The sequence below is a fragment of the Halichoerus grypus genome, chromosome 6 (genome assembly GCF_964656455.1).
Source record: "Halichoerus grypus chromosome 6, mHalGry1.hap1.1, whole genome shotgun sequence".
In the NCBI taxonomy this organism is placed as follows: domain Eukaryota; kingdom Metazoa; phylum Chordata; class Mammalia; order Carnivora; family Phocidae; genus Halichoerus; species Halichoerus grypus.
Genome location: NC_135717.1, coordinates 51,419,153 through 51,490,138, shown reverse-complemented (window position 1 = coordinate 51,490,138; position 70,986 = coordinate 51,419,153). Strand labels below are relative to the sequence as shown.

Below are 70,986 nucleotides of genomic sequence, written 5' to 3'. Positions count from 1 at the left end.
AAACAATTATGGAAGAAAACAGTAAACAAGTTATTCCTACGATTTAATGGTAAGCATTCTGAAAGACAAGCAAGTCTCCAGAAGATCCCTGGTGAACAACAGTGCTGCTCAGGCAAGCGTTAGGACCTGCCCATGAATGAGGTCCGAGCAGGGAAAGAGGATGTATGGCGCCCATTCATCCTTCATCTGAAAATTCTTTGCAGTCTCTTCTGTGGCAAGCGCACAGTGGTAAGGCCTAGGAGATACAACAGTGAACAGCATAGATAAACCCCCTGCCTACAAGGAATTTATAGTCTAGGGGGGCTTGGAGAGACACAGACAAGACTCAGGTGATAAAATGGTTAATCACTAACAGTCTGTTAATCCACAGGTGATTCTGTAAATAAAAACAATTTTTTTGAGCTGAACTACATTTCCCCCCAGAGATAAGCCTGAGGCATAATTGGTGGTTAAAATTTGACTGAGGACAGCTTGTTTTGCTGCTGATGATCTGTGCCCTGCTCGTTTTCAGTTTACGGGTGGAGGACGCAAAGCCGACAGGGTTTGGAAATGGCTTGAGTCTGAGGAGACCGGGGGTAGGGCAGCTGCTGAGGGAAGGACTTTTCAAGGAGAGTCTTAGGAGGTTTCCAGTGCAGGCTGTCTGGTAACCCTCACCCTCTTCCCACCAAACCTTCACTAACTACCCACTTCCTCCTAAGTCCTTTTGGTGTCAGTAGATTTGAATATGGGCCGACACCAGCCTCAGGTGAGGGTCAGATAAGAGCAGGACTTAGCGAGACTCAGTCCAGTTTGTGTCCCAGACAGAGCAGGTACCACCTTTGGAAAGACAGATGAGTATGGTGGGTGGAGTACTGTGTAGGTAGATTTTGTTCCCTGTCAGCTACGTTGAACTTTCGTAAGCCCATTTCAGGTCAAATATTTCATTATACCAGATTTCTAAGTTTGAGGGCTGACTTTTTTAAATACAATTCCACTGTGACTCATGTAGAACTTCCTCCTTGATCAGACCCTGAACTTGAGGATGTGAATTCCCTGAATTGTGAGAGAGCTCTTTCCTCGTGTTGCAGTCAGGGTGAAGCTGAAGGAATCACCCAGCAGGATGTGTGACCACTTAGTGGGGCTGCGGAGTCCTGGTCTGGCCACCAGCTTTACAGACCTGGGCATTTTCAGGCTCTCAGGCACTGTGTCCCCATTGCATTTCCAAGTTGCAATATTGGTGGAGGGAGGATGGGGGAGGATGGGGGAAACCGTACTGGTCACCCTTTGATAAGCTTAAAATATTTTATTTTAATTTCCAGATTTTTAAATAGGATTAAAAAAAACAAAACAAAAATTCTTCCTATGGAGAATCACAACAGGAAAAGAAAAGGGAAATTGCACCACACGCTACCATTCACCGTGAGTAATAAAATGTTGTGGGATGTGTTTCCTGTTGTCCTCAAATTGCCACTGAGGGGTAACAATACTCACCACCTCGTGCATTCCAAATTGAAGACATCCCCAGGAACTAACCAGGAATTATCTCCTCAGGATTTACTGACAGTCAACAAATCCAAACTGGCCCCACCACCAATACCCCCACTTCCAAACTAAGAAGAGGCTTGAGGATCCTAAGCTTTGTGGGGGTGCAGTTAGTATTCATGGTGGGAGGTTGTTCTCTGCCCTCTGTCGGGGAGGGGAGGGGAGATATATTCCTTTTGTATCCACCCAAGGTAATCTCTCTTCTAATTATCTCCAGGTCAACTAATTAGGGACCTCACATCTGTAGAATCCCTTTTGCCACATAATGTAACGTAATCACAGAGGTGACTTCCCATCATGTTCACGGGTTCCACTGATCCTTAAGGGGAGAGGATTATACAAGGATGGGACACCAGGAAGCTGGAGTCTTGGGGGGCATCTTAGAATTCTCCCTACTACAAAGGAGAAGGGGTTCCTCTAATTCCCACAGCCAAGCATGAGGGAGAGTCCTAAGACAATCACTCATTAAGATTGGAGTTCAAGGGGCACCTGGGTGGCTCAGTCGGTAAAGCGTCTAACTTCTGGTTTCAGCTCGGGTTATGATATCAGGGTCGTGAGACTGAGCCCCCCGTCGGGCTCCATACTGAGCATGGAGCCTGCTTAAGATTCTCTCTCTCTCTCTCTCAAAAAAAAAAAGATTGGAGTTCAGCAAGATGGGGATATGGACTCTTGCTAAGGTGTAGACCCCACATTACCCTCAGGCCACAAGGAGCTGAGTGGGGTAAGGTCAGAGCAAGCATTTGAGGAGCATGGCACAGGATCTCTTTCCCGCTGAGATTTGGACACAGACTTGGAAGACTTGTGCCCGCTTCCAGGCAGGATATTTCACAGGAGTGGTCACTGTACCGGGGTTTGAAGGACTGGGAAGTACAGTGAGCCTGGAAGTAAGATGGGGCAGCTCCACCTACCCCAGATCTCCAAGACCCTCAAACTGTATGGAAGGGGACCTTTCAGTTTCTGGGGCTCTACCTGAAGGAACGCAGAAATAATCTGAGAGGCAGACAACGGGGTAAGCTGCCTGCCAGGGGGCCAATGAGCCAGGCAACTGAGTTTGAGATGGAAGTTATTAAGTGCCTAGGACTAAATTTTTTTATTGTGGTAAAATATACATAACATAAAATTTATCATTTTATTTTTATTTATTTATTTATTTATTTATTTTTTAAACATTTTATTTATTTATTTGAGAGTGAGAGAATGAGAGACAGAGAGCACGAGAGGGAAGAGGGCAGAGGGAGAAGCAGACCCCCTGCTGAGCAGGGAGCCTGATGTGGGACTCGATCCCGGGACTCCAGGATCATGACCTGAGCGAAGGCAGTCGCTTAACCAACTGAGCCACCCAGGCGCCCTATCATTTTATTTTTAAATGTATCACTTCAATCATTGTTAAAAGTACAATTTATCGGCATTAAGTACATTCCCAGTGTTGTACAACCATTACCACTATCTATCTCCAGGACTTTTTCATCTTCCCAAGCTGAAACTTTGTCCCCATTATACACTAACTCCCTATTCTGCCCTCTCCCAGCCTCTGGCAACCACCATTCTTTCTGTCTCTATAAATTTGCCTGGTCTAGGTACTTCATATATATGGAATCATGCAACATTTGTCTTTTTTGTCTGGCTTCTTTCGCTTAGCGTAATATTTTCGAGTTCATTCATGTTGAAACATATATTAAAAATTCCTTCCTTCTTAAGGTTGAATAATATTCCATTGTATGGACAGACCACATTTTGTTTATTTGTTCTTCTGTCTATAGACACTTGTGTTGCTTCCACCTTTGGGCTATTGTGAATAAGGCTGCAGTGATCACGGGTGCACAAGTATCTGTTCAAGCATCTGCTTTGAATGGTTTTGTGTATTCACCCAGAAGTGGAATTGCTGAATCATACGGTCAGTGATTCTATGTTTGATGTTTTGAGGAACCGCCATATTGCTTTCCACAGGGGCTGTGCCATGGTCCATTCCCACCAGCCGTGTGTTTGAGAGTTCCAGTTTCTTCACATCCTCACCAGCCCTTGTTGTTTTATGTTTGTCGTTGTTTGTAATAATTAGAACTGAATGTTAAAAACAAAATGAGACTGGTTTAATAACTAAAACTGTTAGGGAGGTTATTAAACCAGCCAGTCTGATCCCTGATGTACTGCTGGTCTGTGGGAAATGGGAATTTCACAGAGAACAGCTGGGGGCAGATACTGACAGCAATAAAATTGATTCATGCTTATGCCCTAACACGTTGAGACTCCTGAATAAACCAGTCATAGGAACAAAGAAATAGGTGAAAAATATCTTCTCCCCCTTGGCTTTTAAAATTTTTTTTATTTTTATTTTTTTTTAAATTAATTAATTACTTTATTTAGTTGACAGAGAGAGACACAGCGAGAGAGGGAACACAAGCAGGGGGAGTGGGAGAGGGAGAAGCAGGCTTCCTGCTGAGCAGGGAGCCCGATGCTGGGCTTGATCCCAGGACCCCGGGATCATGACCTGAGCCAAAGGCAGATGCTTAACGACTGAGCCACCCAGGCGCCCCTTGGCTTTTTTTAAAAATACGTACTAACTTTGAAAATGATTCACATAAGAATGTAACAGGATACACATATGTGTGGTCTTCATCATTTCATGTCCCATTCATTTCTTAAACCTTTACCATCTGGGTTCTAATCCCACAAATATTCTTAAGCTGTGTTCTCTTGGTTCCCACCCTGGCTTTCAATCTCTGACAGTTGGGATCATCCATTAAATCGAAGTATTTTTCCCAAAGTTGAGTCTTCAGCAGAGTCCACACTGCTTTCCTTGGGCAAAGACATTCATCAGCCTGACCTCACATATTACTTCTATAGCGATGACCTGAAAAACCTCCCTCTCTGGGCATTATTTGTTCCACTTAACAAGCCGAGTGTCTACCCTGGTTTCAGTTGGGAACCTTGTTTTAAACTCTGTGCCAGGCATCTCATTCATTAAATTCATTCACCATCCATCACCCTATCTTGGTTGTGAAAGGCCAACCTCCCTCCTTAGACTGCTTGAGATGGGAGAAGTATAGACGCACACACACACACACAGCTAAATCATTCTGCATGATATGAAAAAAGGAGTAATCCACTGGCATCTCAAGGAAATCAGGATCCTAAAGGAGGAAATGGAAGGGTCAAGAGGGGTGGGAAGGAGGGAGGGCTGGCTAACGACATGATGGAAGACCAGGGCCTGTGGAGAGACACAGACATAGAACGTTCTGTAGGTGGGAACGATGGGACTTTGGGAGAGCAATGTGGGACAGTGACGTTTGACATGTTTGCTAATTGTGTGGCATTCCCTCTGCTACCCCCAAACCTCCTAACACCAGTGGTTCTTTGGGGGAATGAAAAGGGTCATAGCTCATGATTTTCAGGAAAGCAAAGAGAAGTAAAATGGAGCCGGGTGTAATGGTTTGGAGTCAGAGGACAGCAGAGATGTGGGTAAGAAAGCAAAGCCCCATGCCACTGAATATGTTTAGAGAAATAGAGGAAGGTATTCTAGACTCTGCCATTATGGCAACCTAAGTCATTAATTTTGATATTAAGTAAAACAGTGACCTTAAGAAATGGAGATTCTTGGATTATGTAATGTTCACAAGCAGGATGTCGCCCTGTGGCATCAGGTGCCCGTTCTTCATAGAGGCTAGAGCATGCATGGGACCAGCTCTGGGTGTTGTTCTAGCTGCCCTCACCTTTTAGCTTCCTTCTTGGGCTCCTAATCTTCTCTCTCGGACCTAATCTTCTTTCTGAAGCTCTTTAAAAGTCCTGAAGACCCTCTTTCTCACATTCCAGTGGCATAAGTAATAATGATGCTGTATACCTTAATATCACATTTCATAGTTTACAGCACTCATTCACACACATTTAATTCTCATAACAGTCTTAGAAGGTATCAGTCTTCCCATTTTACAGATAAGGAACCTGAGGCTCAACAGGGTTCGGCGGCTTACTCAAACTCCCTCACGTAGTAAGTGTCCCAGTGAGAATTCTGTTGCACTCTGCTTTTCATGGGAGCTGCCTTCATGAGTTCTTCCCAAAAGGAAGAGTGGTCCTGGTGGATGTATTTTCTCTCTATAAATCCAGTTGAGGGATTTGTGCTCCTGCTGTTGACTATTTTCAAGGTTTCAAATTAGTATTGGGGAACAGTGTGACCTTTATGAGAGTTTAAGGAATAGTAATAAGCATTAGAAATTGGGAAATCTTACCTTATTCAATATTCATCTGAGTGGAGTCAGCTGAGGAGGTACTAAGAGGGACAACAAAAAACAGAAGCCACATTTCCCAGCTAAAGAAAGGGTGAGAACTGCATAAAAATCCACTAAGATTTTGATGGAAAGATTCAGCATTTTCCTTAAGGATTCCATAAAGAATTGCTCAATGCCAAATACAAAGTACCATTACATAATTATGAAAAGATTCTTTGCGGGGCGCCTGGGTGGCTCAGTCGTTAAGCGTCTGCCTTAAGCTCGGGTCGTGATCCCAGGGTCCTGGGATCGAGCCCCGCATCAGGCTCCCTGCTCTGCGGGAAGCCTGCTTCTCCCTCTCCCACTCCCTCTGCTGTGTTCCCTCTCTCACTGTCTCTCTCTCTCTGTCAAATAAATAAATAAATAAAATCTTAAAAATATATATATAAAAAAAGAAAAGATTCTTTACTTCCATATATCAAGTAAATCTAAAGCAGAATAATTCCATGAGTAAAGCTAACATATGGAAAGCATGTCTTCCCAGGACAGACTGAAGCCCTGCATTCAAACAAAACCCCAGAAGCTGCAAAGAGATAATGCTACAGGATTCATGTTGCATAGACTTCATCATCTTGCCCATCTTCACATGTTGCTTCGGTTTTACATGGAAGCCCTTAGCCAGACTGGCAGGGGTGACAAAAAGAGAGTGCAGGTGATGAGGAGAAGATCTGGCTAGAGAACAGCATTCGCTTCTGTCTCTGGCTCTCCCAGGAAGAATAGATGGACCATCCTTGCAAAACATGTATTGTGGTGGGAGAATAATTGTTCTCAATGGGGTATTTAAATATGACCATTTCCAAGCAACATTTTGAGGATCGAAGGGCTAATAGATATATAGCAGTTCTCCCCTCTCCTTTATGCGCACTCAAGGTGGTCCAAAAGCAGATGATCCTCCTTCTGACCTATGGTCAGAAGGTCACTAGTAGCCTCTTGCTTTGTCACAATGCCTACATCATTCATCTACTTCTTCGCATCACAGAGGCATTTTATCATCTCGCTCCATCACAAGAAGAAGGGTGAGTACAGCACAAGAAGATATTTTGCGGGAGAGAGGGGCATCACATTAACAGAACTTATTTTACAGCATGTCATTGTAATTGTTCCATTTAATTATTAGTTATTGTTGTTAATCTCTTACCTGCCTAATTTATAAATTAAACTCTATCATAGTTATGGGCAAGAGGACAAAGGAGGAAAACGGAAAAAACATAGTATATATAAGGTTTGGTACTACCCCTGATTTCAGGCATCCACTGGGGGGTCTTGGAACATGTTCCTATGGATAAGGGGACCCTCCTGTACACACGACTCCACAATAGATTTGAGTTTTGTCTTTCATCAGCTCATTTCCCAAGTTAACTAGAAAGAGCAAAATTAAGTCACTTAATTTTCATTGACTTTCTCTTCCCCTTCCTCTCCTGGGAAGAGCTTATGAGCTCTGAAGAGGAACAGGCCTGGTTAGATTCATAAATTGAATAGTTTAAGCAATTCAGATCTGACTCCAGAGCTAAATAGGGTATACTAGTAAGGAAGGAGTCATCTAATTTAATAAGTGTGATGACATGATAAAGAATAAGCCATTTTAACTTCTACTCTGTTAAAAAAAAATTGTGTTAAGAAATGTTTGAAACATTTCTAAGAGGACCAAATAATTTTTCATTTCATAAGTGCATTTACTAAAAAGTTTCTTTAGGGGTGCCTGGGTGGCTCAGTCCATTAAGCATCCTACTCTTGATTTCAGCTCAGATCATGATCTCAGGGTCGTGAGACTGAGCCCCATGTCCAGCTCTTTGCTCAGTGGGAAGCCTGCTTAGGATTCTCTCTCTCCCTCTCCGTTTGTCCTTCCCTCCTCTAAAAAAAAGGTATCTTTAAGTCATGAGGGCCTTTGGTGCATTAAGAATATCCAGGTTATAGGGGCGCCTGTGTGGTTCAGTCAGTTAAGACTCCCACTCTTAGTTTTGGCTCGGGTCATGATGTCAGGGTCCTGGGATTGAGTCTCATGTCGGGCTCTGTGCTCGGCAGGGAGTCTGCTTCCACTCTCTCTCTCCCTCTGCCCCTCCCCCTGCTCATGTGCCCTCTCTCTCTCTCTCTCTCTCTGATAAATAAGTAAATTCTTAAAAAAAAAAAAAGGTAATCTGGGTTACACACAAGAATACTTTTATTGCTTAAGATGAGCTACTTTTATAGCTCTGGACCTATAGTGGTTTTCATGATTCAGTCTTAAAATGTTTTTCAGACACTAATTCATTAACTAGATGACAGAGAAACTGAAGCGCCAAGAGAACCAGGAGAAGGACATGGTTCCTGATCCCCAGTCTGTAGCCTTCTTCAAAAAAACAAACAAACAAAAAACCCTTTTCCAATTCAGGGATGTTGCCGGACAGAGTTTCTATAAAGGCAATGTGTTACTAAAACAAGGCAGTAAGATGAAACGCTATGATTTTTGGCAAAATAGATTTCAGATAATAAGCCATAAAAGCCCCAAAGATTGGGGCTGGAAGAAAGGATATTTAAATGTATTTTAAAAATACATAGCCTTTGTCCTCTTGCCCAGCGAAGAGATACCCGTAGGGTGGCATCGGCTGGGTATGTTTAAGTCAGTGAAAAAGTATCTAGCAACTGAAACAGGAGGATCGGCGTGTGCCAAGGCCGTGTGACATTTCAGCACCAGCCTATGGGTGACCACCCTCCTGGGGTCTGATCGCTATCCCCTGACAGCGCTGTGGGCCACCTCCAGGGCTTTCCATGTCTCCAGGGCTCGCCTTGCAGGAGCAGCAGAAACTGTCCTCCGGGGAAAGAGCCTTCTTGGCAGCCGCTTCCAGACTGTGAAGTGATGACCCACTTCACCTCGGAGTCAGAACGGATGAGGAAAGAGGTTGAGGTGGGAAGGCCCGAGGTCCCTCGGCTTTCAGAGGGGCAGGAGAAGGGCAGGAAGGCCACCCACCCCTGTCCCCGAGCTTTGCTAACTTGGCACAATTTAGCTTCTAACTTTTCTCGTGGGAGCCTCGGGATGAATATGAGGCCACTGAATTCTATTTTTTTGGTTTTCGTGAATGGAACAGGACCCAGAAGCTTGACATAAAAGAACTTGGGGACCTTGCAGTTGTAAGAATGACTCAGTTCCTTTGTTGTTGATAAGCAGTCGAGTTGGAAGGAAGCCTAAGGTGAGGTGTTATTGCTGCCTGGTAAATACTCGTCATCGTGGGTTCTACTCACACAGTGGCTCACCGGGTCCAGCCAGCCTCGTCAGTGCGACATTCCTCTGTCGGACCCCCAAATCCCCTCTTCCCTCAAATCTCTCGCTTTCTGTGCTGCCCCCGCTTCCCCACTTTGTAGGGATTGCCCCCATCCTGGCTTGTTCAAGACCTCAGCTTAAGTGCCACCTCCTCCATGGAGATTTCCTGACTGTCCCCCCAAAACAGCTCGACCTCCTCCTTTCTCCCTCTTTCTCTTTTCATAGTGCCTGGGATGTTCTGCCTGGTGGGGGGGGGCTGTTTCTGAGCACCCCCCACGGATCTCCCAGCTCTCTGTAGCCAGGGCCAAACATTCATTCCCCTTCGCACCTGCCACAAGGAATGAACTCAGGTTGAAACTCAAGTTTCAAAAATGAAACTGATTTGGAAGAGGTGAAACCAAGTGGAAGCGGGTAAGGAAGAGGCTAGGGGGCCAAGCCCTGGGGGCAGAAGGCTGGTGGGCAAGGGAGCAGGATGGTGATTGGAATCAGAGGCAGCAAGTCTGATGGGCGCTGGAGGAAAGGACACAAGGGGAGAGTCTAGCAAGATGCGCTGGATTCTGAGTCATTGATGTGTATTGCCACCTTAAAAGGGCCCCCAGGAGCTCGGGGAATGGGCCAGAGCTTTAGCACCCTCAGAGAATGTGATATGACCAGTGGGTAATTGGCTGCAAGCCAGGTGCCCAGCCAGTATTCTTAGAGCAGCTAAATCCCCAAACCCCAGGCGCCGAGTGCGGGAAAGGTCACAGTCTCCAGAGCAGTCACGACTGAGGGACAGGCTTCGGGGTCCGGATGACGAGTCCCCGTTGAGATCCACCAGTGCTCAGCAGGGGCCCAGATCCCAGGATGGCACCAGGCTCGGGGAGGCGGGCCACTGCGGAGTCACACGTTCTCCAGCTCCAATAGAAGAGCCTCTTGCCTACTTTTCAGGGTTTCCAGAAAAGAGATTTTACTCCTTTCTTTCACAGGGAAGGCTTCTTTCTTGGGTTAGTTAAGGTTGTGTGAACTCTGGAGGCTGCCTGGGAACTGTTGTGTGAGGCCCTGACTCAGGGTCGGTGTGTGGGACTGCTCCAGTTTAAACAGGAGGTCTGGACTCTGAACCCAGCCCAGTGGCCAGGGTGGAGGGCTGAGGCCTGGGGTGGGGTGAGGGGGGGCAATGAGAGGCTGTTTATCCGAATCAGGGTGTAGTCACATAGCTGAGAAAGGGAGCCTCAGACTGATGCCATTCCGCAGATGTCTGTGCTCGGCCACTCAGGGCAAACCTGACGAAAGGCCATTCTTTTGGAAAGGTATGCAACCCAGGTGTTGAAACCTGAACCAGAGCCGGAGGGACAGGCTCGATCAAAGATCTGGGCTGATGCTGCCAGTTTGAGACCCCTGTAATCCCCAGGATGCAAGCTGGGGAGGAAACAAGAGCCTTTGTTTTTCTTTCAGCGGTGGTGCAGTTTTTCCCCTTAATTCTGGAATGCTTTCGTTTCCAGCTAGCTGCCCTGGTTTGGCTGGTGCTGGTGGGAGGCAGCTCCCCGCCTGGGTCTACAGCTTCTCAGAAATCCTAGTGTGCCTATCAGCGAAGAGGCCAGGTCCAGACAGAGTTGTCCCGTGGGGGCAATTCGGTGTACACACAGAACCCAGTTGTAATTCTGACAAAACAAACAGACGGACAAACCCACAAGTTGCCTTTGGGGTTGGCCTCTAAATTTAACCACACCGTGTCCTGCCTAATGTTTTCAGTGGGGGGTGGGGGAGGGGCATCAGACTAGAAAATCCTGCCTCAAAGAAACCTGTTACGATAAATTTGAAACGGATTCTGGGGCAGTGTTTCAGGCAAGGAGCTGAGGGACTTTGAGGGAACTCTTTGAAGTCAGGTATCGTTGTGGGCTGATTTGCGTTCCCCCAAATTCCTGTGTGAAGCTCTTATCCCCAGTACCTCAGAATGTGCCTGAATTTGGAGATGGCCTTTAGCAGGGTAATTAATTTAAAATGAAGTCATTAGGGGGGCGCTTGGGTGGCTCAGTCGCTTAAGCGTCTGCCTTCGCCTCAGGTCATGATCCCAGGGTCCTGGGTTCGAGTCCCACATCCAGCTCCTTGCTCTGTGGGGGAGCACTCTGCTTGCTTATGCTCTCTCTCTCACTCTGTCAAATAAATTAATAAAATCTTTAAAAAAAATGAGGTCATTAGGATGGACCCTAATCCATTGTCACTGCTGTCCTTACTGGAAGAGATCAGGACCCAGACACAGAGACACCACGTGGAGAGACACAGGGAGAAGGTGGCCGAGGAGAGCCGAGGAGAGCAGAGGAGAGCAGCATCAGAAGAAACCAACGCCAGCCGCACCTTGATCTCAGACTTGCAGCCTCCAGAACAGTGAGAGAATAAATGTTTGTGATTTCAGCTTCCCAGTGTGGGGGACTTTGTTGTGGTCCCCAGGCAGATCCACGCAGGGCTGACGAGGCGTGCTGTCAGGGGAGCAGGAACAAGACCCTGGAAAGGGAGGGAAAGATCACAGACTGAAGGATTGCTCTGGAGTGACAGCTTAAGTGGAGTGTTCCAGATTAGGGAGAAAGACTCAGAAGGGTGGGGAATGACGGGTAATTGTAAGTAAGGCTGGATGAGGGTAAAAGTAACAAACCAGTCTCTCTGCTTTCTCTACTTGGGTTCTACACACCCTTCTCTTTCTTACAGCCCAGCTTGTTTCTCCCTGCCCAAGGTCTTATCATGTTTCTCAGGAATATATACCATTTATTCGGGGACCCCTGAAGGTGGAACAATACCCTGTCCCCCACCCCCACCCCAACGCCAGTAATCTCTACTGGTGGAACATCACAGTGGTGGTGGAGAATTTAGAGTAAAGGCCCTTCCTAAGTGGCGCTCAGATTGTATCACTTGGGGAACAGCCTGCTATTTCTACTCTTAATTAAGGTTGCCTCAGTGAAGAAGTACAATATTCAAAGAAAAAAAGAAGATTATGGACTGTGGGAGGCCACACTGGATTTCAAATGGAACAACATCCCTCATATGGAGTCCCCACATAGAGTCCTGTCTCCTTGTTAGTCTCACATCTTGATTCATCTCTCTCTCTCTCTCTTTTTTTAGAGAGGGAGAGAGAGAGAGAGAGAATCTTAAGCAGGCTTTACACCCATTGCGGAGCCCAATAGGGCTCAATCTCATGACCCTGAGATCATGATCTGAGCCAAAATCAAGAGTCGGACGCTTAACTGACTGAGCCACCCAGATGTCCCAATTCCTGTCTCTTTTATTTTTAGTACCTTAAAACAAAATCAGCAACCCAGCATAACTAAGAGTTGGGCCGGCATTGGAAGTTCTGCCATGAACTGGACCCAGAGAGCCCCAGAAGTGAGTTATTTCATTAGTTTGTGTCTTGATTTTTCCATGTGCAAACCCATGAGCCATGCTAACCTACTGCCTCTTTGCTCAAAATGCTGTCAGGGACATTTGAGCTACAATAAATTCAGGTTCTCAGTAACTGTTGGATAAGTACTTAGCTCCAACATACTTTTTACTAGAAGTGGGAAAGATAGTGACCTGAAGCTTAAGTTACCCCCTTTAAAGTTTTGAGTGTGAAAAGGACTGTTTCTTGCTTTTTATGAAAAAACAAAACAAAACAAAAACCAACCATTCATTTTGCTCATTAAATTGTTATGATTTTCTTTTAATAACAGGTCTGGAAGAGGTAGAAATTCCCGAAACCCGTGGAAAGGACGGCTCTCATCTCACTATAATTTTTGATAATTACAGCTAACAGCAGTTCATTTAGTTGGCTTCATTTGGGAGAACTAAAATGTATCTCTCTGAGTGTTCTCTTTGTAATAGTTCTTGTTTTGATAAAATCTCTTCCAAATCCATTAAACATCCTTTTTTCTTCTTAGTCATTGTCCCCTGGACATAGGGTCATCATAATATTACTGTTGCACTAAGGTATAAATCAGTCCTGTCATCAATGAGCCACTGTGTGTGTGTGCGTGCGTGTGTGTGTGTGTGTGTGTGTGCTTCCCCTTGTGGCTAAATGATCATACTTTTTGGAATCTTGTGTCTACTTGGTGCCGTTGCCTATTTTTGTCCATCTATGTACCTCGAGTCTCTCCCACTTGCTGTGGCCTGGGAGAGCAGACACCAAGCTTGTTAGAATATGTCTACAACTAGACAAAATTGACTCTGAGCTCCAGGTGTCAGGAGGTCTTTGGTGAATAGTGGTACAGTGGATATTCGTGAATACCATCCCAGCTTGCATTACTGCCTTTCCAGTAGCTCCTGATTTCTACGAGGGGCTCCAAGGTTGGAGCCCTTGAGACCAGCTAAGCCATTCAGCACATTGCATTCCCCTAGGCATGTGGTTGGTCCAGAGGTGAGCAATGGACTCAAGAAGGTCCAATCAGAGTGCTCTCAGCATCTCTAGCTTATGATACCTTGATAAAAATACCTGCTCTTTCTTGGACATGGAATAAACCATATAACCTGGATCTATCCACAGTCATCTTGTCACCATTAGTGAGTTAGCTTTAGGATGAGGTTGATACCAACGAAGGCAGGATGAAGAGAAGGATTGAAACAATACTGTGGTGACATCTTCTAAGCACTGGATTAACCATTGCCCCAAGCTCCCCCTACCTCTGGATATTTCTTTTTTCTTTCTTTCTTTATTTGGTGAGACTTTAAATGACAGATCTCCTTATTGTCTAAGCCAGTTTGAGTTAGCTTTTCTGATACTTACATCAAAGAGAGTCCTAATGGATTCATAATATGAAACAATTTTGGACTTGGACTTGGTGTAAAATCTATTTTGATACTTCAGAAGATACTGTTGACATACTTCCTGGTAATACATGGGTATCCACTTATTCTTTAAATTGTACATATACAGGGGTGCCTGGGTGGCTCAGTTGGTTAGGCGTCTGACTCTTGATCTCAGCTCAGGTCTTAATCTCAGGGTCGTGAGTTTGAGCCCTGCATTGGGCTCCATGCGGGGCATGAGTCTACTTAAAAATATAAATAAATAAAATAAAATAAATTGTACATATGCATTATATGCACTTTTGTATGTATGATATTTCATTATAAAAAAAGAAAATAGTTATTACCATTATACACCCATTTAGGCAGAATAACCAATAACATTCATTCAAAAAATATTTATTGAATGTCTATGATATGCCAGACACATTCTTGGTCCTAGAGATATAGTGGGGAGACAAGACAAAAATTCCCACTCACACAAAAAATTTTTCTTAAACAAAGGATATATAGTAATATTAGGTAATGATATGTGCCAGGAAAAAAAGTAAAGAAGGTTAAGCGAGAGACAAAAATGTGCTGTCATTTTAGGCAGCATGGCGGGGAAGGCATCTCTGATGAGATGACATTTGAGCAGAGATGTGAAGGAAGGTGAGGAGGTGAGCCTTGCAGATATTGAAGGATTTGGGAAGAGCTCTCCAGGCAGGGGGAACAGTATGTGCAAAGGTCCTGAGGTAGGAGTGAGCTTGGAGTGCTCTGAGAACAACATGGAGGCTGGTGGCCCAGAGTGCAGGGGGTGAGGGAGAGGGTGTCAGAAAGGCAGCTAGGAACACAGCCTCATAGGCTATAGCAAGGACTGACTAAATTCAGAGAGAGATGGGATATGTTTGGAGGATTTTGAACAGGGAGTATTAGGATCTGACTTAGCATTCAAAGGATCACTGTTGCTATGTGGAGAATAGTGTGTAGAGAGTAAAGGTGGACCCATGGAGGCCAGTTAGGAGGCCGTTGCATTATTCCAGGTGAGACAAACAGTGGCCTGGACTTTGCTATAGCAGTAGGGAGAGTGAAAGGTGGTCAGACCCCCAAAATAGAGCCTAGAATTTGTCAGGGGACGTGGGTAGGATGTGGCATGGGAGACAACAAGAGGAATCAAGGTGCTTCCAAGTTTTTTCCCTTAGGAACACTTGGAGGAGAGGCAAGTTTGGGGAGAGACTCAAGAGTTCTGTGTTGGACTTGTTAAATTTGTGATGCCTTAGGGGCGCCTGGGTGGCTCAGTTGGTTAAGCGACTGCCTTCGGCTCAGGTCATGATCCTGGAGTCCCAGGATCGAGTCCCGCATCGGGCTCCCTGCTCAGCGGGGAGTCTGCTTCTCCCTCTGACCCTCCCCCCTCATGCTCTCTCTCTCTATCTCATTCTCTCTCTCAAATAAATAAATAAAATCTTTAAAAAAAAAAAATTTGTGATGCCTGATTAGACATTCAAGTGAAGCTCAGGTGGGCAGATGGGTGTGCAAATATGTGTTAGGGAGACTTTATCTAGCCTTACCATTGATTATCCTATCAGTGACTGGTGGAAAACTAAAGACAAATGAAGTGGATGGAAACTTGAGGAACACTGGTGGTCTTTACTACAATATCCATGTAGAGGCTCTGAAACTTCTAAGTGAGCTGCCTAAAATGGACTGATGCCCTGTATCTATCCACAAATCATGGTATTGGGGGACGGAACAGAGATGACCTGAAAAGCCTCGGGAAGCTCTCCTGTGTGGCACCATCCACCACCACCAGACCATTCTAACTGTGCTCAGATGTTGCTTGCTTCGCCAGCCTTCTGAATTGCAAAGGCACAGCCCTGCAAGAGGAGAATACACGGACTGTTGCATTTTATCTTTTGCTCCCAAAGTCTGTAAGCACTGTGGATTCTGTCCTTCTGCATCTGATGCCATTCTCCCTGCCGAGTGACTAAGGGAACCTGTAAATGCCGCTGTAGCACTGGGAGCAGATAATGACAGTATTACCTGGGACTGTGAGAGCCCCTCCCCTGGATACTTGGTAACCCTGACCTTCGACCCTCCAGCTCTGTGCAGTGTGCGCAGCATTAAACGTGAAACCAGTGGGCTCTGCCTCTTCTAATCTCAGCGTAGGTCTCTATCAGACACATTTATACCTTAGTCCTTCGGCGGTTCTCTGTAACATGATCTAATCTAGATTTCAAAATGAACACCAAACATAAATGTTCTAGGAGTTCAAACAAAAAAATGCTTGCTTAACCTAGCGAAATTCTTTTTCCATTTTCCCAAAGGAAGAGGGCAAAAAGAGGAGGCAAATGACAGAGCCTTAGTAACTCTTCAGATATCTCTTGAGTACTCTTTCTATGGAAGGATTAAAGGCTCCCTAGAGGCAGTCAGCCCAAATACTCCCCTGTAGTTTTGCATTCAAATTAACTAATGAGATAAACCTCCCATTCCAGTTTCCTGTCTTTGGTTTTAATGGCTATTGCAGTCTTACTAATCATTTCCTGCAGTTTTTCCTTCTTTTGCTGTGATAAATATTAATGTCTTTAATTTTCCATTCCTCCTTTGGCCTGGGGAGTCTGTTAGGAGAGAGGATTTCTTACTCTCTAGTCTGCCTTTCTCAGCAATGAACAATTTTCATTTTCTAGAGCAGATTTTTCTAGGTTAGTTTTTAATGCAGACCTTCACTTTTGTTTTACTTTGTTCTAAAAAGAATGAGAAGCCTACAACAGCCAGAGTTGAATCCAAGAATTTGAGGCTCTTTGTGGTTTCTTTTTTATTGTTTTCTCTCAGGAGTCCTTAACCTGGGCTTCTAGGGTTGTGTGAATTCCCTGAGATTATATGCAAAAATTCGTGCATATATGAGTAATGTTCCTCACCCCCCCCCCATAAAGATGTCATAACTTTCTCAGGTTTTCAAAACATTTTACTAAAATAAACTCAGAAGCCTTCAGGAACCCTACTTAATCATTCTGGAGATTATTGCTTTGGGCAAATCTGGTGACCAATCCTTACCATATCCGAGAACAAAGAGAGGATCTTCTAGAGACTATAGGAAAAAGGCTATCTTCTTTTCCCTCAGATTCACAGAATATTTGAACTAAAACTTTCCTTTTCCCCACCTTTTCCTCATTCTACAGATGCAGGAACTGATTTCTTAAAATGATAGATGAGGTGCCCAAAGTCTCACAGCTGAGTAGTTGTGGAGGTACCACTAGAATCTGAGTCTGGTTCTTGATTCTATTCACCATCCACTCTCCATCACCAACAGCAAGATGACCTCTAGCACTCCATAATATTCAGCACTCCAGATGCTTCTTTCTTCATTAGAATGCACCAATTTATTCTCTCCGACTGAAGCAATTTCATTCCAAGTACCTAGGTAAAAGTACCTAAGTAATATTTAGTAATTGAAAAGAAACCTTCCAAATCATGTAAAGGGTCTGTATGCCATTAACTTGAGAAATCATTTCTTGTCCTGCCCAGCCTACAGAGAACATTCTTGTGTGTATTGTATACTCCAGGCATTACAAGGTGAGTTATCTCTTTGTTTTGTGTTCCTCATTTCTCCCAGGATTTTAGGGGCCTTGAGGACAAGGACCTTCTATTGAATGGTTTCTATCTCAGAGGATCTAGCACATAGGCCCCTTAATAAGGCAGATGTTTGTGGCAAGATTAACACTATTTGAATATTCCATTACACTTTTAGGACATTATCCAGGTGTAACCCCTGAGCTCTATAATTCATAAGCTCAGATGCCTTCAAGGGTCAGGCAGATAACTTAAATTAATGAGGCAAAACAAGTGTAGGACTATAGGGGTGGGAAATTCATGCCCCATCACATTTAATGTTAAAAAAAAAAAAAAGCACTTCAGAGGCCAAACTTCCAGCTATGGTAGCATGAAAAGGTCCAGCAAATCCTCTCCCCACAGAACAAGTAGAAAACTGGAGGGAGAAAAAAAAAAAAAAAAGGAAAAAAAACCACCAAAATACAAAACAAAAAAAACCCCAGCTATTTCTGGGCCCTGGAAATTGGCCAAAGGCAGATAACAAATTGAGAAGCATTTACTCATGAAAAATAGCTAGAGCTTCAGGAAAGAACAGTGGGGGTCTGTAGCTTTTTTGTCTTGTCTGCTACTATCCCTGCCCCCTTTCCCAGTTTTCCCCAGCTTTATCAGCAAGAGGCTGACCAGGAAAAGGAAAAATTAAACAAGTTTGCTGCCAAAGGGAGCACATCAATTTTGGGCAGAGGGCAAAAACCTGCAGTGTGGACAGTAACAGAGAACTCGGCAGGAAACTAATGGGGAAAACTCACGGCTCTGCAGGTGTGAGAATGTGCTCCTGGTTGGGGTAAGCAGCAGGCCAGCCATAAATTTAACAGAAAATCTTGGCATGGGAGAGCTGAGATGGGCTCTCGCCCATTCCTGGCTGCCTGGGAAGCTATGTGCATGTGCACCCCAGAGAACCCAATAGAAAGTGAAAACCAGGGCAACTTAGCACTGGCTAAACATCAGATGCTATCCCCAACCCTCACACACATCTGTGTGCAGGGATGGAAGCTTTACAGGCCTGTGGTATTTGAGAAAAACCTCTGCCCAAATTCACTGGCTGACGGTTAAGCCACACAGGCACAGGGTGACCCCTCGGAGATCAGGCTAAGAATTAAAAATAGAAAGAAACCTACACACAGACATCAGTAACTATGCAAATGTGGGGAAGAGAGGTTCTGCCATTCAAGTGTAGACGAGTATAAAATAAAACCCTCAGGAAGAGAAATCAGAATCCAGAGTTACTAAAATACTACCTAAAACAAATATTACCTGAAACATTTTCACACACACAAAAATAAATTGCAAGACATGCAAACACAGCAAAATGTGACTCATACTCAGAAAACAAAAAAAAAGGCAGTGAATAGAAATTGACTCTGAGTGGGCCCAGATGTTGAATTTAGCAGATAAAGGCTTCAAAACAGTTATTTTAAACAAGTTCAAGGAAATAAAGGAAACCATATTTTAAAAATTAAAGGAACAGGCACCTGGATGGCTCAGTTGGTTGAGCGTCTGCCTTCAGCTGAGGTCACAATCCCAGGGTCCTGGGATGGAGTCCCACATTGGGCTCCCTGCTCAGCGGAGAGTCTGCTTCTCCCTCTGCCCCTTCCCCCTGTACTTGCACACTCTCCCTTTCTCTCTCTCTCTCGCAAAAACAAATAAAATCTTTAAAAATTTAAGGAAAATATGACACAATGACTCAATAAATATGGAATCTCAACAGAGAAATAAAATTTATAAAAAGGGACCACATGGAAATACTGGAATTCTGAAAAGTACAATAATCAAATGAAAAATTCACTATTGGGCTCAGGAGCGATACTGGATGGCAAAAGAAAGAATCAATGAACATGAGACAAATCTGTAGAAATTACACAATCTGGACAACACACAGGAAAAAGATTGAAGAAACACAGAGCTTTTGAGATGTGGGACAATATTAAACACACCAAAATACATGTAATGGGAGTCTCAGAAGGAGATGAGAAAAGAGTGGAAAATACCTGAATAAATAATTTCCAAATCTGGGGCGCCTGGGTGGCTCAGTCGGTTAAGCCTCTGCCTTCGGCTCAGGTCATGATCTCAGGGTCCTGGGATCGAGCCCATATCAGGGTCTCTGCTCAGCAGGGAGCCTGCTTCTCCCTCTCCCTCTGCCACTCTCTCTGTTTGTGCTCTCTCTTTCTCTGTCAAATAAATAATAAATAAAATCTTTTTTAAAAATTCCAAATCTGATGAATAGCATTAACCCACAGGCCCAAAAGCTCAATGAATTCCCATATAATAAAGACAAAGAGAACCACATCTGGACACATCGTAAACTGCTTAAAGGCAAAGACAAAGAAGTAATCCTGAAAAGAGGAAGAGGAAGACAGGTCATCAAATACAGGACAAAACTGTTAATGGCTGATTTCTCATTCAAAGGAGACCAGAGGCACTGGAATCCCAGCTTCAGAATGCTCCGCCTTCAAACAAGTGTCAATCAAGATCTCTATATCCAGCAAAACTATTAATGAAAATGAAGGTGAAATAAACATATCCCTGGATATTACCCAAAAAACCCCGAGAGAATTTGTTGCTAGCGGATGTTCCCTATATAAATATGTAAAAGAAGTCCTTTAAGCTAGGATTAAATTACACCCGGTAGTAACTTGAATCCACAGGAAGAAACGAGGAGCTCCAGAACTTGTGTATGCAGATAAATATAAAGATTTCACGTCTTTCATTTCCTACTGTTTCTCCAGCACCTGGCACAGTGCCTGGAACATAGGAAGTGCTCAGTGCATATTGAATCAATGCATGTTATTTTGCCATATGCAATATATCCATCTAGGAGTTGCCTTAAATACTTTTCAGAACGAGACAAGGTATATGTAAATAAATTAATTAAAAACTATATTATTACTGAATAATATATGTTGGAGAGGGTTCAGGAGATAGGAGTTACTATGTACCCGACAACACAGGTACACAGATGTATATCGAGTGAGAAGCAGTTGACATGTGATGGACAAAGCATTTAATCACCTGGAAGAGCTCTTTCCCTGACACCCTAAATACATGGGCCTGATTCTTGGTGCTTTTCCTGATGTAGGCTGGGTCCTCTGTGTTACAGAAATCTGCCTTGGGAGAAAAAACATGTTTGTGATGTGCCTAACATGGTGCTGGCAGTGAGAGAACTCGGTGGAAGTGGTATTAGGAATGGTATCATAGGGTCTTCTGGTTATCCCTACTTTGAGCCCTATTTCATGGTACCATATAATTCTTCCAGGAATTAGAAATACCCAGATGGTAACACACATCCTCCATCTCCAACTCTTGGCCTGTAATTTCCTTAGGGAACACAAGTAAAGCCCATTAGGCCGGCAGTTTCCTCAGACTTTGGGTGCTAATGGTGCTGATTCAGCCCAGACATTGGGTGGAAGACTGACTCCATGTGTGTTTTGCTGCTCAGGGCAAAGACGAAGAAAACAACTAAGAAAAGTCTTCTCTTGAGGTTAGAACAGGGCCCAGAAGTATGTGAACAGTTTGGTACACTGGGCTAGCATGAGTGACTGATGACACCCAAATAGACACCTTCTTCCCTTCCACAGAGTACAGTGGCTTCTGTCTACCAGGAGGCTGTGAATCCCCAGAAGAGACACCTGGCTGAATATCTGTGGGAGGCATTCAAGCACCAGATTCCTGAAGAGTAGTGCTACCCTCTTTCAGGTATCTTCTTGCTCTGGGCAGACTAGGCTTGCCTCTGTGCAAGAACCACAGTTCTGATGATGTTAGCTATCTGATTCTGCTCGGGCTGCCATAACAAAGTACCTCATCCTGGGTGTCTTAAACAACAGAATTTTATTTCCCCGCAACTCTGAAAGCTGGAAGTCCAAGATCAAGGTGTTGACAGGTTTGGTTTCTTCTGAGGCCTTTTTTTCTCCTTGGCTTTAGACAGTTGTCTTCTCCCTGTGTCCTCACCTGGTCTTCCCTCTGTTCCTGTCTATGTCCTCATCTCCTCTTCTTATAAGGACACCAGTCATGTTGGATGAGGACCTTATTTTATTATAATTACCTCTTTAAAGGCCCTGTCTCCAAATACAGGCACATTCTGAGGTCCTGGGAGTTAGGACTCCAACATACGAATTTGGGATGTTGAGGTACACAGAAGGGCGGATGCCACTTAAGGTTGTGACTTACTTGGCAAGATTGGAAGAAGAGAAGAGTGTACAAAGAGGGTTTTTGAAGAGAAAAGGAGTATTACAGTTATTTAGTTAGCATCTATTATGTGCGGGCCATGTCCTAGATGCTCTCACTTAACCTCCTTGAACCTCACTCAAATAGCCACCTTATAAGGAAAGTTCCGTTCACCTTTTTGTGCACTGTGGTCTCCCTTTCCTCTTCGTTTTTTTTTTTAAGTATTTTATTTATTTATTTGACAGAGAGAGTGCACAAGTGGGGGCCACAGCCGAGGGAGTAGGAGAAGCAGCCCCCCCCGCCCCCCGAGCAGGGAGCCCGATGTGGGGCTCGATTCCAGGACCTCGGGATCATGACCTAAGCCGAAGGCAGACGCTTAATTGACTGAGCCCAGGCATCCCTCCTCTTTGATTTTTAAATCTTATTCTGGTGGTAATGGTTGAGTCTGTTAGAGAACTTAACTTCTAAAGGTTCAAACTCATTTTGAAGTTTGGCTCTTCTCTTGAGTTGATTGAACCATGGTAAAAAAATGTATATAAGCCTGTCAGCTGAGTCCTAAATTATTTCCCTTCAATGCAGCAAAATACACTGCAGCTTCTCCAAATGATGGCCTGGTCCCACCCGCATGTGACAGAACTACAGTTTCGCACAGTCCGTTGGGCCCGGGGAAGCCTGGGGTTATGTGTGTGCCAGTGTTGCGGGTGGAGGATAGGGGGAGGGCGGGAGAGAGACTTCTCTGCTGAGTTTTGTCTGATTTGATGAATAGATTAGGTATCTGCCTTATAAATTGAGACTCTGAGCATTTTGTTTTTGTCTTAACGCTTAGTCCTATGTAATCACAAGTACGATACACTTGTAGGACCTGCTACGTGATTTGCGGGGCCCAGTGCAAGAGGGAAATGAGGGGCCGCTTGCTCAGAAATGATTAACAAGTGCAAGAGGGTGATGGCAGACGTTAAGCCAAATGTGAGGTCCGTCTGAGCTCAGGGCCCTGAGGGACTACCCCCCTCACTCGCCCATGAAGCCGGCCCTTGGAATGAGGAGGACCTTTCAGTTGATTACCCCCCTCCTAGATTAGAAGATCACTTGTCTTCATTTGGAGAATCTGCATCATTCATTTCTAGTTATCATTGAACCTTTCTCAGCTGGGTTTCTCAGGAGACTCCACGCTAGCAGGATAATCTGGCCTTGGGCTCCACGGTTACTCCTGTTTGCTTGGCGCTGGGGAGGCAGGGGTGAGGTTTGGATTCCTGATCCCAGCTAATGCCTCTCTGTCTCCTGCTGCTGCCTGGCTCCTCCTCTCTGAGGCCCACAGCTCGTCTAGGAGCCAAAGTGTAACACCACTGGAATTCTCTCGTTCCTGCAGCGGGAAGGGGGAGGAGCCCCGGGCAAGACCCCTGAGGCTTGCAGGATGCCTGGTGTGTGTTTTCTGGACAGAGGGCCCTTCTGTTTCTTCTCTAGCCAAGACGCCTTGGCTAAGGGGTTCTGAGTGATAGGTCAAGGTGACTCAGCTGTCAGGCAGTGCCGGGTACCAGCCCTTCCCTGTCCCTGTAGGCGCTCTCTTGTCCTGGCCTCACAAGGACCTCCCCAGGCTGTCAGCTCAGCTTGCATCTCCTTCCCTCCTCTTCTGATTCCCTTGTTTCTTGGTTTCTGATCAATGTGGGCAATGCACATTTGTACCAGCCCTTGGGTCACTCCCAGGGACTTGTCGATATTGGGGTGTTTCATTCCACCATACTCAGGCTCCTAAGAACTACACCAGAAGGCAGAACTATCTTCATTCCTAGATGAGGAGTCTACCCCCTAACCCTTTTCAGTGAACCACCAAGATACATCTTGATCCAAGGGGCAACCCCCCTTCCTTCTGAAGAGTTAGGTAATATGGGTGGTGGGTATGTACTACCAGGGATATATGGGGTGTGCACAATGGTAAACCACCACTTCAAGAGAAAATCCTCTGCTCTGTGTAACCCAGCTGCTGTCTCTGAGTCTCAGAGATGACCTTGACTCTGAGGAGCCCAAGAGGATGGAGGGGGCAGTGAGGACCTGAGATCAGTAGGGATTCCTGGGCCGGAAGTCAACAGACCAGAGTTCTGGTCCCATGTGGTAGGCAGGATAGTGGTCCCCCAAAGATATCCAGTTCCCTAACCCTGTGAATGTTACCTCACATGGCAAAAGGGACTTTGCATATGTAGTAAAGGATTGTGAGATGGGAAAAGATGCCTGGATTATCCAGGTGGGCCCAGTATAATCACGAGTGTCTTTATAAGGGGGATGTAGGAGGGTCAGAGACAGAGGAGATACGATGAAGGAAGCAGAGGTTGAAGGGTTGTGGTTGCTGGCTGGAGTCACAAGCCAAAAAAATGTGAGTGGCCTCTACAAGTTGGAAAAGGCAAGGAAATAGGTTCTCCCCTAGAGCTTCCGGAAGGAATGCAGTCTTGCCAACACCTTGATTCTAGTCCAGTGGAACTCATTTTGGACTTCTGACTTCTAGAACTGTGAGGTAATACATTTGAGTTGTTTTAAGTCACTAAGGATGTCGTAACTTGTTACAGCAGAACAGGAAATGGATATATCTTACATCTGCCATTAATGAGCTACTTCATTCTTGGGAAGGTCATTCCTTGGTCTCAGATACTGTACCTTAGGGACAATGGTTTTCAAACATGTAATAGAAAATTTCAAGGAGCGGGATACTTTTAGCGATTGAAATCCTATGTGGAAGGCCAAGGTAAATTAGATGTGGGTGGAGCTTCTTGGTGAAGCTGGGGACCCACTGGGTAGTGCAGGTTGGAGTGGCACTGGGTTTGGGTGTCAGGCTGTCTAGTGCTATCAACTTTTTGTTGTGGGGAGTGCGGGCATTCTGTATACGGGACTGGTTGCCAACTTCTGACACATGCACACCAAAAAAACTCAATGGAATTGAGTAGAATTTAAACTTACTGTTGATATTAGTGAGGCTTTACACATATATTTTATTTTGGGTGTTGTACACAACTCTGAGGAATAGAGTTCATCTTCATGGCATTTCCAATTCTTCCAAGGACCTCATTTTAAATCCCTGCCCCTCCGGGAACTTAAGCAGGGAGATGGTGGCCATCCCTCTTGTATACATAGCCATTAATGCAACAAATCTAGAAAGAAGCACACTAGTATTTCATTGTTACTGAAATGAACTTCTGCAGGAAGTGTCCTTGGGGAAGGTCCTCTTTCCCTGGCGTTTCCTTTTGACTTGCTTCTGCTGCTCTTGAAGGCTAGCCAGGGTCTTGTGCACCTCTCTGTGGCTCTTAGTCTCAGATGCCTCACGCTGGGGACATCTAGGACATCGTGCTCAAGCAATGGAAGAGATAAGCAAGGAGAAAAGCAGAGACGTTTTCTTATCGTTACTAAAATTCTCTGGGAGGACACCAAGGGTCATATAAACACAGCCTGACTGTGAAATCAAAGCATCATTTAAACAACAAACAAATGGGAGCTCGATGGGCTAGGATTACTACTCCCTTACTTAAAAGCAAATTTAGGACTTGAGAAAACAAACACAAAACTGGAGGAGGGTAATTGAATGTGAGAACTTGATTGTGCTCTACAGGAAAATTTTCTACTTGGTCACTTTTGAAGAAATACATAGAGCAAGATGAAAGGGGATATATATATATATATATTTTTTTTTTTTTCTTAGTGTTGATATAATGCCTATTAATCAGCAGAAGAATTTGTTAAAATTGGAAATGCCTGCTCTCCTCCAAACACAGAGATTCTGCATCAGTAGGGTCTGGTGTGACACATTCCTGCTGAATCTAAATGGATGATCCAGGAGGAGATTTGACAATCACCAATGACTGTAGCTGAGCTACCAATGTACAGACAGGAGGTGGTCCAGGGATTTAAGTCCACTCTTGCAAACTCATTAACAAGGACCCCCACGCATACTTCTTATTTCCCTGCACTGCTTTTCCTCTAAAATATTTTATTAGGTGACTGCATAGTAGTTCTCGGATAAAAGCAAAAGTACCTGTTGTTGTCAGTGCTGTGCAGTGTTATGTTTTGTGATGGTAGCTCTAAACATATTGCAGTCCAATCCAATCATTGGGTTATTCTCTCTGAAGTTAGTAAGCTTCCTGTTCTCTCTGCTCATCTAAAATTCCGTGAAGAGTCAAAGGTTTACACATCCCCTCTGACTCCAGAAGACGTGAGGTTTGGGAAATTGAGGAGAACAGCTGAATTTATTCACTACTCTTTTGAATATTATGGGGCATTTCCTTTCATAGGTCAGCTCAGCCTCCCGGCCCCAGCCCTTTACCTTCTTCAGACCTCAGTGCATCAGGGCAAGCCTGCCATCTCCCAGAGCAGCCAGCTGAGACTCTTTCAGCTGCCCTGGACACCGGCAGGACTGAGGCAGGCCTCTCACATCCTGGAAAAAAGTGCGGTCACTGCAGGGAAAGCAGACCAGCTCACCCACGCTGCCTGCATCCCTCCACACTCTCCTGTCTGGTGTCTCTTTTTTCCTCTGCCCCCCTCCTCGCTCTGGTTCCTTGCATGATTGGTCTTAATAGGGGAGGAAAAATAATTTTCCCCTACCTTCTGTGTTTGTGGCTGAGAACTCTATAATAAAAGAAAGATTAACAAGAGATAAACAGGTTTATTAAGATGTAGACCTCAGGTATACATGGGAGACATGGGGGGAAAGATTAGTATCTCTCTGAGGTGACTTAGAACTCAGGCCCAGATACCATCTGAATGCGGAAAGGGGAGGGGGCCTCTTAGGGGCGAGGAAGTGATTATTGGGAAGGATGAGGGGTCTAGAAGAACAGATGGGAGTATAACAGTTTGTGACTAAGTCTGGGTGTGGCTTTGACTTCTAGTGCCCCCTGCCGTGATGAGAGCCACTCTTCCCTATGGGTGGAACTCCCAGGGAGGGGCTCTAGGACACTGACTTCCTGTTGGAGGAGCAGGTAAGGGGAGCTCAGAGAAAGCCTCTCAAGTGCCTATGGCTTAAAATAATCAATAGAGCAAAGCGGCAGACTTGGGGTGGGATGTCCTGAACTCCTGTTCACATTTTGGGTGGTGTATTCTGCTACCCTTCAGTCTCCATCTCCAAGCCTTGTGCTGGTCCCTGCAGGGGGAGCACTGTGCACTTCTATTCCCACCAAGGCCCTGCAGTATCTGCAAAGACAGCCCGGCAATACACTGTCCCCACACACTGTCCCCTCCTGCCTCCACATCCACCCCACTTCCCACTCACACCGGGATCTTACGATCGCCTGCACCTTCTCCACCCGAGAAATTCAAACCAACCACACCCTGCTCTGTGGTCCTGTGGTTTCATCATGCTGGCTCTCAGGCCTGAGGTGGTTGGTCTTTGACCTCACAGAAAATGCCAGTGTCCAGAATGTTCCGATTTCTTGAAACACGTTAGCTCCTACCTGGACTTTCTGCTTTTCATGCTCAGCCCGAACCCCTGATTGATCATTGCAGTGACTGCCTTGGCAGAGCCTCAGTGGCCTTGCGCCTGTCCTGCGGAGCACCCCCCGCCCCCCAAAGCCCAGCCCTGAGCTCAGCGGCAGCCCGCTTTCACTCCTGGTGGCTGAGAGTGCTGGAGAAAGATTTGTGAATTCTGTCCATACACTCTAACACTTAATTACACACCCAGTCGTGCGAGGCATGGGAATATACAGACATAATACAAATCCTTGCCACAAACAGATGCAATTATTACTGGAGGAAGTTTTTGAATTTTCGTCAAGGGGAATCCTTAGCTTCCTGTTTCTTTATTCTCTTTCTTGTGTGGTTAAGAATTCTTTCTCATTGGCCTCGATGCCTTTTGCAATCCTCTGGCCGACTGTGAAGAGCTCTCCCTGCAAAGAGAGAAGCTGCTGATAAAAGCCTTCTTCCCCTTCCAGGGAGCTCATTCATTCTTTCTTTCTTTTGCTCATTCATTTGTTCATTCCACAAATAATCGTTGGGCGCCTACTTCGTTCCAGGCGTGTCCTCATGAGGAAGGATACAGACATGAACGAGACAGGCAAGGTCCCTGCCCTCGTGCAGCTTATATCAGAGTGTGAGAAAATGCGCAAGGAAGAGAGGGAGGGGAAAGGAAAGAAAGAAAATCTGAGTTGCAGGTGCTGAGAATCAGAGTAAGATGGTAGACAGCTGGGGGAGGGCGGTCTCATGTTAAACATCAGAGTGTCGGGAAACCGCTAAGCCGACAGCAGTAGGAGGGGCACTTAGGCACGAGGGGCTATGTGCTCAGGGAATGTGAACTTCAGGTCGGACCGAACCAAATACAGTTAGCAGAGCCATGGTGTGCACCCACTAAATACACTTTCAAAAAAACCTGAATTCTCTTAAAATGGACTATTCCGAATCAGAGTCCCCTGTGGAGCAATACAGCCTTGCAGCAAACACCCAGACCACTGAGACGTGTTAACGGCCGAGTAGTATAGTCACTTCTGGAGAATTTCTTGCCTAGGCAGGAATCCTTCTACCTCTTCTTGTTCTCAGAGTAGGAAAGAAGAAGAAAGAAGCAAACCAAACCAATCAGACCCAAACCGAGAGGCCAAACCCAACCCCACAGCATCTCGCCTCGGCTGAAACAGAAATAACTCCCATTACTCACCCACCCCAGCAATGGGAGAAGAGATTGCCGTCAGGTATCCTGCCATTATATTCTGTGTTCATTGGAGCGAAAGGGCAGAGAAGAGGTGAGGTTTTGAAAAGAATGCCCAGAGAACTACACCTTTCCTCCTTGATTGTTGAGAACAGCCTTGCAATTAAATACTAAAAATATACCGGCTGTAAATTGTTTGACCAGCCCACCTGCTATGCCCTCAGTTGTCACCCCCAAATGGAAGCCTCTCTGCCCTCGTGTGACTATATGGGGGGGGTGGTTTCCAGGGCCTTTCGGGAGGGGCTGGAGGTTAAATACGTTCATAAGGGTGAAACTCTCTGATCTAGGGGAACGGGTGCCCTCCCAGGAAGAGGAAGAGAACCAGGGATCTCTGTGTCCTGACAGGGGCGTGGTGTTTCCTGACCGAAGTCGGAGCCCTGCTCCCATCACTTACCGGCTGGGAGACTTGGGGACCATCTTGTGGTATCCTCATCTGGATACTGAGATGGATGAAGGCGTCACAAGAAGGGGGGAAGTCTTTTTGGTTGGGGTACTTTGCATCTCAGGGTGGAGTGTCCTGGAAGAGTAATGTACTGTCTGCAATCTTCACAGCACACTGAGGTCGGCCAACTGTATTATTATTTAAACAACAACAACACGTAATCTATTTATGAACTTCTTCCTCTCCACTGCCTGGCCTGATCTAACATCTAACTAAGTTTACCGTATAACCTGCTAAATAAGTTACATTTATTCTCAGGACTAAGAAGCAAATACGATTTTTCCATTCACAGTAACCTAGCGAGTTAGGCGGAGAGATTTCTGTCCAGAGGTGGGCCACCATTGCCCTCTGCTGGAGAAGTTTGTAACTGCTGCTTTGCAAGGAGAACAAGAAATAATTGATACCAGTCATTCTAATTGAGCGAGCGTCTGGGGCCACTGAGCTTTTATTGAGCTTGTGATTGCCTAAAAGGGTGGGGCTTATATTGGTTTATGGGATCAATTCCTTTCTTATGTAGTACCCCAAAAATTTAGATGTTATTTGATAATGATTAAATATTCCTCATCCCTCCGTATAAACACAGAATTAATTCATCAAACAGTATCAGAGCTTAATAGTACAAACAACAGAAGCAGATCCTAGGGTGCTCCTTTTAAGCTTTTGATTACTTAAAAATTATAGAAAATTTGGTAAAAGTATACAAAATGTAGAAAAGTAAAAGGAAGAATAAAAATGTTGGCAGTCCCACTTCCAGGAAAAAAAAATTACATTTTGGAATATTTTCTTCCAGTTCTTTTTCTAGGAACATAATGACCTTTTAAAAACTTGTTTTTACTGTTTGTTCTGACCAACTGTTACATACTATAGATAAAAATTTGTGGGTTTTTCCCCCTCTGAATACATCATAACTGTTTTTCCATGTTATTATGAGCATATTTCACTCCTGTGGGGGACATGCAAGTACATCGCCTAGATCACATTTCTGGGAAAGGACGTGCTCGCTCAGCTTCTGCCTCTGGCCACCACCCCAGGATTACCTTGGCTACAAGGAGTCATCTGGACCAGGTTCGTGCCCTTCCCAGCACAGCCCATATCCAGGGCCATGCAGAGACGGGTGGGATAGTCCTGCCATTTTGGCCCAATGGGGAAGAACTCTGGGGGCTGTTTCGGCTCCAGGAGGTCAGCTGCTGCTGGACTGCAGCCTCTGCCCGGTCCTGCTTGCCCCTCTTGTCTCCCACAGCTGCTCATCTGCACACAAAATTCCCTCTCAGAGTCTGCCTCCCACAGAGCAGATCCTGTGTCCCTGTGACTATTCTAATTTTTGGAATGTGGACATGTGCACATGTTAAAAAAAACAACAACACATGAACAGTACAAAAGGGTGTCTGGTACAAACGTAAGTCTCCCTCTCACCCTGACTCCCCCACCCCCCCATATGTTCTCCCCAGAGGCAAACACCATTGTCCATTCTGAGTGTATCTTTCTGGGGCTGGACTGCACACATACGGTGTGTTAACTTGGTTCATGTTATGTGTCCGCTCGACTGGACCACGGGAGGCCCATGTAGCTGGTTAAACATTAGTTCTGGAGTGCATCTGTGGGGGTGTTTTGGGAAGACATTAGCATCTGAACTGGTAGACTGAGTAAAGTAGACCGGGTGGAACTCATCCCATCAGTTGAGGGCTTGAATGGACCAAAAAGCTGGAGGAAGGCAAGATTCCCACACTCCCTGCCTGACTGCCTGACCTGGGACACCAGTCTTCTCCTGCCCTTAGAGCTCCTGGGTCTCGGGCCTTCAGACGTGGTTCTCTGCCTTTGAACTACACCACTAGCTCTAGCTCTGTGGGTCTTCGGTTTGCCCACTGCGGATGGTGGGACTGCTCAGACTCCATAACTGCATGAGCCAATTCCTCATAATTAATCTCTTTCTAGAGTTCTCTGTCCAACTGGCCTATCGGTTCTGGTTCTCAAAGAACCCTAATACAGCTGCATACCATTTTATTTTTTAAAAAAAGATTTTATCTATTTGAGAGAGAGAGAGAGAGAGAATGAGCGAGAGTGCAAGAGTAGGGGAGGGAGAAGCAGACTCTCCACTGAGCAAGGAGCCCGACGCAGGGTTTGATCCAGGACCCTGAGATCATGACCTGTGCAGAAGGCAGACGCTTAACCAACTGAGCCACCCAGGTGCCCCTGCATATCACTTAAAAAAAAACTTTTTATTTGAAATAATTCTAGATTTACCGAAGAGTTTAAAGCATAGTGCAGAACTCCTGTATCTTCTTCCAGCATCTACTGTTACCATCTCAGACCACCGTGTTCACCACAACTGGGAAATTAACAGTGGTATGTGCTATTACCCGAACTCACTGTTACTCTGGCTCACAGTTCTTCATAAGGCTTTTTCTTGGGCGCCTGGGTGGCTCAGTCAGTTAAGCGTCTGCCTTCAGCTCAGGTCATGATCCCAGGGTCCTGGGATCGAGCCCCGCGTCGGGCTCCCTGCTCAGCGGGGAGTCTGCTTCTCCCTCTCCCTCTGCCCTTCCACCTCACTCGTGCTTTCTCTCTCAAGACAAATAAATAAAATCTTAAAAAAAAAAAAAAGCCGAGTACGGGGTAGTATATTACACTCTCTCTCAACTTTTCCTTGTGTTTGAAATTGTCCATAATTAAAAACCTTTTTAAAAAATGTGCCCTTCCAGGTTAGACTTGTGCATCTGGGGGCAGGGAAGGTGGAGGGGGGGGTGTGTGGAGGTTGACATGGTTGCTGATCAGCGATGGGAACATCAGACGCCTCTGCGTGCTTTCCTGTACCATCGTCACGTCAAGACAGTGCATCTCAGGGGCGACATAAACTGTCCTGAAGGAAACGGGGCGCCCTCTTTCAACACCCACGAGTTCCAGACTTTTCCAAGGCAGCCTTGTCCTTCATGGTGAGAATTGGTCGCCTCTCGGAAGCAAGTGCTAGTGGATTATTTCACCAACAAGTTCTCCATAATTTATTTTAAAAAGAAACAGAATCAAACCTGAAATATGTCCTTAAAGGAATGGATGGAGAAGCATGATGCCAGAGAAAGAGGCATTCGTTAATGGCTGGCCATTTGCCTAAACTCTCTGCGCGCCCCGGGGTGGCTGTGGGCGCAGATGAGTGTTTCGGTGGGATCCGCTGGGCTCTCCGCTGCCACGAAGATGGATGGATGCTAAGTGGAACCTTTTCTCCTCCCAGTGACCAGGCATGATACTGAGAAAAATAATGGTCAGAAAGAACATCACTAGGCCCCTAATGAGAAGCTGTTGACAGAAAAATCGCTCTCACATTCATCAAAAAAGCCAATAAATGTCAAGGAAGGGACTGGAAATGCAGCAGCTAGTACCTTCTTTCTCAAGGGGCCTCTGGAGGGGACTTTTGGGACAAGACACCTGCTCTGCCTTTTTCCTGAACGTTGCTAAATAAACCTCCAGTTCTGCTTAGGACTTTTTTTTTTTTTTTGGTCAACCTTTTTTATTTTTTTAAACATTTTTAAAGATTTTTATTTATTTATTTGAGAGCGAGCAAGAGATAGAGAGAGCATAAGCAGTGGGGAGGGGCAGAGGGAGAGGGAGAAGCAGGCTCCCCGCTGAGCAGAGAGCCTGATGCGGGGCTCGATCCCAGGACCCTGGAATCATGACCTGAGCCGAAGGCAGACGCTTAACCGACTGAGCCACCCAGGCACCCAAGCTTAGGACATTTATGGGGGCTCCCCCTGATAGCTTTGAGGGCATGTCCGCAGGGTGGCCACTCCGGCGTTTGGCCAGAGCATCCTGTTTGGGGTACGACCACTGGCTAGGTTGGGATCTTTTCAGCCCTTGAGACCTTGTCTGTGTGATGTCACGGTTTGTAAGCTAACTGAGAGCTGAGATCTCTTCGGGCTTTATGTAGATCCTATTTGCTCAGCAGGGAGTCAAAATGGATTTTTCCTCTTGAATCCTCTAATACTGTATTACCTCTGGTGTTCATGTAGTAGACCCCATTACTTCATTGTAACCTGTCTTCTGGTGCTAAATCTTGTTTTCACTTTTTTGTTAGGGGAGGGGGTGCTCACTGAGAGAGGCTAATGTGAATATGTCCCTGGACTTGAGTTTGGTGTTCCCCCAGAGGCAGACCCTGAATCAAGGACTTGTGTGAAGGTTGTTTATTTGGAAAGTGATCCCAAGTGAAGGTGTGGGGCGGGAAGGCAGGGAGGGAGAGAAGCTGATAAAGTTTGCATCAGTGAACGGGTCGGTGCTGTGAGGGTTGGGGCTCAACCCTGCTGGGCCCTCTGAGAAAAGATAGCACCCCATCTCAGCATCGTTCCGTCTGACGACCAGGGGCCGGGACATTCTTCCATGGTCTCCCATCCTGCTGCTGTTTGAGGGGTGTCCCTGGAGGCCTTAACTCCCCCCACTTCCAGGTTGGCCTGTTGAAGGCTGAGCAAGCTCCTGGATGTGCCAAAAATCACTCCCAGAGAGGCAGAGAGATGGAAGTGCTTGAGGGGGTGTCTTAGCCAGCTCAAGCTGCTATAACAAAATACCCCAGACTGGGGGCGCCTAAAAAGGGAAATTGATTTTTGTACAGTTCTGGAGGCTGGAAGTCCGAAGTCAGGGTGTTGGCAGGGTTGGTCTCTCCTGAGGTCTCTCTCCATGGCTTGCGGACGGCTGCCGTCCTGCTGTGTCCCCATGTGGTACGTCCTCTGCGTGTGCACAGCACTGATGTCTCCCTCTCCTGCCATAAGGACACTAGTCCTATTGGATTAGGGTCCCATCCTTAGGACCGCCTTTAACCTTACTATCTCTTCAGAGGCTCTTTCTCCAAATGCAGTCACACTGGGGAATAGGGCTTTAACATGTGGATTTTGTGGGAACAGAATTCAGTCCATAACAGGGGGAAGCTAATTCCTATGGAAACTGCCCACCACAGCTGCGGGTGAAATGGGAGGTGGGTCATCAACAATACTGCCACACATATATTAATGTAATCCTCCTAACCCTTAGCAGGTATGTGTTGTTATCACCCCTCTTAAAACCACAAAGAAACTCAGACTCCAAGAAGTTAAACTAGCCCCACATCACACAGCTAGTGATAAGGGTGAGCCCAGAGGTAACTCAGCTCTCTGACTCTTGGCCCATGATAACTATTTTGTATTTGCATTTTAATGTGTTCATGATTTATCTCAGTTCCTAGAGGGTCAGAATTGTCTTACACTTAAAACAAAAACAAAAACAAAACAAAACAAACCATCCCATAGTGCTTAGCGTAGGACTTTGCAATTAAGTAGACACTTCATAAATACAGGCATTGAGGTTTTAAAAATCCCCTCTTGGCTGTTTCTTCTGGAGATAGATCCGGGGGGGGGGGTAAAATCTATGCAACTAAAAGGAAGTTAAACGTGTTTTCATGGGAACATGGTAACTTTCGAGGGACAGGTCATCCTGGGGTCCCAACAGGAGGAGGGGTATGATGGTCCTTGTAGGGTAGGGGCTGGGGGAGGGGCACGACTAACCAGCCTGGCAACTGTCCATCCCTCCTTAGGGATGGGGAGGGCTTGCTGATCTAGGAACTAAGGGACCTTGAGGAAACTTCATTGGTAAAAAACTGGACAGACTGACTGCTGTCCTAACGGATAATTATCGAATGATCAGAGTAATAACTTTGATGACAGTAACAAATGAGACGATTTTGGCTTAAGGTTCACATAAGCATATTAACCATTTTGGTAGATTCCATCAAGTGCAAATCTGTTAGATATCTTCACCCCTTGCCAACCAACCCTGTATTTGATACGTCTCTCTGGGTGAAGAATGTTTGTTTTTTCACCAGAAATGTTAGCATTTGGAGACCAAAACATGCTTCAGCCATGCCTTTAGAGAAAGAAAACGGGCTTTACAGAACCCCTGGGACTGATTTCATCTTAGTGGAGCAACGTGACTCCTGAATATCGACCTACATTTACAAAGAGATGCTTACCAACTTCCCCGGATCTACAAAGAAAACAGTGAATTAATTCATGTTCTGCTCAGCGATTTCACTTTCCAAAACAGAAAATGTGAACTGAGAATTTTAAAAAGCCCGTCCGTATCATATAGGTTGTACCCTGGCAATGTTTAACTGGACCTAGCCAACCTTACTGAAGGCCCACTCTGCTGAGCAGGGTCTAGCCTCCAAGGATTGAAAAGCTGAGGAAGGACTGACCGATCCTGCAGGAACGCACAACTTTGTTGGGGGCAGGGAGGGCAAGACACTAGACTATGCATGAAAAAGAAATAATTGAAGGTGCTCCCTGCACAATAGAAGTATATACAACGTGATGCAACGTAGCGGTCACCTAATAGTGAGAAAGGGGAGACGATCGCGGGGCGCAGGGATCACAAACCCATGCCCACAGAACTAGAGCCGCTGGCTTCCCCTGGGGTACCTGGGTAGCTCAGTCAGTTAAGTGTCCGACTCTTGATTTCGGCTCAGGTCGTGTCTCAGGGACGTGAGATCGAGCCCTGAGACAGGCTTCGTGCTCAGCAGGGAGTCTGCTTGGGATTCTCTCTCTCCCTCTGCCCCTCGCCCAGCCCCGCTTGCATGCTTGCTCGCTCTCTCAAATAAATAAATAAATGTAAAAAAAAAAAAAACCCAAACCACTTCCCCTCCACAGGACACATGATACAGAGAGGTCTTTGAAATTCTCGACCACATTTCCTTAATCAGTTTTAGAAAGTGAAATCACTAACCAAAGCCCGCCCCTTCCTAGCTGTGTGATACTGAGCAAGTCACTTAATAACTCTGTATTTTGGTTTCTCGTCTGTATAATGGCATTGGCCTACTTCATAGAGATTTTGTGAGGATTAGTGTATTAATATCTGCAAAACGCTTAAAACAGTGCCTGGCGCAGAGTGATCACTACATAAACGTGAGTGGGGTTGGGCTCTAAATCACATTCCCCTCTGACTGATGCATTCTTTTTTCTTTTCCTTAATTCCTAGAAATTTCTTTTTTTTTAAAAGATTTTATTTATTTATTTGAGAGAGAGAATGAGATAGAGAGAGCATGAGAGGGGGGAGGGTCAGAGGGAGAAGCAGACTCCCCGCTGAGCAGGGAGCCCGATGCAGGACTCGATCCCAGGACTCCAGGATCATGACCTGAGCTGAAGGCAGTTGCTTAACCAACTGAGCCACCCAGGCGCCCAATTCCTAGAAATTTCTAAAACTGGTAATTATCATCTCTTTTTGTAAAGTAAATATTGAAAACATACGACATAAAAAAAAGAAAGATTTCTTAAATGTGTAAAAAATGATATATATATGTGCAAGTTGGTTTTAGATAAAGTCTGTGCTTAAACAGTTCTGGTCAGGACAGGAAGATCCAAGGGAAGTATTGTTCTGAAATCACTAAGGATGTCAGAAGACTGCCACACTGGGCGAATAAACCTCATAAGGCTGGATGTGCCAACCCACCCCTGCCCCTGCCCCTCCCCTCCCCCCCCACCCTCCTGCTCCCTGTGGAACCGGTTCCTCCCCTACACCCAGGAGCCGGAGGGGGCCAGGCCACCTCATCCAAGAGACCCTGCCTGCCAGCTTTCATGGGCCTCTCTTTGGGACCTGAAAAAATAAACTTTGGGCTCCACAATATAAAAGAAAAACCCTTTCAAGACCGAAATTTAGTATTTTATTAACTGTAACATGTCAAGTTCGAGAATGTTGAATTTAACTCCCGAATACCCGCTGATTGCCAAGATCGTAATCGTTAATCAAATGTTTAAAAATAATTCAGAAAGCAAATCATGGGGCTCCTTTCCCTAAATAGAAGAAAGACATTCAGTGTGGAATACAGGTGTATTCTTTTTTTTTTTTAAAGATTTTATTTATTTGACAGAGAGAGACACAGCGAGAGAGGGAACACAAGCAAGGGGGAGTGGGAGAGGGAGAAGCAGGCTTCCCGCGGAGCAGAGAGCCCGATATGGGACTCGATCCCAGGACCCTGGGACCATGACCTGAACCGAAGGCAGTTGCTTAACAACTGAGCCACCCAGGCGCCCAATACAGGTGTATTCTGATGTTTAGTGTGATATGGGGTGAGGCTTGCAGAGACACGAGCACCTGGGGCCTTTGAAGCCCCTAAAATCTGCCCGAGTGGAGGTTTCCAGAGGCTCCTGGAAGAGCTCAAGCCTCTTCACGTTCCTCTCCGAGCCAGTGGTGACTGCCCACAACTTCATTGTAAAAGCCGCACGGGCTCAACTGTTAAAATACGGACGCAGCTGAAGAGAGATGGGTCGCTTCCACCGGAATGCAGCAGTTCACACATTTTCGTGCTCAGCAGAATTACTGGGAGACCTTTTTTTTTTTAATGCATATTTTTAGGCCTTGGAAGTCTGAATTTGTGATTCAGTAGGTCTGGTGAGGAGCCCAGGAATCTGCATGTGAAGATCCAGGTCACCCAGGGGCCACACTTTGGAAACGCTACTCTTAGTGCAGTGGGTTTTCAGAGGGAGAGGAAAGGTGGTGGCGGGGGTGGGGAAGGGGGGTGGTTTGCTGGCTGAATAATGCACGTGGACAAAATGAAGGGTAACTGCCGGTTTGGAGAGAGATGTGCCCCAGTGGAGGACATCTTCAAAAGGTGCAGGTGTGGGCCCGAGGCTCTGAACACCTGTGATGGATTTCGCGTTTTCGAATGCGCTCAGGTGTTGCCAATGTTCACTACTTCCGGGGGTAAAGCGCCCTTCTCTGTTTGTAGAAGAGCATTTCCTTGAGCAAAAGCTACCTGTTTCAAGTTCCGTGGCAAGTTCCCAAATCCCAGTATTGTAGAGCCCAGAACGTCACAACGAGGAGGACGAGAGTCCAATGGCGTCACGCTTATGGACAGGACAACTGCGCTCATGACCTGCTCGCGGCCATGCTGCAGACCTGGGACTGGAACGCGGTGTTCTCCATGTTCAAGTCCTGCTTTTCCCGAATCTCCTTCGGTAAGCAAAACTGTGTGGCCTTGGCTGTGGCATTTCTGATTGGTTTCCTTTGAGCGCATCCATAGTCTCTGTGGGGTTGGAACAGCGATCTTTTCAGCATGTTGGCAGGAACATGGCACGGTGGTCAGGACCCTGCAGATCCGAACCCACATCCTGGCTTGACCGCAGCAAATGCCGTCACTTCTCTGAGTCTCCTACACACCAGGGGGGTAGTAAGAGCCACTTCAGGAACTCGGCTCCTTAAATCAGCCCTGGTTCCTGAATGGCAACTACGCCCAAATTCACTGGTGTGAAGTTAGTCGGGGAGCTGGTACCCCTCCATTTGCTGGTATTCTGCAGGGCTCAAGCCAGCCTTGGGGAACGCTCTCTCACAGGGTGTGGGGACCTGGTTCCCTGACTTCCTGGCGCCTGCAGGGCTGAGCTCAGCAGAGCTCCCTGAGAAGTAAATGGTACAGACGGAAAGACGAGAATATACCAGGCTTTCCAAAAGCAATCATCATGTGTGGTTATCAGAAAAATTTCATTCCATGTCCCAGCGGAGGGAAGCACGGATACAAATTAACCCCAAATTTATATTTGCCTGGGGATGAATCCTATGACATCAGAGGATGGGTAGCAGATTTTCCTTCTGGATTATTTGCTCCACAGGCGAGGATCACGATTTACAGCTAGTCCCTGAGTGTGCATCAGCTCACCGGCTGGGAAGCCAGCCCAGGGCCCCGAGGACTTCATGGTTTCAGGGGATAGTGCATGCTCATACAGAAACTGGAAAGTTGCCTTTTGATTTTCCTTTGCCAAATGTGTGTGTGAGAGGGCTTTGTCACTTTCTCCAAAACCCAGGGGCCTTTGTGACATCCTCTCCCCAGCTATCAAGGCCACCTGGGCAGGAAGGTACAGCAGGGGTCCCACGGTCAGCACTGTTTCTGAGCGGATGATGACAGCCCCCATCCCCATCTAGCCCCCTCGTCCTCCCCAGTCTAGTCTAGATCTGCAGCCAGCTCATTATTGGCTTCGTAGTAAAAACTCCGTCCGTGCTCCGCCGACAATCAAATCCGATGTCCCCTGTGCACTGGCAGAGTTCTGCAGCAAGGAGTATGGGGTCCGTTCCTTCGTTCTGGAAAGCTGCACGGAGCAGGGGAGTCATGCCTTCGGAGCTGGCCTCTCGCCATGAGGCCGCGTGGCCAGGGGAAGGCGCACCCATGGCTTTTCCAGGCAGAGTTTGGAACTCTCACTCTACCCAGGGGCAGCTGTTGGACCTAGCACAGAGTGGTCTCCACGACTCACCTGTAGGATGCAGATGACCCTAGCACCTGCTCCACGGGGGCTGTGGAGGATGAAGCGAGAATATACACAGGGTACCTGCCACGTCCCAGGTGTCCCGCAAACGGCAGCCCTGATGACCTCTGGGCACGATGAGCATCTTAGTAACAAGTTCCTCCTTTCCAAGAAAACACTTTTTTTTTTTTTTTAACCTTTCTAAACTCAGGCAAAGCAAAAAATTGTCAATCTCAATAGAAACCTGTGGAAACACTGGGGACATCCATTGCAATGCGTGCGAGCCCCAGGGTAGAGCCCCATGCTTCTCCATCTCAGCCTTGGTACTGACCACATTTATGGCCACATTCTACTCCAAAGGAAGAAAAACTGGCTTAAAAGAAAATAATAAGCCCTATGTGAAAGCTTGAGGACAAGAGATTTGGGACATGTCTTGGGCCAGGTTGGATCCGGAGCCAGAGAGGAACAGGTTCAGGTCCTGATGCATGTGCTCGCTCAGCTGGGGAGCTCAGATGCCTGGTGCTGGTTTGTACCGCCTCCCCGAGGCTGAGCAGAACAGGTGGTGTGTAGTGGGTAGAACATGTGTCCTGTGTCCCTCCTACCTCTCCCTGATGTTTTCATCCCCGGGTTTAGCCCAGGGTCCTGGTGTCGGGATCTCGGATGGCCAGGACGTTCATTACAGAACCATCAGGCACCTGGTGTGCGCCCCCGAGTATGGGCTTACAGAGAAAAGAGGTCATTGGTTTTCTTTTCTTTTCTTGGACAGCTTGCAGCCTGGCTGGGGAAAGATAAAATTACCAGTCCCTCTCAATATTTAATCTTTTTAAATCATAGAAGATTAGTCCAAAAGCCATTTCTGTTGAGAAGCAGAATCGAGGAGATTTTCAGTGTGGAGGAACACCTCGTGGAGATTCGAAATGTGTGGCCGCTCGTGGGCAGCCAGAACTACCTCCACCTCAGGGCACATTTCTGGAGGCAGAGCTTGGTTGGCGTCCCCCTGTATCCTCACCTTCTCCCCTGTCAGGCGGTCCCCCACTTATGGTCCTTGAAGGAGCATCTCAAGGACCAGCCCCCCCTGCCCTGTGCTCCCCAGCCAGCCGGCACAGGCTGGCCGGCCTTCCACTTGGACTCCCCACCTCCTCCCTTCCCCAGGCGGTCATGGCCTTTCCTACAGACCACGCACACTGAAGCCATGGCTGCTGTCACACAGCAGGCTGCCTTCGCAGAGTCACGAGGCAGCAGTGGTGTTGGGGCGTCAGAAGGGGGGTGGGGGCCCCCTCTTCCTGCACGTCTCTGGTGAGACCACTCACTGCGACCAGATGGGTTTTCGCTTCTGGATGAAGGCCTTGATTCCCTCCTGCCCGTCCTTCAGGGCCACGTTGTCCACCATGGTCTGGGAGGTGAGGTGGTAGGCCGTTCGAAGGTCCTGGGGCAGCTGCCTGTAGAAGGTGGCCTTGCCCAGAGCCACCACGGGACGGCTCAAGGAGGCAATCTTGCCTGCGATCCTCATGGTCTCCTCCTCCAGTCGCTCCGCTGGCACGACTTTGCTGAGCAGCCCGTGCCGCAAGGCCTCCTGGGCGGAAATGGGCTCCCCGGTGAGAAGCATTTGTAAGGCAACCTGCGGGAGGAAACCTGGGTCACTAAGGCCCGCTCCCCATGACCCCCTGCTAGCCAAGCCCCACCCTCTCCCCTCCAGTCCACTGACTTCCCGACAATCTCAGCCCGGTCACCTGCTTCCTCAAATAACATGTCATCCGTCAGGCCCGACGTCTGCGACACCCAGACTCCTGCCAGGCACAGGGTTGGAGCTCTCCGAGAGCAAGGAGCATGCAAGTGCCCGGGGAAGGGTCCCTTGCTCCTTCCCCAGGGCTGATCTCCCGGCACCCCCCGCCCCCAAGGCCAGGAGCTCCCCTCTGCTTCTTACGAGGGCCGGGCACGGGGCGTGGCCACATCTGATGGGAGGGAACCGACGCCGAAGCCCCCCGCCTGCCCCAGACCAACGCAGCGGCCGCTCTCCGGAAAGTGCTCAGAGACGCCACCACCGCAGTGTGGTTGAAAGAGCAGTCCCCGCCCCCCCCCAAACCCGAGGAGGAGGGATTGAAAGGAAATGCCCTCCAGGGACCAGTCGCAGGATCAGGGCACGATGTAACTTACACAAGGGGCCGCCTCCGTCCGTGGACCCCTCTCCCCCCACACTTCTCAGGCCTGCAGAAGAGGGGTACGGGCTCCCTGCTCTCCGTGGTTGGCTCCGTTCCATAGCCTGCCGCGTCCTGCGTCTCGCTTCCCTAATTCTACAAAGCCTGGCCTCTTGAGATTCAAAGCCACGATTTCAAAGAGGGCTTCCTGCTGCACACGGAGCACACAGGTGGGGAGGCGCCTTTCTGCCCCCCCACCCCACCCCTGCCCTGCCGCCCCGCTGTTCCTTGAGCTGAGCGCACCGGGCATGCTGTCATCTAGGGGTGCTTGTACTTGGGTGTTCCCTCGGCCTGCGATGCTCCGTCCTCAGGCGTCCTCAAGACTGGTGCCCTTGTCCTCGTCAGGTCTCGGCTTCGGCGTCCTCCTGTCCACACGGTCCTCCCTGACCACGCTAGTCAATCTGCAGATCACACCCCGGTGCTCTGCCCCTTCCTGGCTGTATCTGCATCCTTTGCGCTTCTGCCATTTAACACACTCTATATTGACGTGCTGATTTTGTGTATCGTATTATCTCCTTTGCTAGCAGGTAAACACCACCAGGTCAGGGATTTTTTTTTTTTTTAAACTGTTCTGTTGATTTCTGGGCCGCCAGCAGCAGAAGGGCACCTTGCACACAGTAGGCAGCTTACTAGTTATTTATCGATGAGTGATTTGTGGGATGGATGGATGAAAGCAGGTGGTATAGCAGAGGGGAGGCTTCCGTTCTTTGGGGGCTTGGTCAGAGCGGTGGCTCAGCTTCCACCTGGCTCGTTTGCTTGGGCCACCTGGTCGTGGAACCTGGTGCCATGGTGTGTGGGTAAGCCAAGACACAGGAGAGGCCGTGTGAAGTGTTCCAGTGACCGGCCCAGGTGGGGTCCCTGCCAAGAGGCTGCCCAGCCACCAGACACGGGGGTCAGCAAGCGCTCAGACGACGCTCACCCCCCCATCTTCAGTTCCTCCCAGCTGAGGCCACACACTGCAGAGCAGAGAGGACCTTCCTCAGGGAGCCCCGTCCAGATTGCAGATTCATGAGCTCAACAAATTACTGTTGCTGCTTTGAGCCACTGAGTTATGGGTGGTTCACTCTGCAGTAATAGATAACGGGACTAGCTTGAGATACAAATTTGGGGGGCATTAGCATTTAGATCATGCTACTGACTAGGTTTCTCAACCTTGGTGCCGTTGTCTATTTGGGGCCAGGTGATATCTTGCTGTGTGGGATGGTCGTGTCTTTGCAGAGGTTTATCAGCATCCCTGGTCTCTATCTGCCAGGTGCCAGGAGTTACATGTCCCAGCGCAACAGCTGTGACCATCACAGAGCTCTCCAGCCACTGTCAGACATCCCCTGGAACCAGTATTGCTCCCAGTGTAGAACCACCGATTTAGATGGTTTTTAAAATCATGACACTAGATTGTCGCAGCTAGGGAGGGAGCTTTGGTAAAGAAGGAGGGGTCAGAAGGCTGGGCTCGAGGACTCCTGCCCTGGTGGGGACAAGTGGAATACACACTGGACTGGCAGTTGGGGCAAGTGATGCTGGCCAGCTTCTCCTCTGCGAAGTTAGGGGATGGACAAAGTCCCAGCTTTGTCCAGTTCGGGGGAATGTAGTGACTACATGTTGGAGGCAGCAGGTACAGGATGCCCGTGGGTTGCTCCAGAGGCCATGTGTTAGCTGACCAGGAAAGTATCATCACTCCAAAGCAGGTTGGAAGCCCCTGGTTGAACGTGGAGCTAAAAGCCAGGTCCTGCTGATTAAGGGCTTATGCTAAGACCCCGCTGAAGACACCCAGTGAGTCACATGAAGGGGCCGGGACAATGTGCGGTCTGTCACTGCCTGAGAAGCATATGTCAGCGGGGACATGGATCAGAAGCCAGGGGAAAGCAGGGCCACTGCACCTTCCAGCCTTTCTTTTCCTCCGTTCATGCAGGCGGCTCTCAAGAAATTCATGGGGACCACAGAGCACACAGTGGCCAGCCCTGAAAATAACACTGAAAATCAAATTCAGTGAAGACAAGTCATCAATCCCTTTACAGCAATGGCCAAGACCTCAAATAGCCTTCCAAGAGTAGTCAGTTACAGGGGGCGCCTGGGTGGCTCAGTCAGTTGAGCATCCAGCTCCTGGTTTCGGCTCAGGTCATGATCTCAAGGTTGTGAGATTGAGCCCCACGTCGGGCTCCATGCTGGGCGTGGAGCCTGCTTGGGATTCTCTCCCTTACTTTCCCTCTCTCTCTGCTCCTCTCCTCGCATGCTTTCTCTCTCAAATAAATAAAAATCTTTCTAAAAAGAGTAGCTATGAATGGTAGCGGAGTCGGAAGGAGGAAATCATTAAAATCAAAGTAGTATGTGCTCCTTTGGCTGGCTCAGTGGAGAAGTCCATACTTGCTGGCTGGGCTCATGATCTGTCCATGGGACAATCCCCTTGTCAACGCTTTCCTCCAATAGATGCTTTCTTCAGCGTCTCTGTTTTTCCTATGTCTCTCTTTCTCTTCTTGAGCCTCCTCGGTTCCGTTCTCCTTCCCCTGCTTCCATGACCCGCCTACAGAGCACCTGTCTGGCTCAGAGACTGCAGCCACCCAGGGTCCAAGTGCTCCAAGTTTTCAGGGTGAGTCCTTTGGGGTCCAAGCTTCTGCAGGCCCGGGCACAGGCCAGGGTGCAGGCAGGGGCCTTGTCCCGCCTGCGGAGTGTGGCTCCTCCAAAGGACCCCGGGGCACGTTGCTTCTCCTCTCCCCCTTCCCCAGCTGGAACGCATGCGTACAAATGAGTCTCTCAGAGATGCGGTAAAGAACAGCTAACGAAGGACCGCAGGCCTCCTGGTCACATCGAGTGCAACAGAAATGCTAGGGAAAACGGTCCATCTGAGCAAGACATGAACCGGGGGAAAGAACTGTGATGGTTCTGCTTGCTCACGGGGCCTGGCACGAGTCTGTGTTTGAGGCTGGGGGCCAGGTTCCGTGAGCAGGAACTCCAAGCAGAGCATAACTTTCTCTTGGACATTCATTCACCCAACAAAGATTGACATAGGAGAGCTACAAGTATGAAGAGCACTGCTACACACTGAATTGTGTCTCCCCAAAATGCATGTGTGGAAGTCCTAAGCCCCAGTGCAACTGTTCTTGGAGATGGGGCCTTTAGGGTAGTAATTAAGGTTAACTGAGGTCATTGGGTAGAGCCCTGATTCAATAGGATTGGTGGCCTTCTGAGCAGAGTTAGAGATCTCTGTCTCCGTCTGTGTCTCTCTCTCGCCGCCATATGAGGACAGAGTAGGACATAGTAGGAAGGTGGCCAGCTCCAAGCTGGGAAGAGAGCTCTTACCAGGCCTCACATCTGCTGGCATGGTGAGCTGAGACTCGCAGCCTCTGGAACTGCGAGAAAGTAAATTTCTGTTTTTTCTGCCACCCAGTCCCTGGTATGTATTATGGCAGTCCAAGGTGACTAATACACACACAGGAAGACTATAGGTTTTTGAATGTCTTAATTCCGAAGCAACTCCAAAAACTCATTTAAAAAAAAAAAGAAAGAAAGAAAAGAAAGCATCCAAGTCCCTGAACTGAACCAGTCTGGGAGAATGTGGAGTCCTCACCCCTGGAGAGGTATGAATAGGGGCGTCCCCTGTGTGTCAGGCCAGGGGGGCTCTGCCCACAGGAACATACATGACCTCTTAAACTCCCTTCCAGACAAACGGTCCCTAATGTTATTTCAGGATCTCTAATATCCACAAAAAGGAAGTGACCTTGAGGTATAGCATAAGGGATTGTCATTGGACAGAAGATATTTTCCCTTTCAGTCAGTGAGTCAGTCAGCCAAGCGGAGAAAGACAGAGACAGACAGATTGTCAGAACGCGCGGCAGACCGTCAGAAATCAGTCAGACAGCTATCTGAAGGGTCCCCACCAAGTTCTGGGCTCTGTGCTCAGCATGCACCATCCCGGCCTCTCCTACTACCTGCTATCTAGTGGGTATGAGAACTGCTAATTTCAGAAATCACCTCACAGGGAAATATTTTCAAAGACACAAGACACTCATCCTTCTGGAATACTCTAAATGCAGCCTTGCCTGCAGGTAGCTGAAGGGACCCTATCATCTGGACCAGTCCCTTCGACTCCTGGATCCATCATCACTTCTTTCGGGCACAAACTTCCTTTATTCACAGATTCACTTACAGTAAAAAATCTGAATTGTTAAATGGTAGTAGGTTCACTTATGTCCCCATCCTCTTTCCCACTTCATGGAAAGTGACAGACACTCCTGTGGAGAGCGATCATGAGGAGGGCCTGGTGCACCAGGTCTCGTCGGGCTTTGGAACCAGATCTGGGTGGCCTCGGCTTGGTCATGGGGCTTCGAGTCAGGCATGTGGGCTCCGCTTCTCAATCTCTGCTCAAACCCAGGCAGCACCACAAACATGTCACCTCCCAGGAGGCGTCCCAGGAAAGCCAGTTTTCAAAAGCAAAGAAGAGAACAGGTGAAGAACCAGGACGAAGGAGAGGTGGCTGGCTGACGAATGACGGATGCATCTGACTTGATGGGAATGGGGAGAAAGGGGCCCCCGTGGCTCTTACTGATGGAGGTGGCGCCCGGAGACGGGCCAGGCGGGGCACGTTCTCCTGCGTGCTTCCACTGCCCGGGCTTCTCTTTCATTCCAGAAGACCGGGAAGATCTTCGGGGGATTCATGCCACGCCTGAAGGAAGTCTTGATGGGAGTAAGGTCAAGAGCCCCGCCCGGCTCAGCCCCTTCTTTGGGCCTCGGTTTCCTTACCTGCCTACTGGGGTCCTAGTGTTAGCACATAATGACTTTGGGGATTTTACCCAGGCGGGCTGGATAACAGCGTGGTATTCTCTAAGGAAAAGAAAGCCTGCTTATTTTCTAGCTAATCAGCACAATCTTTGCTTATGATTGAAGCTTCTATGTCAAGTGTCCCCCGGAACTTCAGATGAGAGAGAAGACACCTTCTCTCATCCTTCTCCTTCATCACTTCAAGCTGCCTTTTATGACGGCACTTCTTGGGTCCCCCTACCAAGCTGGGGTTTTAATGCTTCCTCTTTCTGGGGCACTTGAGGCCAAGGCAAACCCCGGAAGCAGCAGGATTTGGGTCTAGAGTTGGTCCCCCGAGTTCCAATCCCAGATGGGCCACTTACTAACCACAAGACCTTACGGATGCAACTTAAGCCCTCTGAGTCTGTTTCCTCATCTGAAAATGGGAATAAGCCTTCCATCCTCCTGTGGGATTGTCAAGATGAGAGACAGTAAGTGCAAAGCTAACGCTACCCTGCTGGGCACTCAGTCGGCATCTAATAAATGCCCTGATGATTATCAACATGCCTATTCCAACTGTACATTTGTATGAATCTCTGATTGGCTTTTAGGTATCACAGCCCTGAAAAGGGGTGAGTCTTTAAAGCAGAGGGGTCTTTGGGGCCCCGCGAGTCACATCTATGGTAACAACTGGCTGGCCATGCAGTAAGGGCTCAGGGAGGAAGGAAGCTGACGGGAGGGCCGCGGGGCCAGATTAGTTGCTGGGAGACATTAGGTAAGGCCCTGAATCGCCCCCAGGCCCTCTTGTAAATTGGGGGGTTGAACTACATGTTCTCGAAGGCGCCGAGGCCATTGCAAATCTCTGTTAAAGTGCAGATTCTGATGTGGCCGGTCTGGGGGGGCTGTGACCCTGCATTTCTCAGGCTCTCTGGCGGTCTCCATAGCAGGCCGAGGAGCAAGACCCTAACACTCTTTCCAGCTTGGGAGTTGTACTCTGTTCTAACTAGGCTCTGAGGAAATCGGAGTCCACAGATACACAGCATTACCACGGGCAGAGAGGAGGAAGCCAGCGTTCCCACCGCAGAGAAATGAGGGGCCGGGGAGGCGGGGGTTTGGCTCTTTCACACGCTCTCCCGTGATACCAAGTGCCTGAGGCACTGGCGCCACGTTGCTGGGCGAGGCCCGCCCCGGCTGGGGAGGACAGCACCGCACCAGGCAGGCTGTTTATAGGGCGCAGTGAAGATGCATTATTTAACTCACGCCAGAGGAGAGAAACGCTTTACAAATGTGGAAAATTATTCATGCGCAGGCTCAGTCTGGCTTGAACACAAGGGCTGCACTCCATCATTTCTGCTCCCGGCGCCCGGACGGCGGCTCTGCTGAGCCGGTTCCCACGGTGACCAGCAGAGGGCGCCGGTGGCCCACACCTGTGGCTCCAGCTGCGGCGGAAAGGGCGGAGCTCCCAGGCCAGGTGAGCCTGCAAAAGCACCTGCTCGCTTCCCTGTGGCTATGCGCCGAGGGGACAGGGGCCCACCACCCACCGAAGCCCACGGGCCTGTGCATGGATGTGCTCATAGGGGCGCAACCAAGCAATGACCGCAGGGAGGGGTGTTTCTGGTTGTGTTTAGATTTTTATGAATCCCTACTTGCCTCCTCCAGGGGGTTGCACAGGTGAGACCTGCAGATCCAGCAACCCGGCAAAGGCCCTACGTTCTGACAGACTTTTCTTCTCACTGAATTCCCTTTATTGGTATTGTGATTTCAGGTCATGAGTGCTGACCCCAAACTGTATCCGCTTCACGCCTCTGGGTAGTCATGAACCCAGAGGGCAACTCTGAACCACTTGCAGACTGCTAGCTGGGAAGAAACCCAGGGGATCAGATCACAAAGAGTGCAGATCAGGGAGCTGAGTGGGACAATACTGGAAACTCTGCCCTCATCTTCTCGGCAGGCCTGGCCCTTGCCAAAACTGCCGTGGGAGGTAGAAGCCGCTTTGGGTCTTGCCACGTCCTGCCCCTTCATCCGTCATGCTGGGCAGTTACGCAAGGTGGTTCTGAGCGCTGGGCTTCCTGAAAACTTAAGGCCTGTATGTGTCACATTTGTTTTTTTCTCTTCTCAAAAACTAATTTAAAACTTGACAAAATGTGATAACAATGTTTACATTTCTAGGACTCCATTATAAGCCTCGATTTGAAAAGTTTATTTGTGTTAAGAAAGAAATGGATTCTTATCCTGACAGCAGGGCTGTTACAAAGGTTTAAATGCCCTACTGTGGACCCTTCCAGAACATCAGGTGTTCAAGATGAACAGCGGCAGATGGGGTAACCAGTCCAACTGCCTTTGACTATGCAAGATTTGATTTGCAACTTGATTTGCACAATTGTAAGTTAGTTTGTGAACGAGCTCTGACAATATATTTGAGATGTACTTCAATTTAATGTACTTGGCACAAAGTAGGGACTTAAGAAGTATTTACTCAATTACCATATATGCATTTAAGGTGAACGTGTCTCCTGACAGGATGAAACCCCCTTAGTGTGCAAAAGTTTTAGCAAGCTGTTGTGTTTGACAGCTCACCCTTTGCCCACTTTCAGCTGGCGTCCCTGCGTGTGTGTGCTCGCAGGATCTGTCTTCTGACCTTTGTCACGAATACACGGTTCTGTGAAAACTAGTGAGGAGGCACCCTACAAGAAAGGAATGCATCCCGAAACTTCTTGGTCCTACAGCTTGATTTCCCTTGGGTCTTATCTCTTTGGTGCCTCAGGCATATGGGCAACTGCTAATTTTTGTAGTTGATGGTAAAATGGGTAATATATTCTAGAAAGCAGTTTAGGTTCCCCAACGTTACATGACTTTGCCAAACTTTCCCTTTTTGAAAACACATTTCCAGTTGAGAATGAGGATGTATTTTTTTCTAGAGCGAGGAAACCCCTGGTTTACACGTAAGAGATGCTTAGTAAATATTATTTTATGATGTGATAAGAAGGAAGAGAGTTTTGTGAAGAAAATGGACTTCCCTTTGGGCAGCCAACGACAAAACACCTTTTGTAATGCGGCTCCTTCTGGGACAGAGCCGATCTACCCAGCACGGACTGTTCTTGCTCCTGACACGTCACCGCTCTGAACCTGACACACTCAGGGAATCAGCTCTTTTCAGTCCCTTCTGGAACAAGACAGGTTGCGGGCAAACAATAAGCCAGTGACACTAGCGTCCTAGCTCCAGATACTGACCTACCTCCCTAGGTGGCCCAACAAAACCAGGCTTCAAAGGCGGGGCCAGTAAGATGACAAGAACGTGTGCCTTTATGCAAACCAACAGATCGAGTAAGGAACCTAAGGAGCTGCCCCGAGGGGCAGGCAGCTGGCCGTCCCCTGCCCCGCGGGCGCGCACGAGAAGGGACGCCGTGGCACACCGCGCCAACCACACTCCGGGCGAGTGCTGGAACCGACCACCCCGTGCCCTGGAGGATCACGTCTGCAGGGCCCAGCGAGTTCAGTTACCTTTCTCGGCACCGCTCTCCCCAAGGCCACCCCCGGCGTGGAGCAGAAGAGCCCAAGGTTCACCCCCGGAGTGGCGAAAGAGGACGTGTCGCTGGCCACGGCGATGTCACAGCTGGCGACCAGCTGGCAGCCGGCCGCGGTGGCCAAGCCGTTCACCATGGCGATGACGGGGACTGGGTGGTTCTGGATCAGCATCATGACCTGGAGGAGCAAACACACCACTTCGTTTCTGCCCGGGAGCGAAACGCAACGTTCACATGTATCAGTGTATGTGATGTCACCCTTCGCAGAGCATTTTCTGTGTGCATTAGCTCAGAGTCTCGGGGGGGAAGGGGGAAAGGAGGCATGAAGAGAACCAAGCGAGCACTAAATACCGACCGTCTGGTCTTCCTGAGACCCAGGGGAGGAGCGGACCTTCCATGACAACCGGGCCGCGAAGGCTCAGAGGGGAAGGCACTCGCCCAGGCGGCGGGATGCAGGGGCTGACGGCACAGCCCTGGTCTTCCCACGCCTGGCAGGACGCCGCTGTGAGGTCACGGTCCCCTCTGACTGGTCCCCAGCAGCCCCCCTGAAGCACAGAGCTGATTTTGATCTCTGGGGAACGCGGTGGCAAGTCCGAAACTGGTATTTGATACTTTCTTGAAAAATTAAGGCGGAAAAGGAACTGGAAGGCAATTTCCGTAGTAATTACTTCTCAAATTACCGCAGGGAACATTCTCTCAATTCTATTACAATGGTGCGGGGACGCCCTGCTACGCCCTGCTGTCATCAAAATAAACAAAACTCCCCAAACAGGGCCCCTGCACAGAGAGGAGCCAGAAAACTTGCTCATGTGACGCTTCCCCTCTCTCCACCGCATAAATCGCCAGAGCTTTTAACTTATTTTTGCAGCTTACCAAATAACTTGGTTTATTTCTCCATTTTTTTCATGCCACTCTAAACAGATTGCGTTGCTATGGTAACTTGGATGTATAAATAGTTGCACCTTGAACCCTGGCAGGGAAGGAGGGCAGGTGGGAAGGAGCCACTACATCTGGGCTTGTTTCCCACAGCGGCAACTCTAAAAAAATGACCTTTCATTGATTTGAAGATTTTGCCCAAGGAACTCAGCCTTTTGCATTCACAAACGTGTTATATTTGTCAGCTTTATTATAAAATAACCCTTATATATTTAGGGATATGATATCATATTCTATAGTAGTGGTTTGGACTTTTTTTAGGGGGTCACCTTTTGAGAATCTGACAAATGCTAATGACCCTCTCCTCGGAAGAATGCACACATATATATCCGCACCCCAAACTGTTCATGGATTTAGGGGGTTTGAGAACTCTAGGTGAGGATGAGGATGGTCAGTGATAGAGCTCATTCTCAGTGAACTGCAAGAGCAAGGAGAAGAACGCTTAAGAACTTCTAATGTCTTGCTGCAAAGAAAGATTTTTTTTTTTTGCTGAGTGTCGTCTGTCACCTAATGAACTGGTTACTTATGAAAAGTCACTTGGCCGTGATTAGCGTTGAACGGTCTGTGTCTCCTGTGTGCCCTCTAGGAAGCACTAGGATTCTATACAACCTGGTGGGAAAATACTTAGAGTAGATTCCAACAATATTAAAAATATTCATACCTTTCATCTAGGGAACACTTCTAAGGAAAAATCCTAAAATAGGTAAAAAGCTGTCTGGGCAAAGATGTTCAAAAAATTATTTTATATTAGTGAAAAATTAATAAGTAACATAAATATATAAAAATAAATTAGAAGGGGCACCTGGGTGGCTCAGTTGGTTAAGCGTCTGCCTTCGGCTCAGGTCATGATTCCAGGGTCCTGGGATCGAGCCCCGAGTTGGGCTCCCTGCTCAGCAGGGAGTCTGCTTCTCCCTCTGCCTCCTGCTAGGGCTCTCTCTCTCTTTCAAATAAATAATTAAAAATAAATAAATAAGAAAAATGGCTATGTAAACTAATTGTCCCTTTAATGGAATGCTGTGTTCTCATTATGAGATTTTCCACCAGACACAGCAGCGTGGTGGTGGTCTGGGTCTTGCATAGTGGGCTGGAGCCAGGCTCCTGGGGTTTGATGCTCAGTCTGCCACTTAGCCACTGGCTATCGCTCGGTCTTCACACCCGGGTATAATAATGGGCATAAGAATAGTACAAACCTTCTAGAACATGAGAATTATATATATGTCTAAAGTATTCGAAACCTTATGTGGCACATGGTAAGCATTCAATGTTATAGTCACATTATACAATTATACAGTATAATTGCTCTTATGTATGATTATTCAGACAAATAGCTTCACATGAGAAAAGGTTTGAAAGAAATATACTAAATACTAGCATTCTATCTGGGTGGTATGATCATGGTCCAGGATCAGCAGTTTATTTTCCTTCCTTCTATTTTTCTGGATTTTCAAAATTTTCCACGATGTTAATTATTTGTATAATTAAAACATATTTTAAGTAACTTTTTTTTAAGTAGGCTCCACACCCAATATGGGACTTGAACCCATGACCCTGAGATCAAGAGTCACATGCTCTACTGACTGAGCCAGCCAGGCACCCCAAAAAATATTTTATTTAAAAATTTTTTTTATTTTTTAAAGATTTATTTATTTGAGAGAGAGCGAGAGCACGCACGCATGTGCACACGCATGGGGGGGAGAGGGGCAGAAGAGAGAGAGAATCTCCAGCACTGAGCGAGGAGCCCTACTGGGATCACAACCCCAGCAGAAATCAAGAGTCAGACACCCAATGGGCTGAGCCACCCAGGTGCCCCACAGAGTGTATTTTAAATAAAGTTAGAGAGCAATTCAGGAAAGAAAAAGACAAGCTAGATAATAAATCAGCTGGGGCAATCAATCCCTTGGTAGTCAATAAATGATTATCCCTCCTAGTTTACCTTCCTGAACTAAATATTTTTCCTGGTCTCTGCCTGCTCCAAAATGTGACATAAACCTAAGTATAGCTTAGCCTCACTCAGTAGCGTTACTGAGGGCTCCGTCAGGGGCCTTGCCCCGTTGCCATTTCACTGGTGGGGGTGAGGGGAAAGAGAAGAATCTCTTCCTGGATGAGGGTTTCCACCCTCGAACTTCAACAGGACAAAAGAAGAGACACGAGGGGTAGGTCTCCAGGGAAATCTGTCACATCAGCTCCACAGAGGGTTAGTTTTGCTCTCCCACGGCCACGTGTTTCTTCTCCTTCTCAATTTACCCTATTCGTGCTTTGTAAATAATTAATGACCAGGAGGCACTTGTGGTCTGCAGGGAATCTGCTACAGTTTAGATGCTGAGTCAAGCCAGGAAGCTCCGTCTTCCTCTCTAAATCCAAATTTTCTCATGCATGAACGGAACAGTGAAATATCTAGCTCGTTCTGTCCCAATCTGTCTGTTGATTACATTTTGAAATTGAAATCTTGCACAAGTTCATGATGCCCATATTTATCCAGGACAATGTGATTTTCTTAGAAAAAGTATTCAAGAAATCAATGCACTTTCACTCCTATCTCCCTGTGTTAGGACAAGGTCCTGTTCCTGCACTGTGTTTTTTTCAGTGAGCCTGAAAAAGGCTCACTGGGGGTTGCCAGCTTCCACGAAACCCGGCCTTTCTCCTCTGAAGCAGCCCCGGGCTCCCCCGTGGCCCTCCTGCTGACCCGTTTAGACCTCAGGTCCTGAAGACACAGCAGAGTGGTAAAAGCAGGCCCTTTAGGGAGGATGGGAGGGCTCTAGTGGTTCTCTCTGATGCTTTTCTGTTTTAGCCAAACACACTGGATATTAGCAGAGAAATAACTTCTAGAGCGCCGTGCCTTGGCAAACACAAGAGCAGAATGTTACATAAACACCATTAATGTGAAACAAAAAGACCGAAGCCTTAGCTCCAGGTTGCTTCTGCCTCTCCCTGAAGCGTCAAGTCAGTTGCTTTTCTGGCTGGTCCTGCCATGAAATGAGAACACTCTAACTGGCTCTCCTTGCTGCATTCTGGAAGGGCGAGGAAAAAAAATGGTGGTCGAGACGGCATCTTAATCACCTTCCTGTCAGCCTCCCTGCTGCTCACCTCTGTCTCGTCTATCTAGAAGTTATCATGAAATATTTGTTGAGTCATTAACGACCAAATAAATGAGCAAGTCAATGAACGAAGGAAAAATTAGGTGAAGTAATCTTCGGATCAGGTTATGAAACCGTTTTAGGTCTTTTTTTGTTTTGTTTTAAGATTGATTTATTAATTTGAGAGAGAGAGTTTTTAAATATTTATTTATAAAATAAATAGAGCACGAATGGGAGAGGGAGGGGGAGAGAGAATATCTCAAGCAGGCTCCATGCTCGGCGTGGAGCCCAACATGGGGCTTGATCTCACGACCCTGAGATCATGACCTGAGCCGAGACCAAGAGTCAGTTGCTAAACGGACTGCGCCACCCAGGCGCTCCTGAAACTGTTTTATGTCTTGCTTCTCACCTACATATCCAGTTTCAGTTTGGCAGGAACCTTGTTTTTTCCTTCTTTTTCCCTCAGTGCCTTGCAAGTATTATGCATACAGTAGTGCTCAATGAGTAGTTATGAAATGAGCAATGCATTACCTAAAGTTGTATTCTACATTCAGGTTTTTATTATCCAGGGGTTGACTTAATATATTTATAATCATCTCAAACCTTTTGTTCCTCTTCCTCTCTGCGGGCAATTTCTCTCCTTCGTATGGTTAAAGAGACAGACAGTGAGAAGTAAACGTGAAGAGGTTAATTTTCCCACTTGGAGGTGGTGATTACAAAGGTTGGTTGGAAGAAGGGTTTGAAAATAATCTTTAAGGGGCGCCTGGGTGGCTCAGTTGTTAAGCGTCTGCCTTCAGCTCAGGTCACAATACCAGGGTCCTGGGATCGAGCCCTGCATCGGGCTCCCTGCTTGGTGGGGAGCCTGCTTCTCCCTCTCCCACTCCCCCTGCTTGTGTTCCCTCTCTCACTGTCTCTCTCTCTCTCTCTCTGTCAAATAAATAAATAAAATCTTAAAAAAAAAAAGAAACAATCTTTAAAATCATTATTATTATTCTATTCACAAATATTCTCTCTCTCCCATTAACAGAGATGTTTTAGTTTAAAATTAAAAAAAAAATTATACTAATCTTAGGTTCTTCCCCTCTAAAGATGTACACCCCCACCCTTCACCTCTTCCTTAAGACACATCTACCAAGACACACCCCCATGATCTTGGGGGCAGCAACTATCAGCACTAGCCTATAGTTTACTTTCTTTGGCTTGTAACAAGATCAATCACAAACCATGGTCACTTCTTAAAAATCGAAACCAAATAGTGGCCTGGGTGAAGGATGCACCAGTGACCAGTCTGCAGTGACTAGGTCTCATAGATAAAGCCTTATCTGCAAAGTGGAAGCCTAATTCCATATTTCATGTAACTATCATTTTCGGGTGTTCGATGTCGACCCTCATCCTGGCTTACCTCAGAACAGGTCTGAAATACTTCGGCATGATAACCTGGGCTTCGCTCATCTGTCAGTTCCTTTAAATCATGCCCAGAAGAAAATACGGGCCCCTCAGCTGCAAATGTTTCCAGTGGAGAAAAGAAAAGAATAGAAAGAGATGTAAACAGCCAAGCTTAAATGTTCACTTACTTACCTACAGGATAACTAGCAATCGCGTTGAGGTCATGGACACTTAGAGAAAGTTAATGGCTCGATTTTGATAAGAATAATTCCATTTCGCTTGAAAAGTGACAGCCAGTATTTTGTGGTGACAACGTAAGGTGAGGCATCGGTTCTCAAAGGTCTGCGGTGGAACCAGCGAAAACATGTTATGCCAACAAGGAGAAGGCTCAGTAACCACGGCGAATGTACTCTCTCCAGAATTATCCCTCCAGTTTCACACTTCTGTTTCCGGACTTGGTCTGGCCTGAGTGTGTAGACTCATTTGGGCCCATCAAGCCCACCCTGCCTCCCGCAGTGTCCCTGTCCTCTGGACCACAGAAAACGGCCACCCACACAGGTTGGAATCAGGAAGGTTGGAGTGTGAAGAGAGCCCCTTTATTTTTACGAGGGATCTGAGGATGTGGTTTTACTGTTACTGTTGCCATTAGCAACGATGATGCAATGTAATTCCATCGATCAACTGGTAACACTTTCTCCTATTTCCCTTTCCCTGTGGCTGCCGGGACAGACAATACTGTTCCCTGCACACAGGTGAGAAAACTGTACCGTTCAGAGTTGGCTGCCTCACTGCATCTGGGTTACACCCCCATGGCGGCTGGATAGTATTTGCTCTATCTCTTTTCCCTTCGCCATGTAAAAAGTTGAAAATTTGGGGGCGCCTGGGTGGCTCAGTTGGTTAAGCGTCTGATTCTTGATTTCAGCTCAGGTCATGATCTCAGGGTCATGAGATCAAGCCCTGCATCAGGCTCCATGATGGGTGTGGAGTCTGCTTGAGATTCTCTGTCTGCCCCTCTCTCCCCACCCCCCGTACTCGCGCATGCTCTCTCTCTCACACACACAAAAATAAATTAAAAATTTTTTTTTTAAAGTTGAAAATTTATATCCAACCACAGACAAGAAGGTAACATTCTGAGTACCTCCCTCCAGAAACACCGATTCTTAATTTTTTAAAAAATAGTGCATCATAGGGCAGCATCTGTTTTATTTTTCTGCAGTTGCTTTAAAATGCTGGCACTGCTATTATTTATACCCCTGTCATCAGCACCAGATGATTTGGTAAAAAGTCTTACTGGAAAAAGAGCACGGGAAGAAATGAGCAAAATCTAGCATGCTTTCTGGCACCATTGAAGAAGACCACAGATCTCGGTGGAAAGCTTAGTTAAGAGCGGAAAAGACAAACCAATCAATTGCCCAGCAGCCTGTCCTAGCCAACTAGGTAGTCTACCAAAAGCATTAGTGATTATAAATCCATCTTATCAGATCCACGAAGAAATCAGTTCTCTGATTTTGATGGGAAGACCAGCATGGCCAAGGGTGGCAATGTTTCGTATCTGACACATCTGACAAAAAGGAAAAGACATATTCTCACCACACAGTAATCTTTCCTATCATTTCCCCGGTTAACTACACAGGAGTTTTTTCATAATGCTCTTGTAAAGGAGCTTCAAAAACAATTCTCCCGTAAGCGAAGGAATGCCCCAGTTGACCAAAGAATTTTGAGAAACCGCTTCCAGGTCCTGCAAGAACACGGAGGATGGATATCAGATAAATACCTGAAATGATGATGACTTTCAGATCTTTGCTTTCCGCTTCGTGAAGAATGTCACTTTGCAGAGATTTCAGCATGGCTAATGACAGCGCGTTCCTCTTCTTCGGATCACTCAGGACAATGTTCCTGGGAAGAACGTTTTATAATTACTGGGTCGTGCACGAAATCAAAACAAGTGAGGACCCCCACAATTCTTTTCTCACCCCGGGGGCTATTTTTTAAAACACCAGAAAAGAGAGCCATGGGTGCTTAGAGGCACCTGAGAGGGTCTGCCAACTATCTGGAATTATAGTTAAGGCAAAACAAGGAGACTACCTGAAAAGTGGGCTGGGTTTCCTCCCTCGTTCCCTGGGTTTGTTTCTCTTTGTCTCCATGATTGCTGTCAGAAACAGGACTGCCACCTCCACCCAAAGGGCAGGTTACAGCAGTTCCAAAAATCACCACTGCCCATTCCGAGAGGCGCTGAGGCTTAGAAGTCCACAGCGGGAGCCAGAGAAAGCTGCCACACTGTGGCTACCTTCAGCTCCGGTCTCTCTGCTGTTCAAGAGAGTAAGGTTAGGGAAGGAGCCGAGAATGAAAAGACGCCCCCCGAGTCTTCCCCATGCACCCCACCGAGGAGGCAGCGCAGTTGCAGTGGCCGATGTGCATGGGTGACAGCATCTTTCTGTGTTTTTATAGCGGCATCCTGAAATTCTGCCAAATAATTCATGCTGAGGACGGCCAATGTGGGAAGAACAGAAGGACAGGGGCAAAGAGCAAGAGGGCTCTTCTGGACACGTCCTCCAACGAGGAGCTGGCATGCCAAGGTCTCGCTGTTTTAAGGTATCCCACGTGCTAATTAAAAGAACCGGTATTGTCATCTGTCTGCCTGTACACAGAAGGGTCTGATTTGTGCGGTGAAACGGAATGGGCAGGGAGCCAGACTCCAGGCTATTGTTCTATATGTTGCATCTATTTCCCCTTGGCCCCCGGCTACATGTTTTCTGCCTTTCTCTTTCTGTGGCTCTGCTATTCCTCCTGCTATGTGTCAGCCTGGCTCCTCCTTAAATAGCCCTCTGGGCCACTGGCTTCTGGAAAACCACTTCGGTGACTGACTTTATTTCAGTGCTCCACGAATACCCATTTTCTTTGGAACACCGTTCCGGCTTTGCTGCCATCTTCAGATGACTGTGACAGTCATCGTTTTGTTTCTCATCAACACCTTTCCTCCTGAGTGCCAAGAATGACTTGCAGCTGATAGGCCGATAGGCGATGAAACCCGTGTTTTGGGGTGTGGTAAGAGAAGTGCTGACGGAACCTTCCAGTAAGATAATGAGTGTGCTTTTCTGTAGCAAACCTAGGAGCTGCCATCCCGTCAGTGACATATGCTTAAATTAAATTCTAAGGCCTTGGGCAAAATCGTGTAGAAGGACGCCGGCGCCCGGATGGCCTTGCTGCATGTTGGCGTCTGTTCGTATGTGGCCCATTAACCCTTTGGCTGCTGCGTTCCACACCCTGTCAGAGTGCTCTGAATTGCTGAGTTCACTTCTCAACCCAGCACAGCCAGGCTTCTCTTCCTGCCACTCCACTCAGTCTGCCCTCGCCGAGAATCTCCTCATTGCCAGAACCAAATCCAATGGCCATTTGGATCATGCTCTCCTTCTGTCTCCTGTTTTTTGGTGCTTCTCTAGCTTGTCCTCCTCTACTTCTTCAAAGGGCTCCTTGCCTTCTGCTCACCCCTAAATGATCCTCATTTCTTCCCTCTTCAACTGGCCATCAGAGCTGGCTGGTAACACCTCCTAAAAATCTTAGCAGTCTGAATTCTCCTGAATTTCTTCTGAAATCTTGGGTCAAAACGTGTGATGCCTTGCACCTACAGCTTCACCAACACCACCACTGGAAAGGGGGAATCACCAAGAGTGAGGTCACCGCCAGAGCATGTGATAAAAAGTGTAATATTTCTGTCTGCAGGGCAGGAGATGGGCCCTGGGGAGGCCCCGATGAGCTGTCCGGAGCCCATCACATCATTGTAAACCCCCAGAAGGTCCGTGAGATGAGGCACCTGTCATGTTCACACACAGGGGAGACACTCGGCAGACACCTGCCGACTGAATTAATGACCCCAAATAGCATTTTGATTTCTCACATCCAATTCCACTAATTCCTGCAAATTTTCATCTCACCTAGTGTTTTGCCACCTCTTTTAAACCTCAGTGGCGAGCACACTGAGCTATACAGTGGAGTGGAAACAGCTTTGGAGGCAGATGGACCTTTTCCTGCCTCCTGGCTCTCTTTCCTCCCGGCTGTGTGGCCTTGAGGAGGCTGCCACCTCTCTGAACTTGTTTACTCACTGTAGGATGGGGACGACATAACCTAGCTCGCAGACCGCCAGAAGGATTAGGGGTGGTGACTGTACGGTGCCTAGCACGGTACCCCAATTTCCGGCCGCCTTTCACTCCATGACAGTATCATTGCTGAGAGGAACAGCTTTGAAAAGGGATGCTTGAAGGGTGACTGAGTTGTTCAAGCTCACCAACTTGGTGCCTAACATACCACTGCTTTAGTGATGGATTTGGAGGTTCCTGCTTACTGATTCTGAGCACTTCCGTTAGCTTGATGCTTCCCATCGCCTCTCTTTCTGACTCATGTTTAGCTCTGGAGAACTCAACCAGACCTTCTTTGGTCACCTGGCTGCCATGCCAGATGTCAGGGTTCTGACCAGGTGGAACCAGATTTGCAGAAGCAGAACCATCCTTGAAAATGAGCAAGAAGGACCCCTGCCTGGGTGCTGCACTTTCGAGTACCCCGCTCTGGGCACCCTGCTCCAGCTATGCCCTGCCAGGGGAGCCAGGGGCCCACCTGAAGAGTATGACGTGCCCACCTGGAAATCACCACCCTCTTCCAAACCCTGCCATGGTTACCTGCGACTCTGACATTCTCTGGCTTTGCCGGGGGCGGGGGGGCATCCTTAAGCCCATGGGGTGGCCAAGAGCAATTATTTCGAGGAGGGGAGGGGAGAGAGAGTATGGAGGCATGCTGGTTGGGCTGTCTGCAGACCTGTGTGCCAAGCTCCTGGCAGAGCAGCAGGAAGGACAGGTAGAAAGGTGACGGGGTGAGCATAGGGTGGGAAGAAAAGAAAAAAGTTGCAGGCCAGCAGCAGGGCCTTCACTGCTTTTGGGGAACTCCTAGGAGCCTCAGGATTATAAATTCATACATGGTCTTCCAGGTCTTATGAAGATACACTTGTTAGGGTAAGAGAAGAAAACATATTTAGCTGTTAGTTTGATTTGTAACTTTTAAATACTTAGCACGCTGGGTAGGCCTCTCTTTGTACCTTTGCCCTGGCCCGGCAAACAACAGGGTGAGGCCTGCGTGGGGCTAGGAGTCCTTCAACCTTTACTACTCCAATTCCAGTTTGTGCACCGGTTTGTTTTGTTTTGTTTTGTTTTTTAAGGGTTTTAGGCTTGTTGAGCCAAAGGGCAGAGCTCAGTACAGTGTGCCCTTCGTCCTACATATTGACCTGCTCCCCCCCCCTCGGTACTTCTGGGGTAAGGCCAAGGAGCAGCTCGGCTAAGCCTAACCGGGCCTTGGAACCAGGTCAAGGTTGTGAGAAGCACAGAACCCTCTTTCTCAAAGGCCACATCAGCGGTGGGGCCACCTGCCAAGCTCTCCGCACCCGCCTGAGCCTAAAGTCCGATGAAGACTCGGCTCGGTTGCCCTGGGGGTTTAGGGGCAGTGCGGGGGCCTTCTGAGGCTGTCCCATTTGAAATTCTCCTGTGTGTCCTGCAGGATCCGAAATGTTACAGTGCCCAGGCAAGGGACTTCAGGAAACACCGTGTCCGCGGGTTCCCTTCGCGGCCTCCGGCCGGATTCGCACAAATTGGGGTTCCCAGCGGATGGAGCTGACCCCTGGCCGAGTCCTCGTCGGCCTCCGCGTGGGGTGACTGTCCATCTCTCTGCCCGGGTCCCTGCCGCCCACCCCGACCTGGGAGCTGCCCCGCTAGGCCCGCGGGCCGCCGGTCCGGGAGGGCCAGGGCGCTCTCACGGCCCCGCCGCTGACCTGATGCCGTCCCGCTGCCGCGCGCTGGTGAGTCGCGGCCCGAGCTCCGGCCGCCCGGCCCCGGCCGGACCCCTGCTGCAGAAGCCGGCGGAGAGCGGAGCCCAGGGGCTTCGCTGGAGCCAGCCGGGCCCCTTTGTCCCGAAGGCCCGCAAGCCGGTGGCGGCCATGGCAGCCAGAAATTCACCCCACAGGGCCGGACGCCCCGAGGGCCGCTGCTGCGAGCTGGGCCGCAGCGCCTCAACAGCTCCGGGTCGCGGGCAAAACCGGAGAACCCGGGGCCAGAACTCCCAAGCCAGGGTCTAGGTCTGTCTCTTCTGGCAGGCCGGACCCGCCCCTCCGCGCCATGGCCCCGCCCCCGCCCCGCCCCCGCCGGGCCACGCCCCTCCGCGCCCCGGCCCCGGCTCCCCGCGCCGCGCCACCACCTGCGCCACGCCCACCCGCCCCGTCCGGGCCGCGCCCGCCCCGTCCCCACCGCCCCCGCCTCGCCCCCGCCCCTCCGCCCCCGCCCCCTCCGCCTCGCCCCCGCCTCGCCCCCGCCCCTCCACTCCCGCCCCCTCCGCCCCGCCTCGGCCCCGTGGGGCTGAGGGGTGGAGTCTGGGGTGTGATGCGCAGACACTAAACCGGCCGGCAGGATTGTTTGCCTTAGTAAGGCCAGATAGAGTTCAGGGGAGGCAAGGAAAGGGTTGGCTTGTTCCTTTCTGCACCAACACCGAGAATGTGGTGGTTTGCCTAGATTAGGAAAATGAGTGTCAACAGGTAGCGACTGGTATGAGCTATGGTCGCCACCCTGTTACTTCACCCCAGCCACTGCAAACCCGCTCAGGCCTTGCAAGGTGATCACAGGTCACAACGTGAGGTGTATTCCACACAGGCGTTGCCTTTTGAAGGACCTTGTGTCCTCTCCTCGAAAACCCTACATTTATCTCTTGGGTTTTTCAAATGCACCCGGGAGGGAAAGGGAGATCCTTCTCAGGATCTAAATGGCTGGCACTGGAGGAGACAGAGAATTTCCTGTCGCTGAAATCTTAAGTATAATGAGAATATCCTCATTGTCATGTGTTAGCTCAATTCTCAAAGTCTGCGGGTTTTAAAAAATTTCCTTAAATATTTTATTTTTATTGACTACATGCTCATTTTCAGTAGTAGATACCCTCTGCAGGAGTTGCTCTGGTCTCAGGACACAAACTTATATCTTCCACTGTTGTCCTGTTCCAAGTATTTTAGTCAACATCATCTTTTCGAAATATGTCTGATTGGGATGCCTGGGGGGCTCAGTTGGGGAAGCGTCTGTCTTCAGCTTGGGTCATAATTCCAGGGTCCTGGGATGGAGTCCCACATCCGACTCCCTGCTCAGTGGGGAGACTGCTTCTCTCTCTCCCTCTGCCCCTGCTTGTGCTCTTTCTCTCTCTGACAAATAAAATCTTTATAAAAACAAAACAAAACAAACCCTGGAATATGTCTGATCATGCCACTTCTCTGCATCCTGCTGCAACATCTGGCCCCTGCTCCTTCAGCCTGTCTTATGCTATTGTCCATGCTCCAGGCACACAACAGATCAAAGTCTGGAAATTTGCAGAACACATGGAAGGAATGGTCTCAGCCCTCAAGGATCTTACAGTCTCTAGGGGAGACACCATGCCAAGGACCCTCCACGCCCTTCACACTGAGAAGCTTTACAAGGATCACAATTACACAAAGGAACATTCAAATGGGGTCATTGGGGTTGCACGGTGGCTTCAAATAGTCACACACTTGGGTTTAATTCTCAGCCTCATCATTGGACAGAACACTTATGTACAGAACAGTATTCTGAAATATCAACTGAGACCTCCTCCACCACCACCACCACCACTCCATTTCCTTGGTCCTTGCTCCATGAAGGCAGCTGGGGTATTCCTCATTCATTGTCTCAAAGGAAGAGGGGGTCTGGCAGAACTCAGAGACAAACACGGGGCAAATTTTGGCTTGCGAATTGTGAGCACTTGGGGGTTGGAAAGAACACCAAACAGGCATGATAGATTTGGGAAGGTGGCACGGGTGAGTAAGAATGAAGCCTCCAGCCTGAGGCCAGATTTAAGTCCCCTGGGTTTAGGGGCAAGGTTAAGGCAAGTGGGGCTTGTGGGAAAAGCCAGAAGAGGCAACTGTTACAGGATTTGGGGAAAGCGTTGTGCCAAAGCCTCCTGGAGAACAAGTGGGAACGGTGAGAAGCCCCAGCTAGGGCAGAGGCATGCTTGCTCTTTTTCCTTGGTAGAGCCCCACGGGAGTCATGAGACTCCAGGTGGCATGGAATGTCTGAGCACCTCACACAGAATTTCCCATGGCCCAGTGTGATGCCGTGACAACATGGGGGTTCCTGTTTCTGAGGGGCTCAGAAACAGCTGACAAAGGTCTGGATCCCAGGAGGCCCTGAGTGGGGAATGGAGGATGGTTCAGGAAGCGTGGATCGCCAAGTTGAAGACAAGGTGGGAATGAGGACATCTCAGATGGACGCCATCACCTGTACTCTTCAGGTAGGCTCAACTATGCCCAGGTTAACAAAAATAACAAAAACAAGTCTCAGTGGCTCAAACAACAAGACTCATTTCTCACTTACACTACAGGTTGATTGGAGATAGGGGAAAGCTCTGTGCTGGGTCGGCACTGTCCTCGGCCCCAGGACCTGCTGGAGCAGCATTTATCTGGAAAGTTGCTAGTCTCTGTGGCAGAGGGGGAAAAAAGGATAGGGAAAGTGTGAACTGGTATTTAAAGCTTCCTTCTGGAAATGACACTTGCTCTTATGTTCCATTTGCCAAAGCACATCACACGGCCACGCTTAGCTTCTAGGGAAGTACAATCCTCCCATGAGTTTGGAAGCATGGAACCAGAAGCTTTTCCAGCAATGACTGCCTAATAAATACCATGATCTCCCAAGCACAGAGCCTTGGTTCAGTGTGATAAACTAACTTACGCTTATTATTCAGGGATTGGTGATAGAATTCTGAACTGGAGCTTAGGCAGAATGGGGATTTGAAGTAGAAATTAAGCTGACATACAAAATGAAGTTAGAATTCTAGAACACTGAGTTTGTGCACTGGGATTTGTATCTATCCCCTTAGTCATGCTAAGTCCTGCAGAGCAGGCAGAACATGCTACCTGAGGCGGCAGGTCATGCAGGATCAAAAAGCAAGATCAGAATGATCACCACCATGAGCCAAAGCCCACCCCCGGAAGACATCTCCCACCTTCTTACCAAGATTAGTTTTGCTGGCAGGATGGGAGGTTTGGTTGGGAGATGAGGAGACTGTTGTATCCCAACACAGGGGTTGGAGTAGAGGAGAGATCTGGAGTTTAAGGTTTTTGAGAAAAAGAAGGAACTAGGAGAGCCCTCAGAACCTGCAAGTCACAGATGAAGATGGAGGTTTCCAGAGACAGCATCCAGTCCTTCTGAATTTTGTTTAATAATAATAATAGTGGCTCTTCAAGAGGCCCCCCACGTGGAGCCAGTGCTTGCCCTTGTTGCCCACATCTGCCATCTGAGGGTCACTGGGGAGGCAGCTCTCACGATCCGGGTTCAGAGAGGGTCTAGCCAGTGACGCTTGCACTCAGCACAGTAGTTACAAAGTTGGGGCTGGACGCTGGAGGTCACCTGAAGGACGGGGCTGCGGTGGAGGTTTCTGCGCTCATCTAAAATTCCTACGCCGGCTCTCCCCTCCCTTGCCTGCCTCCTTCCTCCCCTCATTTCTTTCAGAGCCTGTCGCTCTGGTTTGAGGGTGGCGAAGCAACCCGGGACAGTTGGAGATGCACGGCCATCGCCCTGTCCAACCTGTACCATTGCTGAACCGCCCGTCCGGCCTTACGCCGTGCAGGGGTCTTTTCCTTACGGCTGTTTCTCCGGGGCTCCTCTGCCTCTCATTAATTTCGGCAGGAGCTGCCTGTCTTTCTTCTCTCTTGTTCAGTGCCCTTCTAATCTATTTTCCACACGGGCCTTCTCCTTGACACAATTTGATTTCCAGGTTGCTAGCAGGCTTCTCCCCAGCTTTGATTAACGCGCGCCTTCTCGGCGCCCCATGCCCTTGCCCTACAGATGTGTCTTCGCTACCTTTGCACATTTCCTTTAAAGACCCACAGATGCTTGGCAGAAACTTTGCGGAAATAGTGCAGAATAAAAGACAGTCCTCGGGAGCCTGGTGTCTCAGGCTTGATGTGGGAAGGAAGGAGGATCTAGAACTCCTCCGGGTGCAGAGAAAGAAAAGTTAAGGGCAGATTTTCCACTGCTCATGGAGTGGTTTTTGAACTTCTTTTCATCGATTTCAGGCCCTTCTAAGGCAGGCAATGTAATGACACAGTTCAGAGGTACAATGAGAAAGTGGAGCTGAGTTTCAGTGGAGGTCCTTCGGGCACCGGGCTTATTCCCTAGGTCTAACTGCCTTCCCCAGCCCCCGATTCTCCCCATATCTGTCCCTCCCCCAAAAGCCACTGGGGGGGTCCGTCCCCCCAAACCAGAAATATTTCAGACTTCCCTTCTTTCACAGCTTCAGATGCTTTTCAATGCCTTGATTTTATTACTTTATATTTTATTTAAAATCCACCGGTCATTATCCTAATGCCTTTTGCAAACCTGAAACTTCTTTGCGGAAAAAGCCATAACCTCCAGTTGGGTGATAATTAACTTAGAAACTAAATGCGGCAGGGAGGAGTGCATGGATGAAATTAAGTTCCTTTTATCCCCACTTGGCACAAATTCTTGAGTTTGCTCCCAGGCCTTAAACCAAAGGAGCTCAGTAACTCCCGATGAGGGATAGGGAAGGGAGGTGCGGACTGCTGGAGAGGCGTGTGTCTCGTTGCGTCCATGGGGGCTGGAGGTAATGGTTTGAATGAGCTCGCTCAGTGAAAGGATCCTCATGGCACATTGATAGCCCCTTGCTGGAGGACGCGAGGGCATTTGGGAGAGGAGTGGTCAACATCGGATCCATTAAATGATGCTAGAGAAAGGTAGCTACGCGGAGGCTGGAGGCTGCAGAGCGGGGGCAGCTCATCCCCATTCATGGCCCCCTTGCTGAGGAAGGGCCAAGAGGCCCCAGAGCAAAGCCACCCTCCGGAGAGCAAGTCCCAGAGCCACTGCAGGGCGGGGAGCCCAGGGGTTCCTGTCTGTTGAGCCTCCTGCCTTTCACCACACCTCACAAAAATTCTAATCCTGCCACACGGAGAGAATATTATATTTCAGTATTTTGAGAGGAAAGGAAAAGTGGTGGACATCCTGGCATCGGACAGGTGAACCTCCAGCCAAAGGGCACATGGCACTGTGCGGAGTGATCTATTGCTTGAATATTCCAGATAGCCCCAGCAGGGAGTTAAGGTGGTGGAGGGGAGTGGGGAGGAGGGGGCGTTTGCTTGTCTGGAAGAAGAAGAATGATTTCCCACTTGGTTGCTGGAACGCAGGGAGGGGGCAGGTTTCGTTTTTTGTAGTTCCTCCATCACTAGTTCGATAGCTTTGAGCAATTCACCATGGAGCCTGCTTCCTCATCTGTAAAATGGGGAAACAATATTTTCATCCCTTCAAAAAATAGTCGTTGAGCATACTGTGTGCTAGGTATTGATCTAGGCGCCAGGGAGACAGCAGTGAACACATCTAAGTCCTTACTCCCAGAGGGCTTGAATTCTAGTGCAGGGGACAGAACATAAACAGATTTGTGGGTAGCGTGATGAATGCCACGAGGGCAAGGGCAGAGGGAGGGGGTGCTATTTTATTATAAGAGGGTTGGGGGGAGTCAGGCGACGTTTGAGAAGATGATGCTGGGCGGAGACCAGAAGGGAGTGAGGGAGTGAGTCATGCAAGTGTCAGACAGGGGGACACGCATCGAGGCTGGGGGGCACAGGGCTTGTGGGGCAGTAGAGGCAGAAGCAGAGGCGGCAGGGCTGGGTCATACTGGCCTTCGATTTAGGTGGCAGTGAACCCTTGGCTTTTTCATGCTGAGCAAGGTGGGGAGGCACGGGCTCGAAGGAAATGGCGCCAATGCGCACGAGAGGGGATGACCTTGCACAGGGTACCAGTGGTGGGGAAAGTGAGCGGTAGAGTCTGGATATATTTTGAAGGTAGAGTGGACAGGATGTGCTGATGCGTCAGCGTGGGTGTGAGAGAAGGAGAGGGGTAAGGGATGACTCCTGAGTATTTTGCAGTGAGCAACTTATTTAATGCCAAAAGCTGTTGTGAGTATTCTAGAACATGAAAAGTGGTGTAGAGCATTGTTGATGAGCCTGGACTCGGGAGCCACACAGCCTGGGTTCAGATCCTGGCTTCACCAGTGATTGCTATGTGACCTGGAGCATTTTATTAACCTCTCTGGCCCAGTGTCTTTGCCTGCAGAACGGTGCTAACAATGTGACCTACCCTAGCAGGGAGTGAATAAATGTAAAAATCTTGGACCCGTGCTAGGCATATGACAAACTCTATCTAAATGTTTGCTAATTTATTTGTTAAATGATACATATGTAATGTATTTAGCAACATGTGGATGTAATATGAGCTTGGGAAGCTCAGTAAAGGGTTAGCTGCTTTTGTTTTTATATAACAATGTAATACAGTTTCAAAATAGGTGAGAGTTATTTTAGGTAATTTCCACTGGCGGTTCTGTTTCTCTCTTAGTTGGAGCTGCCTTTGCATTGTCTTTCTCTTAACCCCCTGACCCTCCCCACTGTGAGGCCCTTGCAGTCCTTCCACTGCACTCCCCAGCCCCCAAAAGGGTGTTTTCTTTCCCATTCCCCAAGGGAATCTTAGCTTGGTCAGAAGTTAGAGAATCACAGTCCATTAAACCACCTCATTCTTCACCCCTTCTTGGATAGCTCTAGTTGGGTGTCATCCTTGCTTTCATGTTGGGAGGTCCCATTCAAACTCATCCTCTGCCCTCATTCCATCCCACGTCTTTCTTTTATTTCTGCACAGTCTCAAAGCTTTCATGTCTCCTTGAATGCCTTTTTTACCTTGTTTTCCCCCTAGGCTGGGGGTTCCCCACCCTGGGAGTTTGGGCAAGGTTTTTCCAAACTACACGCTGAACCAGCCTCCCCTCACATGTTTCACTTCCATCCCCCATGAAGACAATTACAGTGGCCTCCCGGCCTCCCTGTCTCTAGCCTTTCCCCTCGAAATCCATACTGGGTCAAGGTCAGCCTTCTGTGAGCCTTCTCTCCGCACTGGCTACTGTAGGAGTCTTACCACTGGCGTCCCAGAGCTGCCCATACCCCCTGCTGGTGCGTTCTTCACACTGCACCGGAGTGATGTTCATACCTGCACATGTGATCAAGTTCTCCTCGGCTTTCCAAGGCACCTAAAACCCAGGCTCGGGACACCTGGGTGGCTCAGTCGTTAAGCGTCTGCCTTCAGCTAAGGTCATGGTCCCAGGGTCCTGGGATCGAGCTCCGCATCGGGCTCCCTGCTCGGCGGGAAGCCTGCTTCTCCTTCTCCCGCTCCCCCTGCTTGTGTTCCCTCTCTCGCTGTGTCTCTCTCTGGCAAATAAATAAATAAAATCTTAAAAAACAAAACCAAACCCAGGGTCATTGCCATGACTAATAAGGTCAGCACAGGCTAATGCCCATTTCCCTCCGCTACCTTCTGCCACCCTTCTCCTTTGCTGTGACCCTCCACTCACACCAGCCTTTTCCCAGTCTCCTGAGCTCAGCAGACTCCTTACTTCTTCAGGGCCTTTACGCGAGTATGGAAGGTTCATTTCCTGAATCCTCCCCTGGCTGAAACCCCATGTCCTTCAGATCTCAGTTCTGATGTCATTGTCCCAAAGAGAGCGTCTCTGATACCTGGTCTCAGTTAAGTCCCCAGCTCCTCATTATTCTCTCATGAGGTCCTGTTCTTCTTCTTTCTCTGCCTTATCATGATCTTGAATCAGGTATTTCTTGCGTGAATACTTCTTTATCCCCTCTCTGCTATAAGGTCTGTGAGAGCAGAGCCCATGTGTGCTTTTATTACCTCTGTGTACTGGACGCCTTGTGCCTGGCACAGATAGGCACACTAATATTTGCTGAACGAGACCTTGGGCAAATCAAAGAATAGATAAGCATCTCTCCTTTGTTCAAAAACCTTCTCTGGCTCCCACTCCATCATCCAGAGAAGCCCAAGTTTGCTTGATCTTAATTCATGTCATTATTCTTTACAAATCCACACTCCAGTAGCCTAAAACTCCTGACTGTTCTTTCCACACGTTTCTGCCTTGAGGGCTTTATTTTACCACTACCTACAATATTTCACAGGTGAATTAATGACTGTCCCTAAATCATACCCAGTCTTCAGCGGTATCAAATGTCATATCTGCCATGAAGCCTTTCAGACACCCCCAGCTGGAATGAATTTTTCCTTCTTCTGGGCTTCCATAGCACTTTCTCTGTGGCTGTTAAAGAAATTTGTCACGTTCTGCCTCTCCTTTCTCGAGTTTCTTTCTGCGTGTCTGATTTTCTACTACATCGTGAGTTTCTCAAGGGCAAGGTCCATGTTCTAATCACCTTTGTATCTGCCACCATGATGCTTCAGCTGGAGCAGGTGCTCATTGTAAGCAAAGACCAAAAATTATCATGGAGTATCGATTCAAGGTGATGATGATTTTTCTAAGGTAGTTTTTCTAAGGTAGATTTTTCTGTAGGTAGTTCCCTATAGAAACACGTGGGGGTGCCCTAACCCAGCAAAACTATGTGGGCTGCTCTAGATGGATTAATTTCTAAATTATTTTAAAGATGATGGGGCTTCTTTTGAATTTTGTCTCACTGGTCGTATTGATCAGCTGTAGATGACAGGAAGGAAAGGTAAAGGACAGTTTAGTGGGCAAAGTAAGAGTTAGTAAATCAAATCCAAAGACCACATGTGGTCAGAGAGATAAGGCAAGGTGCACCTGCTTTCTCTGAACGAAGGGTCCTATGATCACAGACTCTGGATATAACATTGGTGTCGTGGTCCTCCAAATGAAGGGTTTGGGGTTGTGCTATGGACTGAATTGTGTCCCCTCAAAATTGATATGTTGAAGCCGTAATCCCCCAGTGTGGTGTTATTTGGAGAGAGGACTTTGGGAGATACTAGGTTTAGATGAGGTCGTGGGGGTGCGGCCCAAGGTGGAATTAGTGTCCTGACAAGAAGAAGAGAGACCAGAACTTGGTCTGTGCTGAGTGCAGTGCAGTGGGAAGGTGGCCATCAGCAAATCAGGGAGAGGGCCCTCCTCTCCAAGAACCCAGTCCTGCTGCCTCCCTGATCTCCAACTTCCAGCTTCCAGATCACATGAAATAAATCTCTGTGGTTGAAGCCACCCAGACTGAGGTGTGTGGTTATGGCAATCCAAGCAGATTACCACAGACCATGTGCAGAAAGGGGCTGCCTTCCATACTCTTCGCCTTTCTCCTGAGAGATTGACATTTAGATAAGAAAATGCTGAAACATTTGTCAGAAACAGACAAGGGGCTTTCAATCCCTTATGAGCCTCTGATTTTTTTTTTTTTAATTTTGTTTTCTTATTGCATATGTGGTCCTTTGAAGCTTCTCTTACATGTAATAAAAAGCACCACTGTTCTCCTCTTTTATAACAGTAGGTCGGTGGCAGATCTCTTTTGTTAGTTTGGACCAGAATTTTACTTCCATTTTTGAATGTAATCTTTTCCTTTTTTTTTTTTTAAGTAGGCTCCGTACCCAGCATGGAGCCCAGTGCGAGGCTCAAACTCACGACCAAGATCAAGATGAGCTCAATAGTTGGACACCTAACCAACTGAGTCACCCAAGCACTCCTCTTTTCCATTCTTAATGTCAGGACATTATGTTGGAAATGGGTGGTGTGAACTTGTCACCTGGGCTAAACTGAATTTCCACCCCCACCCCACTGTTGGTCTAAATGTACAAAGCATTAGTTATGCAGTTGACCCTTGAACACTGTGAATTTGAATTGTGTGGGCCCACTTAAGTGTAGATTTTTTACAGCACAGGATTGTACTGTACATTCTCTTCTTTATGATTTTCTCAATATCATTTTCTTTTCCTTAGCTTGCTTTATTATGAGAATGCAGGATGTAATACAAATAGCATACAAAATATGTTCATCAATCATTCATGCTATTGGTAGTGAAGTTTTTGGGGGAGTCAAAAGTTATATGTGGATTTTTGACTGCATGGTGGGTCAGTGCCCCCAACACTCATATTGTTGGAGGGTCGACTGTAATTAATCCAAGGATGGCAGTACAACCTGGGGCACTTTGTCACGCCTGGGTTTACAGGTGTCAAACCATTGTTTTCCTGATTTCTCATCGCTATCCTCTACCGTAAGACCTTTACGTTTTTGCCTTCACGTGTTTATTTATTTGGATAAACTGAATTTGAATAAGCTGAGTACATTGGCAGAATTCAGAGGTATGTAGTGAACAAAAGTATCAGGTGCGGTTTAAGTGGTTTACAAGCTGAAACAGAAACCCCTCCTTTCCTGTCCTTCATCTCCCCCTCCCCCACCTAGGTGCTTGATGCTATTGTGTGTGTTTT

General features: G+C 47.9%; 1 protein-coding gene and 1 long non-coding RNA gene across 3 annotated transcripts; one reads left to right on the top strand and one right to left on the bottom strand.

The window, feature by feature from the left end:
* The first annotated feature begins 11,246 nt into the window (after positions 1–11,246).
* LOC144382098 (uncharacterized) lies at positions 11,247–12,864 on the top strand. Its single transcript, XR_013448502.1, has 3 exons — positions 11,247–11,376; positions 12,276–12,366; positions 12,693–12,864. It is a non-coding gene; the product is annotated as an uncharacterized LOC144382098 (long non-coding RNA).
* A 13,259-nt stretch (positions 12,865–26,123) lies between these two features.
* Positions 26,124–60,832, bottom strand: ECHDC3 (enoyl-CoA hydratase domain containing 3). 2 transcript variants are annotated; one of them, XM_078075134.1, is made up of 7 exons: positions 60,498–60,832; positions 56,463–56,584; positions 54,705–54,802; positions 49,270–49,470; positions 40,156–40,463; positions 31,634–31,848; positions 26,124–28,688 (listed from the first exon to the last, which is right to left on the bottom strand). In XM_078075134.1, the coding sequence occupies exons 1-6, from the start codon at positions 60,662–60,664 to the stop codon at positions 31,713–31,715; spliced, it is 1,032 nt and encodes a 343-aa protein (XP_077931260.1). In that variant the 5' UTR covers positions 60,665–60,832; the 3' UTR covers positions 26,124–28,688; positions 31,634–31,712. The 2 variants fall into 2 exon arrangements, with proteins under 2 accessions (XP_077931260.1, XP_077931261.1); XM_078075135.1 differs by lacking the exon at positions 60,498–60,832 and adding an exon at positions 56,774–60,478.
* Positions 60,833–70,986: the final 10,154 nt, after the last annotated feature.

Bases quoted from the DNA above. Each gene is read 5' to 3' on its own strand.
- ECHDC3 (XM_078075134.1), bottom strand. From the start codon at position 60,664: ATGGCCGCCACCGGCTTGCGGGCCTTCGGGACAAAGGGGCCCGGCTGG. The intron at 40,464-49,269 runs GTAACTGAACTC...TTCCTCCCGCAG, and splicing joins GGAGAGCGGTGCCGAGAAAG to GTTGCCTTACAAATGCTTCT. The intron at 31,849-40,155 runs GTGAGTGGTCTC...TATTTTTCTCAG, and splicing joins CGAAAACCCATCTGGTCGCA to TATCATGCCTGGTCACTGGG.